At 34.8% G+C, this 72,089-nt stretch overlaps 2 protein-coding genes across 2 annotated transcripts; both read left to right on the forward strand.

Annotated features, from left to right (window-relative positions):
* The first annotated feature begins 5,192 nt into the window (after window positions 1-5,192).
* LOC149418391 (NHL repeat-containing protein 2) lies at window positions 5,193-15,156 on the forward strand. Its single transcript, XM_089638474.1, has 10 exons — window positions 5,193-5,481; window positions 5,575-5,744; window positions 7,932-8,091; window positions 8,932-9,119; window positions 9,451-9,591; window positions 10,936-11,110; window positions 11,745-11,881; window positions 12,096-12,216; window positions 12,600-12,805; window positions 12,894-15,156. The coding sequence occupies exons 1-10, from the start codon at window positions 5,319-5,321 to the stop codon at window positions 13,725-13,727; spliced, it is 2,295 nt and encodes a 764-aa protein (XP_089494600.1). The 5' UTR covers window positions 5,193-5,318; the 3' UTR covers window positions 13,728-15,156.
* A 13,312-nt stretch (window positions 15,157-28,468) lies between these two features.
* Window positions 28,469-34,811, forward strand: LOC149418392 (meckelin). Its single transcript, XM_089639106.1, has 6 exons — window positions 28,469-28,490; window positions 28,587-28,679; window positions 30,742-30,902; window positions 32,328-32,473; window positions 34,531-34,642; window positions 34,731-34,811. The coding sequence occupies exons 1-6, from the start codon at window positions 28,469-28,471 to the stop codon at window positions 34,809-34,811; spliced, it is 615 nt and encodes a 204-aa protein (XP_089495232.1).
* The last annotated feature ends 37,278 nt before the right edge of the window (window positions 34,812-72,089 follow it).

Raw genomic sequence — 72,089 nt, forward strand, 5'->3', positions numbered from 1 at the left:
TCGGACAGTGAGTGCGTGAGACTCAGAGGACTCAGGCTCTGAGAGTAGTCTGTGACAGTAGCGGACAGTAGTCTGTCAGAAGTGGTAGGTAGTGGAATACCACTACTGATTCAGGGAAATTAGATTCTTAATCTCGTACTTACCAGTAAACTTCAGCTACGGCTGATAACTAGTACAATTTTTGTTAATATTATATTAAAATAAAACTGATATGAAGAAAAACCGAAGAAATTGTTTTCTTGCCTACCATTGGGTGTTTTCGCAAGGACGTTCAAATTGATTTTTTCGGATCATAAGGCCTATTACTAGAGACCGGATTATATGCAACAAAAAAAGCCCAAAATATGCATGAAAATATGCAATAAAAATAGCTAAAATATGCACGAACATCCATAAAAAGGGTCAAAATATGCAACATGAAATAATACAGGAAGTCGTATTTTTACATATTTTTTTTAATTTTAGTAAGCTATTAGTTCTCAAGGATAACAATTATATTTTCGAAAATATCAATTATAAAATGTATTTAACAATAAAATTTAGAATTTACTGTTACATATACCTTCAGTATATGTCGTAACTTAGATAGTTATAAGTGAGTTATGAGTGATCAAAGGCCCCAAGTGGCGCCAGTGTTACGTACCTTATAACTGTTATTTTTTATTTTTTTTTTTTTTTACAGTAATACCGCACAAGAGTCCCAACTGCTCCCGTCTGGAGCCAGTGAGACTATGGCATCCCCAATTGGGGTATGTTGTGAGGCTGAGGGTATTGGGGAGGGGAGGGAGATGGGGAAGAGGAAGGTGGGGAAGTACCTGGCTATTCAGATCTGGTCACCAAACACGGCTAAAGCCATTTCAAGCAACGTTTCAATTCTGAATGGTGGTCTTACACCAGGGCGATACTGAGAGTATCTTCCACTCTGGAACGTGCCGCAAATATACTATATATTATTTTAAATTAATTAATTGTGAAATAACACAAATTAATCAAATAAAATTTATTTGCGCACGCCGGGTTCGAACCCGCGACCTTCGGATCTGTAGTCAAAAGCGTATACCACTAGACCACGCCGGCTATAGCTATAAAATAGTACATATGTGAGTAGGATATATATATAAAATAGCTATAAAATAGTACATATGTGAGTAGGACAGTTTATGTTATCAAGTGATCGTGTTATACAAATAACCCTCGCCATACTAGGCGGCCGGTAGGGCATTGAAACTATAACCTTACAGGGGTGGATATTAGACAATCTCCCAAATGAAATAGGTTGTTGAGATATAACATGTTTATTGTTACATATAAAGGATAAACAGACAGTTCTACATAAGGTACATAGCTTTTTAAGGCCTGACTGTTATACTAGAGCAATCTACTGAATCTATAGGCTCTGATTGACAAAGGTACATTATTAGCTCACGTGTAAATTACGGCGGATGCGGTAGGCGATGGGCGGATACCATAGGCGGGGCCTAGGCTGTTGCGGACGATCGGGCGGGAATACGACGCCTACAGGGCGGCGGCGGCGTGGGCGGATGCCCTAGGCGGGCGCCTACGTGGAACGGCTGACGGCGTGGCGACAGAGCGGCGGCAGAGCAATGGGCGGGAGCTTGGGCGGCAGGCGGCAAGAGCCTGTAGTTGGAACCACGTGGGCGGCGGCGGGTGCACGGGCCGCGGCCCAGGGATATGACACAATCATATCCATGACGGTGTGGTCGGCTGATGATTGTCCTGACGTGGTGAAATTGGTCTAGAGACGCGGCACATTATAAAACATAATCAGGCCGGTCCATATTTACGGGCGCAACTGGCGGCAAACGCTAACTTGGAACTATCCATCGTGTTGATCTCTACGCGTCTCGCCAGGAACTGACTTTGGTCCTGCCGGGCGCGAACTCGTCCCTTCCTGATGCTACTTTTGGCGCGTTATGGAAGGGATACCCTATATGGGCATGCTTCTTCAATCGGCCATCTGATTGGTTGTTAGCCCGCGTGTTCGTACCAGGCAGAGACGTCTCCAACTCCTGCGTATGTATTAGTGTGTTGACATGTTTTTAGTACGTGATTCGATTTCCGGCCACGTGTAGATATATTCAACTGTGCAGTAAGCTGTTGCTATCTGCGAACCATAACATTACCTTTAAAAACGTATATGACTAAGTACTGTTCTAAATGTTCTGTAGACAAATTGTGTCTACGATCGCTTAATATATTTTTGTAAGCAGAAAAGGAAAGTTCTACGTCTACTGATGTGGCTGGACATAATTTAAATTTGGGTGCGATTTTTGAACTTATTGTTCCGGGCAAAATTTCACCTGCCCCGTTGATGAAGTTATCAATTTGGCACAAAGGTTCAAACCCTGGGTTATTATTCAGTATGTTTTCAAATTTTTCTTTGAGTTTACTCGGGAATAGCTTTGGCAACGAGGAATTCATAAGGCGAATTTCCTTCATAACCTGAATAGATGCATTCAACGCCAATCCATGAGTTTCAAGCGTTTTTATACTTGCAGGTATGTAGGCAAAATGAGTGGTAATCATAGCTAGGTTTTTTTTTTAATACTGGCGTCGTCAAACGATTTTTTGCACTGGAAAACTGCCAAAGCCTCTGCACTATCGAAGTCATTGATAACACCCTTGATGGCTTCAAAATGTTCATGGTAAAACATCGCAGCTTCGATCCATGTACCCCAACGTGTTATTACTGGCTCAGGAGGTAAAGGGATATTTGGCAGTTTTTCTTTGTAGGCCTTTATACGAGCAGGCCCTTAAGAAACACTTTATTTGCTGATGAAATCAGGTTATTTACATTCGCAAACGTGGATTTCACTTCTTCGGCGAGTCTGTGAATTCCGTGAGCAAAACACGTCACATGAATCAAATGGGGATAAAATACTTGGAGGGCTTTGCCTGCTTTGATCATATAGGGGGCAGCATCTGAGAGCAACACATACACATTTTCATCCGCAGAAGATTCAGGAAATATTTTTTTATACCCTCATTCACAAATCTGGCGATCGTAGAGTGATTTTCCTTTTCAAGTTCTCTGCAGACCACCAAATAGAAAGGTGAAGGTTCAAGTTTTAATGCATCAACAATCAAATTTGCAATTTAACGGCCGCAAATGTCGGTGGTTTTGTCAGCTGAAATCCATATGATGTTATCCTTGAGTTCATTGCGTATATCTTCCAGCACATGTTGATAAATTGATGGTATGTAATTTTTACGTAAAGTAGATTCATCCGGTATATTTTGATTTATGCAATATTTTCTGAGAAAATCCTTCAAGGCAGGATTTGTCAGTTTGTATAGAGGGATATTGCTTGCAAGAAATGCTTCACATAGATCCATGCTAAAGTGATTTTGTTGTTTACCTTTGGAGGTTACTGTTACTTGCCACTGTAAAAACTTGTTGTCGTGGGCCCTTTTTCTGCACTCCTGCGATATGAATACTGGTTTTGACATGCTGGTCTATTTGGAACTTTTTTGTGCTAGAAATGTTTTTCTCGCAAACTCGGCAGTATGAAACTTTTCCGTCGTATGTAAATATTCCAGGATATTCAGCTATCCACGTATGGGCACTTTTTTTATCAGGGGGCATGGTTCACTTTCACAATGTACAACTTCGTGCAAACAAACAAAACACTAGACGAAACTCTAAAGAACAGCGCGTGTGACCAGTTAAAAACAAAATTCGCAATTCACTGAATTACCATAAAAATATACCAAATCACCCCTCATACGAATGAATGAATTGTTTTCGGCAATTAAGCCGAGTAGGCGCGAGCGCAGGCGAAGATGAGAGAGGTTCCCCCCCGCTCCGGCCGCCGGCCGTAGCGATCAGTAAGATCAGTTATCAGTTCTTCGCTCAGCTTTGCTGGCCGCGCGCCTTGCTATCTGACGTCTATAGTGTCGCTATGTGAGGCATCTGAACGATATCAAGCGTAAATATGCAAGATCTCAAATTATTTGCTAAAATATGCAACTACCGCTGAAAAGGGTCTAAATATGCATTTGCATATGCAAATGCATATTTAGATATAATCCGGTCTCTACCTATTACAATTTTGCTTATTTTGGAAATCGTTTCATTTTAATGTTGATATTTTTTTTTTAGAATAAACTATCAAAATCTTACAGGTACAGCCTGTATGAAATTATAAACTAAGCGATACTGAAGTTAATTTCATGTTTCGAATAAATTAAATATATACCAAACAAATTGATGTATACATTACCTCAAACTAACCTAATAACCTGTTATATTTGAAAAACAATCAGCATGGCAATTTTTTACACATAGAATATACTGGATAGGTAAATCGTAACCTAAAAGTATTAATTCCTCGATTTCAATATTCACAAAACACCGAGAATGGAAATACGAGAATCGATTGTTCAATAAATTTATCTATGACAATAAATCGAAATATTTCGATTGTCAAAATGATAAAGAAAATGGTCGATTGTCTCCAGCATGCCCATCGCTATTTTATATTGACATTTCATGCTATGGGCATGGTGTTTTGGTCGTCATGTTAGTTGTTACTTTCTAGTACCTCCGTGCTCTGTATTTTTTGTCTATGAGAACACCAAAAGTGAAAAGTGACAGCAAGTGACAGTGACACATTAAGCTGGGTCCAGACATGTTCTTTTCTCCGTACCGTACCTCCGTTTCGTATCAGCGTCGCGATCAAGAACGCTAGTTTGGACGCCCGTTCGGTACGGTACGGTGGTACGGCGTCTCGATACAGATAGAAGTACGCTCCGATCCATCGCGAGTCGGTTTTTCGACCCGTTCAAAGGCGATACGGTACGGGTCTGCGCCAGTCTGGACGTGTTCGCGGCGTCTTACATCTTTCTCTGTTTTTGAACAATTCTAACTCCCACCAACGTCGCCTTTTTTGTTTTTTTTTTTCGTTATATTATTGTGAATAACAATGAAGGACGCGCAAGCAATCGTCAAATTCTCAAACACTTCCGCAGTCGACGACATGGTGGGAGGAAATGACAAGCGATGATCGCAGCGACGTTACGGAGATACGGGCTCTTGATCGCGACGCGGATACGAAACGGAGGTACGGTACGGACAAAAGATGATGCGTCCAGAGTTTTTGGATCGCGACGCTGGTACGAAACGGAGGTACGGTACGGACAAAAGAACATGTCTGGACCCAGCTTTATGAGTGGTTTATTTATGGGCTTATTTATGGACATATTCTACATTTAACAGCTCGAGCCGGCATTATTGACGGTTTATGTATGTTTGATAATTTTTTGTTGGACCTAGAAGTCAGTTAAATCACCTGAAAATGGAAGACCTTTCGAGTATTCTTGATTATGCTACTCAGCTTTCGTCAGAACTTCAAGAATCATTATCTTTAGCTTCCTCCGACGAACAGAAAGATGATATCATTCTCGCTCATATCAAGAAACTTTCCAGTGCAGGCACTTCTGTGCTTGATCGCGATGAAGGTAGGTTTTCCATGTCTTCGTCTCATCTGTTTATTATGTTTATAATTTGGTTGTATAGAAAGGGCAGAACATTAACAATTTGTTTTCGAACAGTTGCTGAATGGGTGACAGGATTTGTTAAGAATGAGTCCCTGTCTTGGTACTGTACCGGCCGGGTGGCTTTGCTCGACTTTTTCACTTATTGCTGCATCAATTGCCAACACGTCTTGCCTGACTTGAAGGATCTGGAACAAATCTACAGCGGAGAAGATGGATTTGTGGTTGTAAGTTTTTTTGCACAATATTCAAATTTATCGATAATAGGGTGAATATACAGAAAATATTGGTAAACTTATTGAATTCCGCTGCATGCAAAGATTCTTAAAAAAATCAACACTTGATTTTAACTTAAACATCTAATGGAGACAACTATTTCAGTGGGAGTTTAAGTAGCACATGCACAAAATAGGTTTTTAGGGTTTAGTTTGGGTTATTTTAATAACTTATGCGTATTTCCTAACCTTCAAACTTTACTGTGATTGAGACAAAATGAAACTTTATTGCATCTTTTACCATCTCCCACTACATAAATAGTAATTTTTGTAGGAGTTAATTTGAAACCAAGTACTATTCGTATATTTGTGCAGGAGTTAATTGAAGGAGTTAATTGTAGGAGTTAATTGAAACCAAGTGCTATTCATATATTTCTGTAGGAGTTAATTTGAAACCAAGTGCTATTCAAATATTTTTTGCATATGAAGTGTGCAGTGGAATTCGACAAGTTTATCAAAATATTTTATTTTAAAAACACTTTGTATCAGTTAGATAATTAGAAGTAAATATTTCAGTTTCTGGAAAATGAAAATAACGAATTTTAGTGGTTATTTCTTAAAAAAATGGATAATTTGCATTATTTTTCATCCCCCCGGATGTATATATTATGTAGTTGTAAAGTGATATTTCAAAAAATCTTCATACTAACGTGGCCAGCTAAATCCTAAAGGATTATAAATTTTTATTTTAAGTATTTATTTTTTAATTAAACCTAAACCAATAACCTAAGAACCTGGATTGTAGGTTCATACTTTGGGTTAAATAGGAGAGAAAAAAACTAACCTTAAAAAATTCACATCAATAACAATGGCCACCAAGTGAACAATAAATTTTAATTTGAACGAAATGACTATTTAAATGCATTATTTTCCATTTTCAGAAACTGATTTTCTTTATTATCTAACTACTACATAGTGCCTTTTGATTTATTTTTTATTTTTTAATGAAATTTTTGATACAACATTGGAACAGTTTATATATACAAATAAAAATACAGTGTAGTATGTAGCAAAAATCCTACTAAAGCAAAACCTTTGCATCGGTATTATAGTAGTTATTATGAAGTTTCTTTAAAGTTTCGTTGGATGTCCCTGTTTTCTGTATATTTACCGGTAATTGATGGTAAAGAAAGATTACTAAAATAATAATTTTAGTAGTCTTACTTTACAAACAAAAAATCATTGCGTGCATTTTTCCGCCTGCACAACCTCGTTTGTTTTCTCCAGTTTAGATAGATCAACTTGGATGATGATCAAATTGATGTCTAATGTTTCTCCAATTATATACTCTTATGCTATGTATAAACATGACAAAATTTCGCGCAGTTTGTGGTTGCTTTGTACCTTTCCCATAATTCGCGACTCGGCTCGCAGAAATTTTGTCGTGTTTATACGGACCCTTATAGTGTGAAGCTCTGTGAACTACTTTTCATGAATCTCTTTTCAAGTTAATTCTTACTTTTTGTGTGGTTGAAGAGCTGATGGTGTTTACATGGGAATGCTGAGATTAGATCAGCCATTCAACAAGATTTCAGTGTCATTCATGTTGTGTAGTATCCGTGGGTTTCCTGGGAACTATTAAGTGGAAATTCTCGAACAACATTCTCTGGGTAGCCCCTGTTATTTATATTATTTTATTTCCAAATTTAATGGTGGGATGATAAACAGACCTAAAAATGCTGTCTGCTAGTTTGGGCCATTGTTTCTTCTTTCTTTGACCCCAAGTTTTACATTATCGCTGGCGTCAAACCTCCATTTACCCCAGAGAAATTTTTAGTATGTATTAATAATAATTGGTCCACTTTATATAGCACTGTTAAGTGATTCAATCATCTCAAGAATGCTTTACATGATGAAAAAGTGCCACAGATATATTATAATGCCGCAGGTTTTGGTCGAAGTCGAAAGTACCCAATCTTTTAGGATACTCTCAGGTTATAGTAGGTAGACCTTTCAAAACTACCCAATCTGTAATAGAGTGTTTTCAGGTAGATAGTCCCGGTGACTTAGCTGTCACTGGATGGCCCAACATATTTTTTTTTACATTGATTATGGTGTAAGGTAGCCTTTTCTAAAAAAGTGTGTTTTAATTTGCATTCACTCATGTTGCATGTTTTAAAAGCAGGATGTGTATTGCAGGTAGGAGTGCACAGTGCCAAGTTCGAGGCAGAACGAGACCCGGAGAATGTGTCGTACGCCGCCCAAAGGCTCGGAGTATCTCACCCGATCCTCAATGACCCCAAGGCCGAACTCTGGAACCGTCTCGGTATACATTGCTGGCCCACCCTACTACTGTTAGGTAAATTTTCATTATATTTCGTCCCACAGGTAATACAAACATTGATAGTATAAAACTGTGTGCACAAAAGTATAACCAACATCATTCACCCATACTACTGCAAATTGTATTTATGCAAAGCGACAGTCAGCATGCTTTCACGCCTCATCTCCCTCTGTTTCTATTATAAAAATATGTTCTGACCACAGTCGACACTCTTTCATTCCTCACTTCCCTTTGTTTCTATTATCTAAATACATTCTGAACAACAGGCTGTGATACTCGGCACGCTTGCATGTTTCATCGCCTCTTGTTTCTTTTATCAAAATATGTTTTGGCCAACAGTCTCCACGCTTTCATGCCTAAATATGTTCTGTCCGACAGTCTGCATCAGGCACGCTTTTATGCCTCTTCTCCATTTGATTCTATTATCTAATTATGTTCTAACCGACAGTCTGTGACTGTTGGCACGCTTTAATGCCTGAGATAAAGGGAGATGTCCCTTTGTTTCTATTATATACATGTGCTCTAACCACTGAAAGATCTGAAATCAGAATTTACAACTTATTTGTTTAAATATACTTTGACAATTAAAAACTTCTATGACCGTATGACGTGACCATGGCATCCCAATAGATTATGGATTCAATACCGTTACAACTGTGCAGAAGATTTAAAGTTTATTTTTCTGAATCTGATCATCCAATTAATGTATGATTCTTATATTTTCATTTGTAATAAATTATTGATTTTTAAAAATGATCTGAAATTGCACATTCCATCTGGCTATAATGTCGTTGTGATGTAGATAGGGATACTGGCTTAAATGAATGAAAGTGAATGAATTAATTTAATCCGTAGATCCGGCAGGGAAGCCCATTCTAGTCCTGGCCGGGGAGGGTCACCGAGACATCTTGTTTAGCTGCGTGTCAGTGGCTATTAATCATTTCCGGGAGGCGGGGGAGCTACAGAGGAAGTTTGTCCCTCCCACCCCCACCCCTTCCCTCCCCGCACCCAACCTCAAGAACACTCTCCGATTCCCCGGGAAGGTTTGTCTAATATCTATTTATTTATATTTAATATATAATAATAATAATAATACTGTTGAAGAGTTCCATCGATAGATGTGTGTTGTGGGCTTGTCTGTGCATCCAAAGTAAGGTCATTTTTATCTTACTTCGTGTGAAATTGATCAATATTCTCAATACCGAAATTCTTAACAGAACTATTAGTCAATTTCAAAGGAACTTATTTAAATTGACGACATCAGTTTTGTTTTAATTTGGTATAAATTACACGCTTCACTTCTTACTTCTTGCAGGTCAAATGCAACAATATTATATTTACATATATAACTTTTTTGTTTGTTTTTGATTTCAGATAGTTTTGAATCCCTTTGTCAAGGATTCCCCATCAGAGCCGTGGATGACAGTTTCCGACTCTGGGAATAATCGTATAATATTAGCAGATTCAGAACACAATGTTATCTCCATTATTGGCAGCTTGCAGTCTGGCTTAAGGGTAGGAATAATATATAGAATGTACCATTTTATGACTTATTGTAAAGTGCATATGGCACAATTGATTCCATGACAAAAAAGAACACTGAAGAAAAATGAAGATGATAATAAACACTGTTAGGTTCGTGGATCTGAGGGCCCCCGGCGAGGCGGGGGTGTACAGTGCCGGCGACTAGCTCTGTGGTCGGCAAGATGGACTACTCAATTTCAGGCGTGAATCGTCAATCGGACTTATGTTTCTGCACCTACCTTTTTGCTAGAAAGGGTTCACGTCGCATTCAGTTACCATATGAAAGAAGTATTGTGATACAACGGGTTTAATACATCGGGCAATACAGGGCGTCACAATATGAGACACACATTAATAGTATTAAACAACACAAAACATGGGTGATAAACATCTTAGCATTATCCTATCTAATTTCTCTCTGGGCTTCGGGGTATTGAAGTTATTGTTATGGCAAGACATGACACTGCAGGGGAAATACAGGTAAATAACGGACTCACGTGGATCTTGAGTATTGCGTTGGTTGAGAATTAGGCCATCCCTCGAGTCGGCCAGGCAGGTAAAAATGGACTAACTGTTATCTGGTTTATTCAAATAAGATGTCAATCTTATTTAAATGAGGCCTCCGCGAGGCGGGGGGCCTCGACACCACAATTCGCGTGTTGCGGGCCAATTTGTGCCGCGTTTCAGCGCAACTGGCGTCGTGTTTGTGGCCTGTGTTGGAACTAAAAACTGGTAGGGTTTTATCCGGCATTTTGGGAGTCCGTAACTATAGCTTATTTGCGTTACGTAACAACACATCTAATTTATTTATTTTACCATGTTCTGTTTTGTAACTGTTCTGGTTGAAAGCCTACCATCATTTCTAAATGCCATCTTTGGTTGAATAAAAGTAACAAAGGTCACCCATAAATTAAATGGGGAATCACCTGAAGAGAAATTTACTCATGGTGTTGGATGCTTAGAGCTATACAATCAAAGGTACTATTGGGTTCCTGCTAATATCTTGCTGAAATGTGTCCCACTATTAGCATGTGAACAATGGTGTGCGGGGACTGGATTCAGTAGATGGAAGAGAGTTGGGAGTTGGTGGAACCAATTTTTTTTGCTTCGTGACTCATTTAAATTACACCAATGTTTAAGTGTGTGAGAACTGTCAAAAATCAGCAAAATATTTGTAAATGATGACCTATTTTCAAAGGTTTACCAAAAGGTTGATGAAGAAGAATAAATTAATTCAATTTTGAGAATTTTGCTTCCGTAGCTATATTCTAATTTGTATTGGAGGTTTTCAATTCAAATTTATCATTGAATTATAAATATGTAATGATTTTGCAGGATGGCACTTTTCAAGAAGCCAGATTTAACAATCCTCAAGGTGTGTGCTGGCTTGACTCAGATTCTTTTATCGTTTGTGACACGGGAAACCACGTCCTGCGCAAAGTCAACCTGGAGTCTAAGACAGTGGAGACATTTGCGGGGACCGGCGTGCAAACTGAATTCGGTGACCAAGGTAATGATACAATAGATTGCATTTCAAATACAATATATAAAAGGAATTAATTTGTTAATAGGGTGTTTCAAAATTCATAACATTTGGTGAATCCACTAAATCAAACAAATGAATATCAGGTAGGCGACACATTATGCTATACGCATTATGGTTTGGCCTATTTCAGCATATCGTTCGACATACACTACCATTGGGAATGTATGGCGAGCGATATGCTGAAATAGGCCAAGCCACAAAAATATAGCGCACTTATAGCATGGTCTGTCACAGGCATTAATCGACAATCAGCGCCATTTTGAATTTTTGTATGGTCTCCGTTACACGCCTATTCTCGACCCGTTTCAATCGTTGATAAAATTGTGGTCAGCTGTCAAGCGTAACTGCGATATTGTTATGCTTGTCAGCTGACCACATTTTGATCAAAAGCTAAAACTACCCGAGAATCACTATGAAGAGGGATTCGTTCATATGTCAAACTTCTAAATGGCGCGGATCGTAGATTTGATGGTTTGAAATATTCTAATCTAACTAAAAACCAACCCTTGTTCAATTCATGGAGTTTAATATACTCTGAAAGATTGAAATGATTGACTTATTATGTATTGTTATTAACGATGTTTGTATTGTTTTCAAGGTGGTTTGAAGTTTTGCCAGCAGTCCATTTCCTCTCCATGGGACATAGTCCTATACACCAACCCTGACATGGACATGACTGTCAGGTTGCCTGGCCCCAAAAAGGGAGACAGCACGGAGAAAGACAGTGAAAAAGAGGTAAACGGAATCAGCAATTTTGAACAATAAACGTGTTTGTATTATTCCTTGTGCTTATTTTATTGCTTTTGGAACTTATGTCTAATAATAATTAGATGTTTATGAAAAAAAAAATGTTTTAATGAAACTAAAAGAAATAAGGTGAGATGGGAGATAGCTCACATAAATTATTTGTATACCATCTCCTCTTTAATAAATAAATAAATATTTGCAGGGAAACTCCAAGGATGATGAACTGAGGCGTGTGCTGTTGATTGCCTCAGCGGGTTCTCATCAGATTTGGGCCCTGTTTTTAGACACAACTGTTTGGTGGAAATACAAAACATACACGGAAGGTAAAATTTACATTCACCTTTTGTTCGATTACCAAGTCATAAATTTTAATAAACCTTTGCTACTCGAATGTATTACTACAGGGCATGAAGAATTGTAATTCTTATTAGAGTACAGTGAAACTATGTACCTGTATTATACGGGTTTTCAAGAGATTTGAATAAGAAATCTTATGCATCAAATCTTTAAAAAAATTAATTAAAATATTTAAGTCAGCTCTAAAGTAGGTCTTTATCACATCTGCCCAAATGATGGACAGCGCAAGGCTCTCCGGAACTTTGGCTAAAGGATTAAGCACAACACGGCTTATTAGCCCAAAAATTAATAATTATATCCCTTTTTCCTTTGTTTTTCTAGTCTAAGGATGTAAGTTGGTATGTTACAGGAACCCTCCTGGCCATAGTAGGCAGCGGGCGCGAGGAAAACAGAAACAACCGTTACCCCAACGCAGCGGGGCTGGCGCAGCCTTCGGGCCTCAGCCTCAGTCGGGATATGCTCTTCATAGCCGACAGCGAGAGTTCCACGGTGCGTCGACTCGACTTGGCCACCGGGCACCTGCACCCTGCAGTCGGGGGCGACAGGAATCCTTGCGTAAGTGTTATGTTCGCATTATTGTGAGGTTCGTGTTATGATGTCATTACTACATCGTTGAGATGAATTCATTTTTAAAACTTTCCAGAACCTGTTTGCGTATGGCGATCTGGATGGTGTAGGATTTGCAGTTCGTCTCCAACACCCCCTGGGGGTGGCCTGCTGCCCCAAAACTCAAACTGTCTTCATAGCCGACTCCTACAACCACAAGATCAAACAACTGGATTGGTCCATCCTGAGCTGTACAACCATCTTCCCTTTCTCCCCCAACAGCCCCCTCTCGGAACCCGGGGGCCTGTGCATATCACCTTCGGGGAACACTCTCTACATAGCAGACACCAATAACAACAAGATTGTGTGTGTCGATCTCAACGCCAAAACAAACAAAGATCTCAAATTTAAATTTCCCCAAGAAGCAAAAGGCCCTGTCAAAAGAGAAAAACCGGTTAATCCTCGAGACTGTATTACGTCCACGGCAGAATTAAAAGTCTGTTCTTTTAAAGGAAGCAAACTTATCTTAACCCTCGACTGCAATACGGAGAAAGGTGAAAAGAATCTGCATTTAACTCCAAACGCCCCACAACGTTGGTCTGTCAAATTTTTCCATACTGATTCAAATAAAATCGATTTGATCAACGAATGGGACGTCATGAGAGGTGTTAGAGACGGAAAGGAACTACCGGGGAGGTTTGAAGCTACCTTGAAATCAGGATTCGTAGCAAAAAATGCTGATAGAAAAGTCACGGCAGAGTTTAATCTATCTCTTTGCGAAGGCAGCGTGTGCTTCGTAAGACGTTTCTCTGTCCACTTCCTCCTGATGCTGAAACAAGATTTTAATAAAAAATCACAATATAATATTAAATGCACCATTGCTAAAGATATCAAAATCAGTGTAGAAGAAGAAGCTCAGCCAAAATTATAACATATGCATTGGCGAAAAATAATGTGTCTAAAAACGGCATTTTGCAGTTAATTTCATGAGTTTTTGAAAATGAAAAGGAAGGTTTTTGTTAAATGTTTGATGTTATTACATATACGGATATTACTTTTTGTGTGAATATTTGCTTGAACATTCAAATTTCACTAAACATAAGCGGCTTGTGTGTTAATATGTTTTCTTTATGATGCTAACATCAGGGTTGGCCCTGAGTCAAATGGCGCCTGGCGCTACTAAAAACCTCAAAAGCCCTGTGTTAGGCGTTAGGTATTATCAACAAGTATTATCCTTGGCTCGTTGGCTCCTTGGCAAGTCGTTGCCTGGAGCAGGCTGCTCCAACTGCGCCTGGCTGGAATGGAACATTTAATTGTGAACTTTCAATATGGTGATGTAAAGGAATATTTTTGCTATTTTACGTGTACTACTTGACGTATTTGGTGTTCATCTATCTATATAAATGTTCGTTCGTTCAAAATGTTAAATCTTCGAAAGTTCTTCCGATTGCTTTGAAATTTTGACACAACTTTGCATTGGAATATGCGTGTTTTTATATACCGATATTATATAGATGCATCCTGTGACAGGTAAAAACATGCTTTTTTGAAAAACAGCACCAATGTTTTTAAAAAAAAAACCGCCGCCATGTGCTGGGCGTAAAAGCAACACGTGCTATTGTTTCTCTTTCTGCACAGACAGACTGAGCGACAGCAACACATGGTGGGGAACAGCTAGTCTTTAATAAAATTATTATTTCCCGTACTTAACATACATATATGTCATAACTTAGTTATAACAGCAGTTTTAGAGCAGAAAATACTAACAGTTGGAATCTAGAGAGGATTCAAGATTTTCATGAACTACGAAGTATTATCGTGAATTATTTTTAGGGTATGTATTATGCAACCATGTTACGCTACCTCCTTCCTTAGGCAACATTTCGGACTGCGTTACAGTGTCACATTACAGTAACACGGCATAATACCCCAAAACTAAATCACGATAAATTGGAATCCGATTGGAAAATACATTTTTCATACTGTGTTGTGATTGATTCCAAGCACAAAAAAATCTAAGCAGAGAAATTACTGCAATAATAATAGTTGCGTTGTTCGACAAATTCATAAGGTTGGGCAGATTTAAAGTTGATGGCAGATGTAATATTGACAAAAGTGTTGATGTTGAAGTGTTAGCTTACTTTACGCAGAATGATGCTGAAAAATTACAATAATTTTTATATTAAATAGCTACATCACAAATTAATATAAGGCCGTAAAAAATTACTGCTTCCTATTTTTTTTTAAGACTGTTTACTTTTATATAATAAATCAATAAAAAATATCTTAATTTTTAATTATGTTGTGTAATTAGTTTGTACCGTGTAATTATCAAATTCGATATGTTTTCGATAATTGCTTTCCGAAAAATAATGCTTATAATATTATTTATTATCTTTTTATTTTACAATTTTAGTTATGATGTCACCATAATGAATAAATATGTTTTATATAAACTCTGCAGCTAGTATTTTATTTATTGCACAATATTGATTAATATCCTTAGTAATCATTTCCCCTTGAGGTGATATTTCTCAAAAATGGCGCTAAACAAGTTATGCAATTATTATTATTTCCTCCTATTACATTCTTTTTTAGTTACTGCCATCTATGAAACATTTTCTGAACTACAATAGATGTTTTGTTTGCTTGTTTCCATAGCAACACTGTTATTGCAAACCACCAAACAAAGCAAAAAAACATTGACAAACAAGAAATTAGGGTTATAAAGAAGTCAACATATTTTTATAATTCATTCTTCCAATTTGTGAAAAAATTAATAATATACAATAAATAATAATGCTTTTATACATTGCTTCATTGGTTATTTTAAGTATGGATAATCCATCAAAAGTGAATGGTTTTCTTGAAATGATGACTTATACTTCCTCAAGCAATTGTTCAAATAAACAATATTTTGAATTGGATATGTTCAAATGCTCTCCCTGTGGTACAGGATTTGTTAAATCGGATGATGGTAAGTTCAAATACTATGACCTTAATAAAAAATCTTGGTAATGAACACAAGTGTGTTCAGTAAATAAAACAAATTAATTTCCACATAATTGTTATGATGGTGACAAGAAATCATAAAATAAAATCATTCAGGCATAGATTTATACAAGTAGAGGCGCTATTGCGTATATTATATCTGATCAAAGCGGGTTCTACTATCAGCATGCGAAAAACAGTGCGTGGGGACCAGATAGTTTACCAGGTAGTTTCCGGTCTTTTGCCATTTTGGTAACTTAGGCCATCGTCCCATGGTCCGGTAAGGAATCGACCTAAATCGATTGCTTTAAGTTCCTATGCAGAAAAGTAATGTTTGCTAAAGTGAGATGCAGTGTAATCCATTGTGGAACTTTTCTGCACAGGATCTTACAGCACTCACTTTATGTCGATTCCTTACTGACCCATGTGACGATGGCCTAACATTCTACTCGAAATTTTGAGATTACTGTAATTTATGAATTTCATAATTGCAAATAATCTGAATGAATGACTAGAAATAAACAAAAAAAATTGCATTCATGTCATGTTACAGATATTCCATTTTTTAGCGGTATGTTTGTTTATTTATTAAATGTATTAGTTAAGATAAGTTTTTGTTACATTATACATAAATGCAATAATTACCTATTTTATGATGATTTATTTTGTTTTATATAATTTTTTTTAATAATAAATCATAACTAATAAATTACCTCTCATTGTAATATTTTTTGCCTTTGTATACTTATTTGTCTATTATAATAATAATAATAATATTGGACAATTTGTATAGCGCCGCTTTTGTGAGATATCACCTCAGGGGCGCTTGTTTGTTCTATTTTTAAAATTGAAAAAAACAGAATCTTTTCTGTGCATTTGTAGATCTACAAAAAGCTTACTACCGAGTCAACAGGGAAAAAACTATGGAAGGTGTTGTCCAATTATGGAGTGAATACGAATCTCATTTAGGCAATTGGGAAAACGTTGCATATGTTAGGGTGAACGTTGGTTTTACGGGGTGGTTTGATATCACAAAAGGTTGCGTAATGTCACTGTGGTTATTCAATCTATACATGTATAATTGTATGCATGTATTATTGAAAGAGGTGGGATTGGGTGCGAATTTGAATAATCTGAAAGTATGTTACCTATTGTATGCTAATGATTCGGTGCTGATTGCTAACAGTATGGAAGGTCTACAGTTTCTCATGTCTAGGATGAACGAAGTATCTATGAAGAATGAGTTAATGATGAATGTAAGTAAGTCTAAAGTAGTATGGTGTTTGAAAGAGAGATTACGAAAACAGTGTGCAATATAGTTGTGAATGAGGAATACTTGGAGCAGGTGGATGACTTTCTGTTTAGGAAGTATGTTTACGAGAGATAGGAAGGCTGACGGAGATATTGAAAGAAGGTTAAATGCAGGTAACTCCAATAAAGGAGGACTGAACTTAGTTGGCACTGTCGGCAGAAGAAGCAAATTTAGCAGTCCACAATGGAGTGTTGGTACCTACCCTGATGTATGGAAGTGAGGTATAGAACTGGAAGAGAAAGGACGATAGTAGACTGCTGTAGAAATGAGATCCCTGAGGCGTTTGTGCAGTAAAACCGTGTATGATCGTGTGAGAATTCCGCAAAGAATGCAAGGCTGATGAAAGCTTAGTGATTAAGATTAAGAAAGAAGTGCAAGGAGAATATATGATGCAAATGTGAATGGTAGCAGAAGTCGGGACGCCCGAGGAAGACATGGCATGACCAAGTGAATCAGATACTTGAGTCGGACCATGTCAAGAGTTAGAATAATAGAACAGGATGTATGAGACGAAGTATGATCATGAATGAGGCCAGAAGTGTGTGCCAAGACCGAGTTGTTTGGCGGTCCATCCTCTGCCTATCCCTGCAGGAAACGGCGTGATGGTTAGTTACTTAATTAATTTTCACTATGTGTTTATCCATGGTTTATCCTAACGAAGAAACCTTTGGTTTTGAAACATGTCAATCCTTTTTAATTAAATAGGGGTGTTTAGAAAGTTATTTATTTTATTTATTATAATGACATCACAGAATGATTTTGCAATTATTGAAGACATGTGTGTTTAGTATTCGATATCTTCAATATGAATTGATTTATTAGTTTTTACGTTGAAAAATGATTCTTAATTCATTTTACTTACAACTGGTACACATTGTAGGTGTAAGTTTATTAAGAAATATGCATTTCAGGAATGTCTTGCAAATGTCCAACATCCAACAAGATTTTGGGGTCTTTGGGAGGACAGGTTCAGCAGCGATGTGTCCCGTGCAAGCCCACAGAGTATGTCTCTCTGGACCAAAGTGTCTGTGTTCAGAGAAACTGCTTCAATAACACCAATGGAAAGATAAGCTGCAATCTGTGTAAAAAGAATCAGATCATGGGTAAGTACTGGATTTGTTATTTATGTTTTCTGGAAACTCGTAGTACAAACGGGAAATTAGTGAATCTCTCTCACAAAGAGAAGCCAAAACAACTGATATTAACCCCCTATCGACTGATTTTTTTCAAATTTGACAAATAAAACTCCAGTTTGATTTACTCGAAAACTAATACTCAAATAAGAAAAGTTATACATACTACAAAATCGACTCCAATTAACATACTTCGAAGGAAAGGTAGTTTTACCCATTCGGTCGAATGATGCTTAACGATGGGAAGGGTAGTTTTACCCTTTGCGCTGACCCCATTTCAATGGCAGAAAAAACAGAATTATTCAATGTTTTTAAGTGAATATGTATTATATACCAATCTCTTTGTAAAGGTACATAATTTTCGAATCATAATGCAAGTCTTCTTTTTATATTTATCTTCATGCCTTTCATTGACATCGGTATTTTAAACTAAAGGATAGTATATTATTTGCTATTGTAATAATTCCTGGCATGAGGGTTTTATGACCCTGAATCCTGATTGAATCTCTATCTGTAAGCAAGCGAAAGATGTTGGGCATATTTACAGAAAGCAGGTATGGACAAATATCGATAGGCGGACCGTAATAAACATATTACAAGGTAATTGAGTTTTTTTTTTTTTTTCCATTATTTCTGGCTTTCACCCTTCAAGGGTGTTCTTGGCCATCATTTAAAATTATTGAGAAAGGTGTATTGAAAGGTGAATTTAAATATTAATTTTATTTAAATAGGCAAATTTCAAAATTATAATGAAAATTGGAGTCGAGTTCAGACTTAAAAGAGATGAAATGTTGAATGGAGGGGAGGCAATTTTAGTTAAGGCTTGATAGAAGAGAGGATATTTGTTTAGAGAGGGACAACCAAAAAATATGTGATCTAAAGTTCCCACTTCTAGACCACAGAATGTACAATCTGGGGAGTCAAGGACGTGAATTTTAAAAAGATGGGAAGGAACGGAACAATGACCGATCCTCATTCGAATGAGTGAAGAAATTTCTTTTTTGGAAAAATGAGGGAATTGCTGAAACCACGGTTTTGATGGAATAGTCCTTTGTATTGAGGCATAGCAGGCTCCCTTGGATTGACTAGCAATGTGCCAATACTCTGACCAAACATTGCGGGATCTTTCTTTGATGATGGAAAAAATGTCAGATAAGGGAATGTGGTTTACGAGGGTAACAACAGGGTTGGACGCTCCTTGTTTTGCCAAGGCATCCGCAATATCATTACCCATGATACCAACATGTCCAGGAATCCAAATCAGAGTTACAGATTTAGGGTAATTGAGTTGCATTTCCAATAATATTCGATTTTCGTTTAGTACTTTTATAGCTTGGGTATGCTGAGTTAATACGTAGAAATTTTTATTAATATATAATAATTATTTTCGAAGATATAGCGTTTTAAAACAAATTTAAGAAATTCGCGCGGGACCTTTATTTTGGCCCAGAAACAGCGTAGCGCCAGCACAAAAAATACCCGCCAGGAATGTGATTCACCGGTTTTCCACTTGTACTATGAGTTTCCAGACACTGTATTTGCAACATTAGGAAACTGGTAAATTGTTTCTTTTATGGAGAAATAGTATTGATTATTTAATATAATAGTAATTAGGATAGTATCAGTGAAAAATGTATGCAATTTGTTATCATTGCACAAGTTAATATGAAAATTTATAGTGAGCTTATAATCTAAAAAGTAATACGTAACGTGACCATAGGTCCCGTTTTAAATGGGAAAAGATCAACTGAAATATTTGTTATGGTCGAAATTCCTATCCCGGGAGTCAAACAATATTCAGATTATCAGTTTGCAACCCCCCAACAGCTAAATAAACAGATATGCAGATTTACTTAAATAATAAAATGTGTAAGAATCTATCAAAAAACCTTTTTATGGCTCACCTAAAAATTTTCAACTTATGAGATGTGCAATGAGAGCGACGAAATGTTGGGTGGGCGTTTGGCGTCTTTCCTGACTATGCACACGTGCCAAAGGGCTCAATTCTGCTAATTCCTCAGAGCATCTTCCATTGAAATACTGCTAGATAAACTGCTGGTTTTGTTTTGCACCCCCCCTCCAGAAATAAAAGAATCACAGATTCTAGTTTCATCAGTCCTATCAACCATCTACATCAATGTCCCATTTAAGAACTTGTGTAAAAATAAACTACCTATTGTGCCCACATAATTTACAATATTGAATTGTTTTCAGTAACTCATGCAGTAAATGGATCCGTCTTACCAACGATTCAGTGCATAACTTGTGCTGCGGGAACAAATCCGGATCCCAACAGAGCAATTTGTCAACCGTGTTCAATGAGAAATTCCAATGCTTATAATACAAGGCTGTGCAGCTGCGATCCAAAACTATACACCTTGACCGGAGATGTTTGTGTTCCCAATAAATCTGCAAAGAAAGTCACTTTCACAACTAAAGAGGGATTTCAATCAAGTTTTTATGAAAGAAACTGGAATTTGGCCAGTTTTTTGTGTTCGGTAAGTTTTTGAAACAAATTAATAACCTAATGAAAATATCAGATTGTAATGACTAGATAAACAAAGATCTCGATGTAAATAAACTGACATTTTAAGTTGCCATCTTCTCCAATGTTAGATCCAACAATAGACCACGCTGATAAACTATTTCACCTCCACTCTAAGTGATTTTTTTTTTGTGCATACCAAACTTTTTGTTCATTTACAATGCACATGTAACATAGACTATAGACTAAAAAATAGAAGAAACATACAACACATATTTATAATGGGTAATGAATGGCATCTGCATGCCCCTTGAATCCTTCGAGGCTACTGAGATGTCAACAGTCTTCGACATATTATTTAATAGCACCATACCTCATGTTATTCTATGCCGAGCTATTACGTCCGTTCTGCTATGTGAGATACATAGCAGATCATGGTGCCGTCCCTGGCTGTAGTTGTTTTGTACGAATAAAGTTATTCATAATTTTATATGCCGTTACTGCTAGGGTCCCACTCCTCCTCGACTGGAGACTTTGGTAGCAAGTCTTCATGATGCATGAATCGCTGGTACTCTCCATGCATTCTCATGTACAGGTATCTAAGGAACTTTCTTTGATCTCTTCTAATTTCTCAATGTATTTTTGCTGGTGTGGGGCCTACAGCTGAGGCGTACTCAATTTTAAACCTTATAATGCAATTATACATAGCCATCATTGCTTCGGGATTAGAAAACTGTTACAACATCTTATTACAAACCCTAGAAGCTTGTAGCATGATGATGTCATCTGCAGTATATGGTCTGAAAACATAATTTTAGGATCAAAGACTACACCTCAGTCCATGATGGATTTTACTGGTGACAATATATCTTTTTTAATACAATTATCAAATTTGAAGGTTTCTCAAATGTGTATATGACATAGTGAGAAATTTATTTTTTTGTATTAAAAAATAATTTATTTTCGTCAGCCCATGATGAAATTGATTCTAAATCAATTTGTAATTTGACGCAATCTTCCCCATCACAAATCGTCATAAGTAATTTGAGGTCAAGATTGATGATCATGAAATATGAAGCGTTACCAACATATTATAATATCATTATTACTTTAACACTATACTACTAAAATGTAGAACAATGAAGGGTTTTGAAGAAAGTAAATAACTCCGTATTAAATAAACTAGTAGTTCTGTGAACAGTAGACCTTGCGTCCAAAAAATTATGTTTCTAATTTTATCTTATTTAATAAAACATAACCAAAATTTCTTCTGAAATCATAAGATTTGTAAGTGGGTACTTAAATACCCGGCTACTTAATTGTACCATAAATATTATATGTAAAAAAATATCAAATATGGAATTTAGAATTTGTCCAAAGAAAAATCATAATATCTCAATAAGAATTCTTTTTTCAAACTTTCTTCAAGCAGGTAGGTTTTATAATATTGATTATTCCGATTTGATAGCCAGTAGTTTAATCGACGCTCTTGCAAACTCTGGTGGGATAAAAAGGTAGTACCTATCTAACATGACCACTTTCTTGAGCCGGAAACGGAACACACACAAACAAATGCCGACAGATGAAATACAAAACGGTGGAGTTAAAACATGCCTTCGCTATGTTCAGTCATCAAGACTAAGGACGGGTTGTTTCGGAGAATTTGAACAATTCATCAAATTTCAACGTTCATTTCCGGGTTCTGGGAAAGTCCTATTCAAGTTCTGTTATTATATCATTATAGGCTAGTTGCTTGACAAAACTGAAATAAAAACAGAACTTGAAAAAATATTTCACAGAACTCTAAAATGAACTTTGAAATTTGATGAATTGTTCAAATTCTCCGAAACAACCCGTCCTTAGCTATTCACAAATGTAATCGACGCACAGATCTTGGTAAAAACTAGGTGGATTAACTGTGCAGGCACTCGAGTCACAGGGAGATTGGTAGGAAGTTTTAAATGTTTACAAGAACATCGGCCATTGATAATCACTATTTGGGAACAAAAACATAATGTTATCTTAAAAAAACTTATAGGTAGATGTTGTAAGATGACGCGGTTGCTTTGCGACACCTCAACGAGTCAGAGAAAAGGAATTTTATTCCTCCTTCTGTCTATGAACACCTGTGATTTCCAATTCAAGTTTCAATGCCCCACACTAAAGTGTATTACACAATAGCGTACTTACGGTAGAATGTTTTCCATTAATGTTGAGTGGGGCCCACACGTTGATTGATTTGCACTATAAAACAGTTAGTAGAATTTCACAGGCACCTTTAGATCAAGGTTATCTTGGCGAACTACACTACCTGAGATGCCAATGCACTTCGGCGGGTCGTAATAACCTAGCTAGGTCGTTACAGAGCAGTAGTTAAGACGCAGCTTAACTGCGGGCGGCGACAGAACACTTATAGTGCGGATTCAAACCTAATACCTCTGACATATATATATTATAAAATAATGCCATCGGAAACCAATGGCCATCACAAAACAAATGTTGATTTTGAATTTATCGTAGCCAAAAGTTTTGTCACATCCGAGAATGGGGAAAGGCCGCTCGCAACCGAATTGTGTGGTCCACGTACAACGGATTAATACCGATGAATAACTTTATTGCTTTCTATAATAGTATAATAATATAATTTGTAATTTTTAGCTACACAATACAACAGCCTGTCAAATGTTGGCAAATATGTGTGTGATGTCACTTTACATGGAAGGAGATGATTATCCTTGCAGTAAATGGAGGGACCCCAAATCTGAAGGTATAGTAGTCCCAGAGAGAGATTGTATGTACGCCATAGACGAAAATTCTTCCTTCTCACTAGCGATGGGTCATGAATCATTTTATTAAGAACAGGAGCCACGATACCGGCTAAATATTTTCGGACAGCTCAAAGACTCGACTCAATTGAACGACAGCTCAATTGAACGATGGCTCAATTGAACGACGTCTCAATTGAATGACAGCTCAATTGAACGGGAGCCGTGAGCTCAGAGCGCATGAGCAATGAGAATACTATGCTCGCCCGATATGACTCGCCGATACGGCTCCCCCTGTACGGCTCCCAGCTCCCATTTACCCACAATCTCGTTTAAACTTTGTTTGTTGATTCATTTGGAGAGAAAACTGGGAATTTTTTTGCTTCCCCTGTAAAATTATGTAATACTCACGTAGCTGGTCTTGCAAGCGCAACGAGGATGTATCTGAAAATATTTACAGCTGTTCCGGCTCTAATGTATGGTGAAGATGAGTCTTATTCAGTGCTCCTGAGGAAGAAGATTCCTGTCATTTATAGTCTAAATGAAAATTCTGAGGTAATCTTTTATAACAAGCATTATCTGTCTTTTATAACCAGAATACCTGTGTCAGCCTGAAGCAGAAAATAGGTGAACTTTGTCTTCATGAAATTGGTACAGATTTTTTTGTGTGGAATTTTTAGGTCAATGCTATTTTAATGTCATATCCATCATGAGCTATGGAGCTTTGAAATACGTAGCACATACTGACTGTTCAAGAGTTTTTGATGCTTCATCTTATGCCATACATAGTTCAAAAAAATTCTTTAGGTAAACCATGTCAACATTTCTGGGTTCTCAATAAATGTTGATGGAAAAATACAAGAAATAATGGACGTGAAATCAAAATGGCTGATTCCGTGCCCATCAATATGGAAAGAGACAGAAACCAATTTGTTCAAATTTGGTGTAAATTACAGGTATGTAACTAAATTGGATTCCTATTTTTGAAACTGACATGGTACATTTTGTATGTTCACAACACAGATTAAGTTCTCCTAAACTTATTGCTCTACTAACAACTTTTACAGGTTTAGATGTAAAATGGGAGCGCAGCAGTTGATTGCTGAATCAGAGACGATGTTCTACGAGCCCTACTTAAGATATATTGATACAGAAAAATCTTCAGTGCCAATGTTGTATACATTACCAGTCTTAATACGTGGAGATCTTATTAATTTCAATAAGGTGAGGATTATTTCACTCCATTTCCGATTTTATATAGAGTGATAAAAATTCATACACAAAACAATACAATATTGTCTTGTCTCAGCTCAGGCTCGGCACGTGGACAATACACAAAACAATAAAATATTGTCCTGTCTCAGCTCAGCTCGTGGCTGTTCACAGCCACGACCGCGCAGGACAGGAAAATGGGATAGCACACGTTACGAGCGAGTTTGCCAAAAATATTAGGTTTGTATACCAAGATGCATTGTATTGTTCCATTTATGCCACATTTTTAAGCCGAAATACAAGAGAGCACTGAGAGCCAAGATATATACACGTGGAGCGACCGGTTATTGTTCTACTGTCTTGTCCATGCGGCCGGACGCGGTGGTAGGGGCAAGACTTTGACCTGCAGAGATAGTCTGCCATCTATCTCCTGTCTTGGTTCATTATCCTGTCCTCCATACTTCTGTTCACGTTTCACATTGTTAATTTTATAGGAGAATGATATCAACACATGGCAGCTTGTGAAAAGATTTTATATATTTGACAAGACAAGCGGATTTTCACTAAACGCAAATGGAAAGGAAATTCTTAAATATTTTCGCTATGCAAAGCACATACATGTAAACATCAGGTATTAACAAAACTATTTTTATGTGAATTTCTGTTACTTTACTTATAGGCAATAGGTGATTGAATTTTTATATGTAAGTAATGTTTATTTTCTTTCTCTTAAAGGATAAGGCGCAAAGGACGAGACGAAAGAAACAAAATTTATCCTCCACTTTTCATCATAGAATACGGTGAACTTAATGAAATGAAAATAGAAAATGATGGAGATGTTGAACTGGAATTCTCAGTTAACTATGAATTAGATGGCGGGAGTATGATTCATGGAATGGAAGTAAGAAAAAGAATATACTTATTTAAATCATAAACATTAAATCACTCTATGAAATGGTCAATATTCAAAATGCCTATCTTTTAAAAACATTGTTTACAGATTGCTGTGGGAACGCTTTCAGCTTTTGCAACTGTTTATTCCATCCTACAAAGTTGGTCCCACTCCCGGCGTTCCGGAAGATTGGGCCTAGACCTTTACTCGGTGCTGCAATTCTTCATTATTGTTTCGGGAAACTTAGCAAATATCTTTTTCATTGTGAGTAAACTAAATTGTGATCATAAAAAATGTGTCTGAGAAAACAGGCCGCAAATCAGTGTTTAATAGGGGACCATTCAAATGACGAAAATTCAAAGTGGCACATTAAATGGTGATTATCTAATGGGGTTTGAATCTAACCAACCTTAGAACCATTGGACAAAGAAGAACACAGGAAATACCTTGTGGGCTTGTTTCATGATAGAAAAGTCTGAGTATTCTCCGCTTAAATTTCATATTTACGCAGAGCTATGTTTCACCCAATGACTAAATAAAATACGTTTCTAGGCCTCGACGAAAATAATTTCCTTCAGGGCCTAAGTTATATTTGGGAATTCTGTGTGGTGAATATTTTTGAGGAGAGGAAGGAATTTTGGTCTTGGAGAGACCCATGTTGGAGAAGGGAGGACACAGAGTCCGGCAAATTGTTCCACAGCCGAGCTGTTGAACTTGAGAACGAATCGTAGAAACGATCCAATCTCATGTGACAAAAAATGTCAGCTGTGTACGTTTCTCGACTGTGCACTGGTGCTAAAGAAATCATTGACGCTAGTTCCTCGGAGCAGCTTCCAATGAAATACCGGTAGGACAAGGACAGCATTCCTACCCGTCGCCTGTGCTCTAAAGATTGCAATCCCTTTGTATAGATAGGAAAATCTATCGAACGAACCGTCCGTTTCTGCACAGAGTCAAAGGTTTTTTCAGGTATTTCTGGGCTCCAGGCCAGAGGTGGCTGCCAAATTCAACCGTGGGGTACACATGCATTCGTTGATTATCTAATGGGGTTTGAAACTCCCGATCTCAGAACTGAATATCGATGTGTCCTAAAACAGTAATTTAATATTTTTATCCTTAATCCGACGACGCAATGTGCACTGATCGGTAGAGAATGAGATCCTAGGAAGGTACTTGTAGGGATGGAATGGTAGGACAGAAGGAGAGGAAAATATATCATTGAATATATGTGTGCCGTCTGAGAGACGCCCAAGTCAGCAATAAATTAATTAATTTTTCTTTTCTTAGGTCGCCTTTGGTGCTAGTACATTTTCATTTATGCTGTTTAAAACACAGAAATCTGTCTACGCTGTACCCCCTTCAGACAGGGATGAATCGGTCATGCAGTCATACATTATAGTGGCCTTCTCACTAAAGGTTTGCAATCTCTTTATCAGTAGTTTATTTCAAATACTTATCTGCAGGTGTGAATTTAATCAAGATCAGTTTGTAAAGTGTAGGGTTTTTTGAATTTTAGATTGTAGAAGTAGTGGCGGTCAACTGGCGACAAATTACTACTGATATTTGCTTCCTGGACTGGGAAAAGCCAACCCAAGCTTCCAATGACATAGGATCAAGAGGAACAAGTATGAAAATTATATAAATACTTCATAATTGCACAATTTGTTGAAATCTTTTTTAATCCCACGATCTTTAAGAATCTCTCTCAGATTCTTCCTGTAGATTTGATAACATGCAAAATTTTCCTAAATTCATATTATGTTATTTTTATAATACTTATTTCAGACGTTAAGACTGAACAACCGTTATCATTTTGGAGGCCATATTTTGTTGCCAATGAGTGGAATGAGATACAAAGTCTTAGGAAAATAAGCCTCCCTGTGCACCTTGTGGCATGTATTTTCGTACTTGAGGTGAGTTTTGCATATAATATCACTTGAATCTTTCATTTCAATTTTCGTAACATAGTTTGATCTCTTATTATGGAATATAATGTACTTAGTACGTAATTTTTTTTAAACAACCTAATTTTTTTTACACTTATATTTTTGGTGGTTGCTCAACTGGCACTTTGATTGATATAGTTTTAATTCCACAGCGTGTATCCACCCTTATTCATTCATACATAGCTATGCTAATTGAAATTGTCAGTATTTTCTTTAAATCTAAGGACGGGTTTTTTCACAGAATTTGATCAATTTATCAAATTTCAAGGTTGATTTTCAAGTTCTGTGAAGTTTCTATTCATGTTCTGTAATTATTTCAGTTCTCTGAAACAACTGGCCAATAATGATATAATAACAGAAAATGAATAGAACTTGAAAACCGACTATGAAATTTGACGAATCGTTCAAATTAAGAGTTTGCAGCTGTAGAACGAATTTATTAAGGACGGGTTGTTTCGGAGTATTTGAACAATTCATCAAATTTCAACGTTCATTTTCAAGTTCTGTGAAAGATTTTTTCAAGATCTGTTTTTATTTCAGTTTTGTCAAGCAACTAGCCTATAATGATATAATAACAGAACTTGAATTGGACTTTCACAGATCCCATAAATGAACGTTGAAATTTGATGAATTGTTCAAATACTCCGAAACAACCCGTCCTAAAAGAATATTGTGTTTTTTTGGTTTTGTTCCAGATATTTGGAGCTTCTACCCTAGCCAATATAGGTATTGATATATCATACCAGTCAACTGGTTTCCTCACGTCTCCAGTTTATCAACTCGCACTAAGTGGGCTGGTTTTTCTGATGTTGTATTTCATTCAGTTGCTTGTGGCTATTCTGGTCTACGAGAGATTCATCAGTAATTTTATCCAAGACTTCATGGACGTCTGTTCCATATCGAATGTTTCTATTTTGCTATTGGACGCTCAGCTTCATGGTTACTATCTGCACGGAAGGTAGGTTCCTCAATGACATTGACATTTATCATTATTTAAATAATAATAAATAACTATATCATTGAGTTAAAAATAAAATTTGGTCTTATATTTCAGATGTGTGCATGCTACTTGTGACAGTGATGCGCGAGGTTTACAATCCGGATTACCGTACAGGGCGTTTGTGGTTCGATGCACTCAAGATTTCAGGTAAATATTTTCATTATGACAAACCGTTCATGCTCTGCTGGCATTGGAATTTCGCCCTAGCTGGAAATTTTTCAAATGCGATTTAAACCTGTATGCTATGAGAAAGTGCATACATTTTTTAACAGAATCGCTTGCACTTGAAACACTTTAGAGTTATATTTGATTTCTCTCAAAAAGGGTCTGGTGTTCCAAAGATTAATGAGCCAATTGGACGCATATTTTTAATATGTTTTTTTTTTATGGTACCTAATTCAAATAAATTCGTGTTTTCGTCTCATGAAATCACTAGGTGAAAATGAGAAAAATTTTAAAAGATTAAAAAATCTTGTAAACATAATTCTAATACTTTAAAGGTTTTCAGATTATACTTCAGCCGCCTTAGTATTCACATGAACTCAAGAGATATGAAATGGCAATGGCACCACCATTTAGCCGTGGGAAGTGAACAACAAAATTTGAATGAATCCACACTAACAGGCATGTAGATTACCTACATAAAACCATTAAATATTATTCTCATGTTTCAAAATATTGCAGAGTTCACCAGAAGAGTTATTTATTTTTTTACGTTAACGCCACACACAAAGATATTAGAAGAACGAGATGTGCTATGCGCAGTTCGTACTGAGTGGAATTGTTTTGCCGAGTGTCGCCGGTTTTGTTCACCAATACTACTGCACACCTTCGCTTGCGCTAAGGTATCCGCACTAATACATAGAACAGATTTCTGTGCGTACACGTCCCGATACCGTTCAAAGTACCCAAATTAGGTAGTACTCCGGCTACGGTCCGGCGGCCAACATAGCATATCTCGTTCTTCTAATATCTTTGGCCACACAGGAGGCCTAGAGAAAAATAATTTCCCTCAGGGCCTATGTCATCTTTTGGGATGCTGTTTTGTGGGTCTTTTTTAAGGAAAGGAGAGGGGAAGGTAAAAGGAATGAGGGTTGGGTAGAAATCAAGGGATCAGTGTGTCCAGGAGTGACCGATATATGTATATATCCTTTCCACTGCGTTGCAAGGCGATGTGTGGAGAGACCAGTTGGATGGGTCAAAGGGTTTCCCCGAACCAGCCGCTCTCGATTTGGCACACCGCACAGCTGGTGGTGTACTTTAAACACACCTCACACCTTTACGATGAACCCGGTCACCCCTGCTATATCACCAAACGTAACCAACTACTTGGGGTGACCTATGGCAGAAGTGTTGGTTATCAAATAAATGGTTCCTAGGGCGGTGGTACTCAAACCTGCCTTCCAATTAATAAGGAAACAGTCTGCATAGCTCCCATAAGCACATTGGCTTGAGCCATAAGCCCTTGTGCATAGTGCAATATCCTATGCCTTACCTTATTTCCCAGTAGCCCACTCCCTTCAATGAAGTTCACCAGGTTTGTCGCTGGGCATTCAAATATGTTTCCTGGTTTCACAATGTATTTTCTCAGTTATCTGAATCTTCTTTTTCTACCAAGGCGTGACATTGACACATCATAGTTGCAATGCAGTTTCTTCCTCTTGATATTATCTGCAGATACTGGTGCTTTCCACTACCAACAGCTGCATGCGTCTTCTGAGGTGACATTGTCCAGTTCGAGGGCGTATATAAGGGTGGGGGGAGATTAAAATTATGTAAATTTTCCGGTGACCGGATAAATCATAAAAATGATAATTCATCACATCTTTAAAAAGTTGTATAAAGTCATGGAAAGTGATGAAACAAAAACTTTATTAACTGGGTTAAGTAGGTTAGGTTAAAAATTATTTTTTTTTCATCGTTTTTAATGACTTTATATCACTTTTTAAAAGTGTGTTGAATAGTCACTGTGTTGAATTAGCATGGAACCAAATTTTCCAACCCCGCCTCTATCACCTCCCCACCACCAGGGTTAAACCCCCTACCTCTTAGGCTGAAGCCCCCACCTTTCAGTCGAACCCCCCTCATGGGATACTGGTCCAGTTAATAGTCCTAATATATCCCTATATAGTATCATCATATAGTGTCCAGAGAAGCTTAAACGGAAAGTATGTAAGTAGTAAAATCCCTAATGCAATATTGATGGCAGGTATCCAAGGGTCCAGGGGCCGACCGGGCAGCAGAACCTCGAGGAAGGACGATGGAGATGCCAGAACCCCAGACATAGTGTCAGCTCTCCCTCCTCCCCTGGAGAGAAGGGAGCAGGCTTCCAGGCTCATCAACAAATTTCTGACGGCCTTCTTTGATCATGTAACTTGATTTTCTTATAAAAATATATTAATTGATAATGAGATTATTTGACAGCCTCTATGAGGTTTAGTGCAACTGACCGCGGGGTAATGATTGACCATGATAATTTCCACCACTAAGAGAAAACCCAACTTGGCGTAGGAACAATTTTTTTATTTCAGAAAGAAGACAAATGCAAAAGTACCCACTTGTATGTTTATATCACTGTAATTATTAATACTGTTAAAACACTATGAAAATTGAACCTAACTAAAAAAACTTACCTATCGACGAATCGATTTTTATCATTCATAACATTTAAAAAAAAAGTTTATTACTATAAAAATCCTATTTTTATAACTATAAAAAACATATAATTGTAAAAAAGTAATTGTCCAACTTGGAGAGGAAATTACCCATAGGGCAGTTGTTGCCCTATGAGGGTAATTATCAGGGTTGGTTGTAATATATGAGAATTTATCTAGGGGGTAATTGTCCTGATAACCCATTTGAGACCAATGTATCAATTGATCAGGCCTCCAAAAAATTGAAATAAAATCAACCCATCAAAAACATTTTTTGTTTTTTACTATTATAATTCTATACTCAGAATTATTATAGTAAAAACCGCGGGTTATTTGCTGCTAGGCCCTGCGGGCGGCACTTGGTTGGACTTCGCCCAGTTTAAGTGATACTAACAACAGTTACATTTAGGTACATATTAGGTCATTCGCAAAGAGAGGGTGAGTATATATGGTTAATAGATTATTACAATATTGCGCCCCTGAGGTGATATCTCACAAAAGTGGCGCTATACAAATTTTCCAATAAATAAATAAATATAATGTTCACATTTTATTGCGTACATATGCATTGATATACAACGGAAATTGATAAAATAATGTAGACTAAACTTAAACTTTATTTCAAACACAAATAACTTTGTTTACATCACTTTATTATATACAACCACTACATGTTTCATGAACGAAGTTCACCTCATAAAGAGTAAGTATACTCCGAAGTCAAAAATTAAATATAGATTACAATTGGAAAGAAGAAGTGGAAGGAGGGGGGAGGGGTTAGAGTGGGCGGGGTATATCAGAATTAGGAATTACAATATCGTTAGACGGAAAAGACCAGTTGAGTGGGAAAATATTCACAGCTTGTGTGTACGTGATTGCTACCAAAAGTTGTTAGAACGCATTGTCATCGATAACGAGTCTACCTGCTGAGTTTCAGCTAGATCGGATGTCGGAAAGTTGGTTGATTTCCGCTTCCAAGATGTGCATTAATTTATTAATTCAAATAGATGTATTTAAAAAGTAGACATTTTGTATTATAAGAAGGTAGATAGAAATATGTGTACATGTACAAGTATTACGTTTGTTGTTAGTGTTGAATTGAAAAGTTGATTTTATTTAGGATTATTTGATGTTTTTTCAGGCTTTAGAAGACTTGGATTACGAAGTTAGAGAGAAGCGTTGGATAGAGAGATTGTTGGATGTGGAGTTGATAAATGAGAGCAGTAATAAAACCTTGCTGCTTTACAATCCTTCCGGTGACCCGCAATCTTTTCAAAGAACTATCTGGTAAGATAAATATATAAAGTTTATTAGTACGTACTGATTTATTTTTAAAATTATCTAGGTAGGTATATACAGGGTATTAAGGGACGTCCTTGATTTACTTTAACCAGTGATTCCTGACATTATTTTGAGTAAAAAATGCTAATGAAATTTGGTCTAAAAAAAACTTAAAAAATTCACCGGAGACCAAGATTTATTAACATTTTTTACTTCAAATAATGTCAGGAATCACTGGTTAAAGTAAGCCAAGTACGTCCCGTAACACTCTGTATAGTGAACATTAAATTAACGTCGTGACAAAAATGTTGTTAAATTTCTTTTCAAAATTATAAATAACCATGTAGAATCTTACCTCTTGGCTACAATCAAAATCAATAGCACCGTCTACTAAGATAACCTGAAACTTTCCATATTCCTTTCCAAAGACCCAACTTAACCTTCTTACAACCTTTTGCGCGAATGTGTCAACTTTTTTTATTTTTTTTAAATTAATTTTATTTTTTTATTTTTTTTTATGTCGACTTTAAATATGATATTCACTGTAGTGGCAATATACCGGACATATTTATAGTACGAGAGCCCACGACCAAAACCATGTCTCATAGCAATACGGCAAAAACCCTATAAAATCGTTAGATTGTATGATTCTGAACCCGACTAGGTGTGTAGTAACGGTCGAAAGTGTAGCAACTGCGTGGGAGGCCATTTCTGCTGTGTCAAAAAAAAAGACAGTCGGTATTATAGCAATACGTCTGATAGTGAAAATGTACATAGATTTTATAATTGTATTACGAAAAAGTTTGTTTTCAGACATTTTGCGCGTAGCATATAGCCTGAGCGCATTTTTGATAATGTCAACAAATTTAGCCGACCTGTATCATAGCAATACGGATATTTTTTTTTTCAACTTTTCGTATTGCTGCCATGATTACCAAAAACCTGTTTTCAGACACTTTAAGTGTAGCATATACTCCCAAAAATGAAAATAACGTTTCGGAGTCGCCTGGCCGACGCCTCTGTTAAATGTTTTTTTAAATTTACAGCCTTCATAGATATTCAAGAATCTCCCTTGTCTATTACATGTACTTTGACAGATGACAGATGTCATTACTTATTTCTTTTGTAAATGTTACTCAAGTGTGCTTTAAATAAAACCAAAACTATCAAATCAATCAGTATTTAATTTCAACAGCCTCAGAAAATTCAAGATGCCTCAATACGATTTTTAAATGATATCTGAGTATCGAAAAGTTGTCTGATAGAGAAGGTGCTACACTTAATTTGTCTGATATAAATTTTTTGCACATGTGGACAACTTATTTTATCATGTCCAACAATTTTCAGACATATTGCTATGATACCGATCGGTAAAATTTGTTAACATTTTCAAAACGGTCTCAAAATTTAATGCGTTCACATTTCCGTCTGAAAATTGTTTTGTTCGCATCAAATAACCAAAATTTACTAATAAAAAAGATTTTCAGACGTATTGCTATGAGACATTTTTTTTGTCTCATTTTTAATTTTTTTAAGTGATTTTACGGGTTTGCGCTACACCACTAACGTCTGAAAAATATGTTTCCGGTATCTCAGAACTATCATTCAACTACAGTCTGCAAATCAGACATATTGCTATGATGCAGTTCGGTAAAATTCTTTGACAATTTTGAAAATTCGGTCAGATCAAACGCTACGCGGAAAATGTCTGATATTGGTATTTTCGAGTTCAGGATAATCGTATCTATCGATTTGATGCGGTTTTGGCCGTATTGCTATGAGACAAAAATTTTGGTCGTGGGCTCTCGTACTATTAGCAACAGCCCCCAGAAATTAACTTAAATTTTTTTGTTTTCACATGACCAGAACTTTATTGTCTCTTTTTATTTTGTCGTTTTTGTTTTAAATACCTGCTTATTCTTTTATTCTTACATATATTTTTGTTGTAAATCGTTATTAGATAGTTCTTTGTTATTTATCTTTATAATTTTTGAAAAATGAAAAATTCTTGTGTATTAGAAATAATATTTGTAGTAAGGTATAAATGAGGGATTTCTTTCTAGGTATGGGCAAGAATGGACCCTGGCAACCTTTGATCTCTACTTGTTTTGCTTTGTACAGATGATTTCTGGAAGTTATGTTTTGGCAGCCCTGATTAATGCTGTTGTGTGGAAGGTAAATTATTTAGTAACTACTTTTTTGGAATCAAATCAAACTGTTTTCTGTGATTTTGCAACCAACCTAAACAGTTTATTGTTTTCAGATTTTATCCATGTGCCGTAATTTTGGCGGAAAGAAGAATCTAGCAAGAAAAACTCTGATAGACGAACGGTTTTTGGTTTAATGATCATAACGATGTTTCTGACTATCTCTGTGGCAATATGTTAAATTAATGGCATTTGACTCAGAGGCGGCGGGTTATCAAACACGCATTGTGAATAAATGTATAATTTTGCTTATTAGTTTCACGTAAAAAATTGAAATGTGTGTGTTTAATTTCCTTAAACATTTACAATCGGAGTACGAATGCTTGAAGCATCGTCATAATTAGTTTTTCCCGAGTTTTTCAATGAAATCGGAGAGTAAATTTAATTTTACCCATATTTCAGAATATTATGTGTATTATTAGAATATTATTTGCTAAATATTATGACAACATTAAACATGTTGTCCGAAAACTTGTAGTACTAGCGGGAAACTGGAAACCCAGAGAACCCAATTTTTTTTTTTTTTTTTTACTTTTTCTTTTTTTTTTCGGACACTGAAGGGTTAAAAACTTTTAGAGCCGGGCCTACGCCTTGACATTAACCGGCTAGCGACGGATTAAAAAAATACTTAAAATTCCAATTTGATTTTTTCGAAAAAGAAAGATCAAATCAAAAATGTTACACCACGAAATCGACTTCAAATTCCAGCTTGTATTGTGAGTTTCCGGACACCGTGTATATAATGTTTCTCTAATCCACACTTTGCCCTTTGATGTTTCATTTAAAATATGTCTCTATCAGCAATAAGTAATTTTTATGAAAAAAACTTTTTTTAAATGAATAAAAATTCTGTCCAAAAATAATAAAAGTCGTTCGCATTATTAGTCCCATTTTCCTCTAACCACGTTTTACCTCTTTTCAATGGAGAATCTCAAAGTTAATTTTTAACTTGTTTCATTCTGACCTTAAACTTGTGAAGAATTTTCATAAGAGTTTTACCGGAGTGTGAAAAGGGTGTAATGAACACTACAGGGTGTTCGCGATTAAGTTTGCGCGAATGTTTAACTTTTCCCCCCGAAGAAAGTTCGCAACTTCAATTGGCCGACTGTTCGGGAGTCTAATTAGTGGGGTGATAGTACGCCCTAACGGTGGGTGCTAAAGACAAACGATTTGAATCGTAGGTGTCGAACCCTCCGATGCCGGCCAATTATGCTTATCACAGGTATTAGAGAATATCCCCTTGAAGGGATTTGCATTTAATTAATCCATTGCGCTGATCCGCTGATCCCAGCGGCATTTGGTGTGCCGAAAGGAAAACCAGGTTCGAATAATTCGTAAAACTTTTTGATAAAAATGTTAACGTGGGGGAGAAGTGGTCCCTTCGGCAAAGTGATTTAACTGGTTTTATGCGAATCCAGCTAGAAAAAAGGACGTGGCATGAGGGATTGGATTTGCATTTAATAAATTCATTCTACTAACAATAGCAGTCTCGGGAATGAAACAAGGTTCCGAGGAGAGAAGTGTTTAAACGACCCCTTGGTGTAAAAACGGGTCTCAAGGGTTTTATGAGTACAGGCCTGAGGCTAAGTACACTTCACTACTTGAAATTGTCTAATCACTCTATTTATTTTAAATGCTTGTTTTAAAACAACAAATAAATCAGCAGTAACAACGAGTATCAACAAAAATCGCCGCCATTTGCAAACTGTTGTTGCTCGATGGCACTGACTTGATCACGTGACGCTTCAAAATCCGGCGCGCACAAAGGCTTGTAGATACAGTAGTCGGCCTTGTATGAGAATCAAGTGCAGTCATCTAGCTGTAAAATGTTTAATATACTGTTTAAGGGTTTGCATATTATTCGAGTATTTAATCGATCCTGCCAACAATAGCAGTGTCCAGTTAGTGTTAAGAGTGAAACGATGATATACCTAATATTATAAAGGTACTCGTAATTCGTTTTATTTTCAATAAAAAAATTAATATGTTAGAGACACGTTCGATACAGCCCTTCATGGTAAAATGATCACACCGGTTTTATGTGAATAATATAATACTGTCTACTAGCTGGATGATAGTTTGAGGGATTTGTATGAATATTTAACCCCTTGGGCCATTTTGGGAGATACCAATTGTTCACACACAACAAACGACCGTCGTTTTAGAAGATATTTATATCTCCCATCCTGACGTGGTATCGTAAAAGTTATACCATCTATTTTTTTACTATAGTGAGAAACATGATTTAAACAGTATTATAAATGGAGAAAACTGCGCTTTCAGTTTGCATTAAACAAATTACTATAAACACTCTTGAAATTTTTAAATAATTCTATGAAGCCAATATTTAGTACTTGAAAAATCAAGGTTTGTAAATTTTATAATAAATATTTTTACATCTAACGGAAAAAGTGAAGTGAGAACTTTTATTATATCATTCTCTAATTAAATGTGTTTTTTAGTTTCACATCATTGAGTTTTTAAGTAGTATACAATTTACATGATAAATAACATCGGTAAGTGACTTTAAAAACTTTATCTTTCTCAAAATTTTTATTTGCTTTTGTCGATCTACACTGAAATCTGAAAGCTTTTCATTTGCCTTCAAGAACAGTATTTTATTTTGAAATAGATAGTTCAAAAACAGCGAATTCATCTGGAATCTAATATAATGCGAAAAAAATTTCCTCATTATCTTAAGAGAAGTAGGTACATAGCACAAACACGATATCGTTTAATTTGAATTTCAAACGAATTGAAATCGCGTTCGCATCGACTTCGCTCACGCAAAACGCAGCGTTACGCGAATTAAATAAATAATTGAACGCCGCCTGTTTGCACCTATTTAACTCTTTTTTCTCTTTTGAGTACAACATAAAATTTATTAATTCCTCCTTTGTTGTGACATCCTCATCGTCTGATTCCGTTATGTTTGTCACAAACTATGAAGAAATTCTCAAGAGTATCACGAGAATGCCCAAAAAAGAGTTAATTTTTTTTTTTAATTCCGACGAATTCCTACAAAGTATATTGTATGTTAGCAATTGTTCTGTTGATTCACTAATCTATTAGTAACAAATTAATTGATCTGTTAATCAGTTAAGCAAGTTGTATCAAATTTATAATGTAATATTTGGAGATGAGTTTGGATACGAACCCTAAAGTACCCGGGGTTGCCCGATACTACTGACCACTTAAAAAAAAATCGATGATTGAGCAAACTTATGTAGAGTACGTGGACTTAGACACGTAAAACGCAGCGTTAGCTTTGAAGAGTAATTGTTAAATATTCAGATACGCTGGACATCCTAATGCTGCGTATACATTTGCGAGCCGAGCCTCGAATTTAGGGAAAGTAACGAAGCAACAGCAAATGGCGCGAAACGCTGCGGTTGCTACGATCTTTTCCGATTATTCGAGGCTCATCTCGAATTTCAGCCCGCAAATGTATACGCCGCATAATACCTTTTAATAAATAAGAACGAATTAATAAATAGCTATAAAAACGACTCCAGAGACTTGAATGGATGCGTCCCATTGTGATTAAACTGATACAAAGTGTTTTTAAAATAATTTGGGCTTATTGATGATGTCCAGCGTATCTGGATATTTACCGAGAAATAAATCTCTAAGGCTTTGATTATCATGGAATCATTTAGTTTCCTTTAAATTAACAACTCACAGGTATCGCAAAATTGCGACTCCACTGTATTATTTGGTATTAGGAGGTGCTGCTGGACTAAGCCCTACACAAAGGACCAGTCCCTTAACTATTTTAATTACAATTGTGTTATTGGGAAAAATATTTTCTTAATGCATCCGCTAAATTTGATAGACAGTATTCAGAAATTTTTGTTGTTTGTTTTTAGGGTGTTATGCCGTGTTGCGCTAACTCCTTCTTTAGCCGACGTTTCGGACATCGTTGCGGTGTCCATCATCAGGGCAGATCCGGTAGATCCGAAGATGAAAACAAACAACAAAAATGCTTTTGGCCGTGAAAATCTAAAAAGTATTCAGAAATGTTTTAAACCTGGGCTTCTGGAACATAAAAAAAGCCCAGATTGGAGTATAGGAAAAAAAGGAACTCATCCGTTGCAGTTGGGGCCACAAAGTTTACCAGATTCTTGATACTTCACTCAAAATGTGAATGTTAAAATATAAATTCACAATATTTTATTCCGCGGTTGTGGTTATGATATATATCAATCCATCCTGTCTGAGTTATTATTTTACACTGAGCTCAGCTGAGCCACAAATGATCATACTGTCACTTTATTGACATCTTGCAATAATTATACTGGTCATGTTGACATTTTGGGATGGGTAGGTAGACAATTGCAGGATTTGATATTGAGATTTCGTATCCAACCAGATACCAATCCCAAACACATTGCGTGAACACTCACACAGTAAGGCGCAATGGCGTAAGTAGGTACAGACAATAGATATAACCTACATTGTAAATTGTAAGCACAACATACTAAATTCCTAAGCTATGTGGTGGTTGTGGAATCTAAACAGTAGACTATAGGGCAATGATGTGGGTTCTTTAAGTGAATTCCAAATGCCTTTGCCGCTCAATTGATAGAAACCAGAAAACCTCACGACCCCTCACTCCGCCCGCCCCTGGCATAAATAATACCCTCGGGACCACTGCCGCTAAAAAGTTATTTGTAAAAATTACGTAGGATCCAAAATACCAACCCTTTGTGGACTCAAAGGGCCGGTGTTTTCCTTTCAATCGAAACGGTTGCGAATGATTTGAAAGGATGAATTAGAAGGGGATTTTTGTTCAATGTTTCTTCAGTCAACCGAATTTCCAATTCGGATGTAGTAAAAAAATCACAGGAATTTGGAAAGGGTTATCCAATAAAGTAATATTTACTGTTTTTTAATGGCCACGGATTCTCACTGGAAAGTAAGCTTGGAAAATCAAAGATACGAAAATATTATAATAATTATATTTTTGTCTCGGATTATTTCTGACCTTGTTCTATTAAGTAAAATCATTCATTATTGTCTTGACAGCCTTGAAATTCTCAGGATCGCCAAAATAAAATTATATTTACCCATCAGAAATACCTAATACCTAAAGTGCTAACTTTTTCCGTGAAAATTTTAAAATAAATTATCAGGCTCTCATACAACTATACATCGACTTCATAATTTTTTTAATAAGATTTGGGAATGTTGTTTATGTTTAAATATTCCGTATTAGTGACGAAAAACAAACTTCATAATTACTTTTCCGAATTGTATGAGTTTGGCTCTCCGTAGTGAATAGTAAACATCTTTTCCTATGTTTCTTTATTTTTATTTTTATATATTCTTTTTTAAATATTTTTATGTTTGTTAATAATTTACACCGTTTAATTTATTAATTAATCTTATTTCTCATTTTAAAGAAGTGAGTTGTCTATATTATTTCATATGTATTGTTTCATGTATTGTTTTATAGTTTATTTATTTATTTATAGAATACATGATAATACAATAATACATTTTCTTACATGTGATACATTAAATCACCACACTAGGCGACTGCCTGTCTCGTGGCGACCAATGGTATACAGTTAGTATGTGAGGTTTAGTGTTAACATATGAATTAAATATTTATACATGTTTAAAGTATGAAAGATTATATTAGAATGAATTATAATGGAAATAGAAAATATAAAAATGTTAAAGTAGAAAGCAGAAGATAAAAAAAAAGGAAAATAAAAAGAATAAAGAAGAAATAAAAATAAAAGAAAAACAAAAAAATAAAAAATTTAGAAGTCTAAGACATGCAGGAAAAGATCAAATACATAACTCTCTTTAATGGTTGTGTAAGTGTACATGCATGTATGAGCGCGTAAATACGCGTGTACACGCATACATCCACACACACACTTATTCATATTTATAGATGCATACATATTCATACAAAGAAATACAAATATATACAAATATATATGTATACATACATACATACACATATATATATGTATGCATACATACATACACACATATACACATGCCTACTTGTACATAGTTGTTTATTCACTATCTGAGAATGAGAAACAAGTGATTAACACTGTCACAATCATTAATCAAAAAGTCATCAAGCGCCTTTTTGAAAGTGAGATATTTGGTTATTGACTTTATTTCAATTGATAAATTGTTAAATATTTTAGGGGCAAGAAAGTTAAACTGGGACTGTGCCATTGAAGTTTTTGTTGCCGGAATAATATAGTTGTATTGGTTCGAGTATCTTGTGTTATAATTTGAATCGGATATATATTTTTTTGTAAATTTGAATTTAAAATAAGAGGTAACATTTTTTACATGTAAGGATTTTATATTAAGAACTTTAAAGTCTTTAAATAAGTCCTTCGTGGGTTGTATATAATGTGCTTTGTAGATAGTCCGTATTATCAATTTTTGGGCTTTTATTAGTGGATCTAGTACAGTTATAGTGCTTTCACACAAACGAAGTATTGAATTCCGTAAGTCTAAACTTAAACTTTAGGGTGCACAGTTTACACCCGCGCTGTGCAAGCGGGTTCCCTACAGAGCATCAGACCATCCCATTAAATATACATAAACTATTACGTTTTGTAACATTATTTATTTTATAAATCAATACCATGTACTTGCTTTGCCAATGTTACAATTTACATCAAATATCTAGTTAACACAACTGTATTATTTAACATTTAAATTTACTTCATGTAAAATCCCACTCGTAAATAAATAAAAATATGTTTTTAAATTAAAATTAATACTTCAGGCGCCATTGTAATAAATAATTATTAATGGAAACAATCCTTTCCATCGCGTTCTACGTAAAATCAGAAAAACCTCCATTGCAAAACCCGCATTAACAAATCCCTTCCTACAGCCCCTACCTTATTCCGCCTCACAACGCCACCCAACCGGGTGGTGACATAGTTCCCCTGTCTGTACACTGCACAGTAAGGTGGAGCGGTCTAGAATGGAGAATTATTTTTTTCGTAATATAGAATTCGGCATACGCGGGATTGGTGCTTCGTTGTGTACTTATCTTAAATAAAAAATATTTATTTATAATTACGACATCGCCACCACTTTGAATTTTTGATAAAAACACTGAAAACACCAATAATGTTCTCCCGATTCTTAGAAATGCTTATAAATATGTAACAAAAAATTGATTGTTTATTTATTACCTATGATATAATTAAATTATTATTTTATAATATAATTATAAAGTAGGACTGTAGGAACAGTTAAACTATTCCCACACAGCAACGAATCCTTCTACCCCAAACGCGTATCAAACAGATTGAAGTGTATCGCGTATCATCTTGGCGAAGTTTCCGATCCGCTAGACCAGTGATTCCCAAAGTGGTCTATATCGACCCCCAGGGGTCTATGACAACCTGCAAGGGGTCTACGTCAGCGAAAAAAAAAAATTGGGGGTCCATGGAATGAAAATGGGGGTCCACGATAGTGGATCTCAACATAAACTGATAGTACCTATTTACTTACACTTAACCGACACTAAAAGTGAATCAATATTTTATGTTTTGAAGGATTACTTCATTGAAAAAGCAATCCCTTTATCAAATATAATGTCAGTAGCTACAGATGGAGCACCTGCCATGGTTGGACGTTATTGTGGATTTATAAGCTATTTAAAACAAACTTTTTTTGCACTTTTTGAGACTATTTTAGAATTTCTGGATACTAAAGATAAAATTTTAAAAGACAATTTAATGAAGTGGAAAACAGACATCGCCCATTTAACAGATTTGTTTACAAAATTTAATATGGTTAATTTGCAGTTACAAGGCGACAGTCTAAATTTGATTAAAACAAAGTCCATCTTATCAGCGTTTCTCGCCAGAGTTAAACTAATGAAGCAAAATATTGGACGGGGCGAATTTTCCCAGTTCCCCAATTTGTCACAGACAAACTACCAGGAAGACAACGTTTCAACCTACGTTCAACATTTAAATGCCCTCTATTCAGATTTTGAAACTAGGTTTGAAGATGTTTTGACTATGGTAATACCACCGTGGATAATTAACCCATATGGTGACATAGAAGAAACGAATGTCATAAAACAAGAGGAACTGACTGAAATAAGTACAAACGAAGAACTTAAGGTTCAGTTTAAGCACGGATATCAGCACTTCTGGCTGCAAAAAAACATACCCGTTACTTATCCCGTATTATGGAATATAGCGAGGAAATTTTTAATTTCCTTTCCATCGTCATACCTAGTGGAAAGGGGGTTCAGCGCTGTTACCAATCTCCTAACGAAAAAAAAGAAACAGACTGGACATCATTAGCCGAGGAGACTTAAGATTAAACCTTACAAAATTGACGCCAAATGTTGATAATTTATTATTAAAGCATCAGGTTCATCCTTCCCACTAAAAATATTTACTTATTGCTTAGTTTATTTTATGTTACATTTATTTTATATAACAGATACAAAATTTTATTTTGAGTAGTTTTAATTTAAATTCAATTAATAAATGTATAAAACTGAACATGTGTTTTTACTTTAAGTTTTTAACACTAAACTTCACTACAGTTAGAAATTTACAAAAAATCAATATCAGGTAAGTAGGGGGTCTACCAAAAACAGAAAAACATGGCAAGGGGTCTACGACACAAAAAAGTTTGGGAACCTCTGCGCTAGACATTATCTAGTAGATCGGGGTACTGACGCTATTCCATCTTGCAGTTTAAACTTTAGACTCTCAAAAAATGTGCTTCCTCTTCGTCTCAATTCCTCAAGAAATAATGCAAAGTGAAGCACAACCAAATAATTCTCACCATGAGGTGAAAGACTTCCCTGTTGTGGCCAGAACACTAGACAGATATTGTATTTCAGATCGAGCAGGAGCTGCAATTGTTTTCGCTGTATTACAAGATGTTGGCTTAATTTCACAGAACGATACATCTCGCGTTGTGGATAGGAGTAAAATTCGTCGAGCTCGAATGAAGAAAAGAACGCCCTTACTAGTAAGCCGTTAGTAATCGATTCTAATCAATTTGGTTTATACTTCGACGGACGGAAGGACAAAACTTTAAGCATGGAGGACAACCGGCGAAAAATAATAACTGAAGAACACGTTAGTTTAGTAAAAGAACCAGGTAGCGAGTACATGGGACACATTTCATTAAAAACCGGAAAATCTGAAGCAATAAGTAATGGAATTATTTCATTACTGTCTTCGAAAGATATTGCTTTGGAAAAAATTGTTGCAATTGGATGCAGTTAATACGGGGTACAAAGGAGGTGTTATTCGGCGCCTTGAATCACATCTCAAACGGCCTTTACAGTGGATTGTCTGTCAATTACAAGCAAACGAACTCATTTTGCGACATCTCTTTGAGAACATCGACGGAACCACGACTGGACTGCAAAGTTTCACTGGAATTATTGGTAAATCTTTAAATAAGTGTGAACAACTTCCTGTCGTGAAATTTCAAATCATTCAATGCTCATTACCAAGTATGACAAATACACAGGATTTAAGTACAGATCAGCTGTATCTACTGAAAATGTGTAAAACTATTGACTCCGGATTCTGCAATGAAAATTTATCAAAAACAAATCCCGGTAAAATTGTACAATCCAGGTGGCTCACTACAGCTAATCGGATTCTTCAGCTTTACATTTCTACCCTAAAACCATAAAAAATATGGTAACTTTAACGACATTTGTATTAACAGTTTACGCACCTATGTGGTTCAACATTAAGACCAAACCATTATGTCTTTCCAGTGCAAGGCATTTACACGAAACAATAGTGCTTTCACGGTATTTGCCCAGTGATTTAAAAGATATTATTGATCCAGTAATCCAGCGTAATGGCTTTTTTGGGCATCACGAAAATATATTGTTAGCCATGTTAAACGACAACCGAAAATATGTAAGAGAGTTGGCGTTGAGAAGAATATTGAAAGCTCGGCAAATGAAAATGCAATCAGACTTTATTCGTACCTTCAAAGTGCCTGTTTTTGATTTTTCAGCAGATGGTTATATTGATGTTATAATGTAAAATTCTCAAAAAAATATTTCACTCCACCTTACTGCACAGGCAGGGACACTCTTGTGAGGTGTCACAAAAAAATGTAAAAAAAAATAACGATCCGAAATTTTAACACATTTAATTTGTAGGTTATATTTGCATAATGAAACTATCCCATAACAGTTTTGAGATCTACCGAAAGGATTTTTTGTTGGGTAGTTTACTTACTGCAAAGTAACTTTTCATTATCTAATCATAATGTCAAGCCACAGAGTGATTGCTCGCTTCCATAAAGATAATGATGTATTATTTGTTTTCCAAGATTTTTTTTTTAAATTCGTACCGTGACGTAGTTGACGGCCTCCGTGGTCGAGGGGTGATGCTGTCAACTAGCAAACTGGAGGTCGCGGGTTCAAATCTCAGCGTTAAGTAAGTTAAGTAAATTGTATTCGATTAATTTGTGTTATCTACACACGTTGTCTTGACGCGTTGCTTGAAATGGCTTTGGCTGTATTTGGTGACCAGAATTGAATAGCTAATCCCACCTTCCTCTAATCCTCTCTAATCCCTCCTGCTCCACCTCCACTACCTTCAACCTAAAAAAATACCCCAATTGAGGATGCCATAGTCTCACTGGCTACAGATGGTTGGGAGCAGCTGGGACTCTTGTGTGGTTTCACATAAAAATATGATAATAACCCATTTTGCATAAAACAGAATTTATTATGGATTTCACGTGATAAACACCTAGTTATTTCCAATAAGATTTACTTGAATTTCAAGCGATTTAAAATTTTCCCATAATAAATCTTCGATTTTATCATTTTGTTTTTTATTTTACCTATACCTAAACGTATGTACTGTCAATCGATTGAGAAAATAGGTACCTAACTACATTTACCAAAATTGTATTTCTACTTGTTTTGAATAAAAACAAGTAGAAATACAATTTTTACTTATCTGCAAAAAGTCTTTTAAATGATTCAAACAATGAATAAATCGATGATTTAACCGACGTTTTCATAGATGATTTAGTTGATGACTTAATCGACGATTTAATCGATGATTCAATCGTTTAATTAATCAATGATTTAATCGTTGATTTAAATAAAGATTCAATCGTTTATTTAATCTGTGATTTAATCGCTGATTTAAACAAAGATTCAATTGACGAATTAATCGATGAACTATTCGTTGATGAATCGATGATTTACCGATGATTTAATCGATGATTTTAATCGTTATTTAATCTACGTTTTAATATACGATTTAATCGATGGTTTATTTATGAATTGCCAAAAAAATGAAAATTCATCTCTGCGACCTTAACATAAATAGGTTTTTCTTTCGATTTTTGTATTCTAATCCGATTACTTGAATAAATGATCTTAGCTTGGGTAATTTTCAGGGTTAAGCCTACAGTATTAGCCTCCAAAGCCAAAGTCATCAAAATTTTCTGCCTCCCAACACTCTTATTTTTTCAATGAACCCTGTGAATCTGGGTGACCAGAAGTGACGGAAGTATGAATCCATCCCTCCCACTGCGGTGCAAGGCGATGTTCCGACAGAGTCCTGCTGGTAAAAAGATCTTCCTCAACCAGTCTCTCACGATCCGACACCCACGCAATAGGTGGTTAGACTCATCCGTTGCCAAGACTTAAACCACACCCCGTGAATCCTGGAACCCCTGCTAAGTGACCAAACGTAGTGAACCACTTGGACTGATGTATGGCATAGCTGTTGACTATCCAATATGGTTTCCGGGTCGGCGGTACTCACAGCCGCCTCCCAAATTGAGAATATAGATCATACTTCTATTGATTTTCTGCTCCATGGACGCACCGACCACACGTCACGAGTACAAATATTAGATATTGTAACATAATATATTTTCATCATTATATGTGTATATATGGTACATGCGAAAACCGTTAGACGTACGTACTGTTGCATGAAATCACGAAAACTTACCGAAAATAACAGGCGTGTGCCATGTTTGTTAAACATATTTCACATAACTTTTAGGAATTTGGGCTTTCTGAAATACTTCAGCGGAGTTGAAAGAGGGAATTAAATACCGATAGGAACCTACCTCCAGCTACCCGGGGTTTGGATCGCACGCGAATATGAACGGAAAATAGCATTTTTTATACAAAGCGGAATAATTATAAGTTTATTTGAATATTATTGACCGCATTAAACTGAGCGCTCAGTGGTCTTTATAATAAAATTCTGAAACTAAGCGGGTTGTTAAAGGTAGGCATCGCAGCGAACGTTGAATCTAACACAGTAATTTATTGCACATATGTAGTATTTGTTGCATACAGTATGTGTTAAAATTTCAGATCATTTCAATAAAGAGAAACTCACTCCGACTTAAAAATATTCATCTGCGTTTATTTACAATAACAATTTACACGATGACTTGCACTTTTTTAATCTTTACCCAGATAAAAAACGGCTCGGCCTCTCTTGTTAGTTCTGAAAGAACTTCTTTGCCCTGCGTACGGAGAAGAAAAAGGGTGCTCATTTTATTTATAAAAAAGTGATCAAACCAATCCAATAACAAGAACTGACAGAACCTGTGATTACAGTAGGACCCTATCTTATCATATAAGCAGGGTCGGCCTTAAGCCAAATGGCGCCTGGCACGAGTAAAATTTTGGCGTCCCTTGTCAAAACCAGCAGGCGCTTAGGTATGTGATCACTAATATTGTAATGTAATCATTAATACTAGAAGTTAAAAACCCGCTCCGTGGGTTTTTTGCTGCTAGGCCCTGCGGGCGGCACTTGGTTGGGCTTCGCCCAGTTTAAGTGATACTAACAACAGTTACATTTAATAGGTAGATATTAGGTCATTCATAGAGAGAGGGTGATTATATATTGTTAAAACACGGAACAGGAAGGAGTTTAGGCATTATAAGAATGACAGTTGTTCGGGTAAAACTTTACCTTTCCCGAATAATTACCTAAATGGGTAAAGGTAAATTAATATAAGTAATTATTCGGAATCGCTAGACAAGGATAATACGAAATATTTTTAAATAAAACCTTCTGATTTACCTTAATTAATATAAAAGGAATCTGAATGCATTTGGGAAATTTTTAATTTTAGCTTTTTAATTTTTAATTACGTAAAATGAAAATTCGCTTTCGTAGTATTGGATGACAGCCGGAATAATTTCTACTGATGAAATTTTATTTTGTTGATATTCCTGATATGAGTGGCTAGAATTTTTACCATTTACTCTATGCAAATACTAGGTAGGTACTATTTTAGCCAAGCTCGAAAAATAAAATAAAGGTATTTATTATTTACGTAAATAATATCAAATATCAATATTTTTCAAAATCGTACATGCAGAGAGTTGTTGTTTATTGTCATTAAGTTGAATCAAATGTTTGTTTTATTTGTAAATGCGTATTAAAACGGTAGTTTTACGTAAATAATTACCGTTGTTTGAATAAATGAAATTGTACGTATTTGTATATCGCTCCTATGTGCTCTGTCGGCCAATAGGGAAACAACTCCAGCGGCCGGCAAAGGAGGGATTGACATTTTTAAGGAACCTTAAAATGTTTGATTCTTGACATACGTCAAATATATAAAACGTAATTGTGGATAATTTTTACTGAAATGTAATTAATCCAATGGATTTAACTTTCTAAAACATATTTTCTTTGATATTATCCAAAAATTATATGAGCAGAAACAATATTTTGAAGAAATCCCGTATTTCATGAGGCGATCCTATTTTAGTATGAAATCGGGTCTTAATTTTCAAGTTAGCGGAATTTACACGAAACATAAAATTTGAATTCGACCGTCCAGACGCTAGCGTAATAATATTATAGATTCGGAAGATTTGTATTTTTGTGTAGCGCCGTTTTTATGAAAAATAATATCAAGGGCGAAATGTTAGGACTGAGAGGTGTTAGGTATTATCAGTGTCTTGGCGCCTTTGCAATTTGGCCCGCATAGGGCCGGCTCTGCATATAAGCAATAGAAAAATTATTATTAAGGTTAAACGCAACGCTCGTTGTATTCTACGTGTTCACAGATGGCGTTAATTAATTAATTTTGTTTAAATACGCAAGGTATTGCTTTGCAGTATTAAGACAAATTATTTGTTTGCGCCCTCATATACGCAATATGAATATGAATAAATAGTTTTGTCCATATAAAAACTCAATTCTATCGAGAAAGGCATACAAATACAATATTTTACCGATGATTCAATCCAATATTGTATTTGTATGCTTTTCTTGATAGAATTGAGTTTTTATATGGACAAAACTATTTATTCATATTCATATTGCGTATAAGAGGGCGCAAACAAATAATTTGTCTTAATACTGTAAAGCAATACCTTGCAAAAGCGTATTTAATAAAAATTAATTAATTAACGCCATCTGTGAACACGTAGAATACAACGAGCGTTGCGTTTAACCTTAATCAAATACTTCCTTTTACAGTCCTGCCAAAGTATAACATCACAACTGCCATTCTACAAGTAATTCAATACTCCTAACACACCAACACTAAACCAGTTTTTAATTCTGACATTCACCAGCACAAAACACGATCACAAAATCAAATACATTTATCGTCATCTACTTTTTTTTATTTATTTTTTTAATTTTTTTTTTAAATTATTTATTTAACAATTTTTTTATATAATATAATGTGTCCTTACTTACACGACCAAATTTGGAATTAACTCCTTACAATACATTGCACATAAACAATATAACGCATTACCTAGTAATTTAAAACTTCCGGCAACGAACAAAAAAACATTGGCAAAAGCTCTTAAAAGCTATTTCTTTAGCAGTTTCATTAATGACTAACACAATCTTTCTCTGGAACTCCATAATAACATCTGCATTTATTTATTTTAATGTATTTATTTTAATGTATTTTATTTATTTGTCTTGTCCTTAATCGAATGTTGTCTTTCCCGAAATGAGTTTTATAAACTCACTGGGAATAATACATTATTACTTTGTTATCATTTTATAATGCATTATCATGTAATAAAAAAATCATAATATAACAAGTGAAAATAAAAATAGATACGAAAGCAGGGTTCAGTCAAGTTCCAAATCTAATGGCTTTTTTAATAGCATGTTTCAAATTGTTTTCTGACATCAGCTAATGAAAATCCAGTGAAATTGAAAAAGTTTTAGTTTTATTTATATCTAATGACACATTAACTTTTCGAATATATATTTTTTTAATGTGAGTACCGCACAAGATTCCCAACTGCCCCCAGCCGTCAGGAGCCAGTGAGAATATGACACCCCCAATTGGGTTATGTTGTGGAGCTTAAGGTAGTGCGGAGCGGGGTAAGAGATGGGAAGAGAAAGGATGGGTAATACCTGGCAATTCAGCTCCGGTTCCAAAACATGGCTAAGCTATTTTAATACAATATATTACACAAGTTGATAAAAGAAATGTTAATTTACTTTTCAGAAGAAATGCTGAAAAAATGATTTTTTTCTGTCTGATTTTCTCTTAATTTATATTGTCTCATTTGAAGATCCTAATTTTGAAATATAACTAGATTTTTTATTAAGAAACACGAACCATCTCGACAAACTGCTATCTAGCAGTTAAATGGGGGTAACAAAAGTTATGTTATATTTAGAAAAAAAAAATAAAAATATATATTTTGATGATGAATGGTGGTCTTTCACCGGCGCAATACTGCAGTAAATATACAACCTATATATTATTTGAAATTAATAAATTACCAACACAAATAAATAAAATTAAATTTACTTGCGCACGCCGGGATTGAACCCGCGACCTCCGGATTTGTAGCCAAGTGTTCTCATTGTCACCCTAGTGAGAACTTAAACTATAATAATTTAAACATTGCTTTTAATAGCTCTGGGCAAAGTAACCAGATTTAAAATATCAGATTATTCTAAACATCCCTCATCACTTCTTTTTGGCGTCATGAAATGTGAATGATTTAATTTTTTTGGCTGTGGGATTACTTGTCTTCGTTTTCTCTCTTCTACAACATGCATCTCTCCAAAACCCATCATCGCTCATCCTAAAAAAACCCTCCACACAGCTTACCCAAATGTAACATTTCCCCCACGAGACCCTGAAGAAAATTATTTTCATCAGGGCCTCCTGTGTGGAGTTAACCTAGATTAAGGACGGGTTGTTTCGGAGAATTTGAACAATTCATCAAATTTCAACGTTCATTTTTGGGTTCTGTGAAAATACAATTCAAGTTCTGTTATTATATCATTATAGGCTAGTTGCTTGACAAAACTGAAATAAAACCAGAACTTGAAAAAATCTCTCACAGAACTTGATAACGAACGTTGAAATTTGATGAATTGTTCAAATTCTCCGAAACAACCCGTCCTAAGTGTAATGTGTTGGGAATAAACTATTTTTAGCTTCCAACAATAATTTAAATCATGTTATTATTAAAGAGCCTTGAAATATTATTTTAACTTCTGCAAATCAGCAAGAAACCATAATCTAGTCAACTTATAAAAGTAGTATTTCTGTGAACACTATTAGACTCTGCGTAATGTTGATTACTCCGACATGACAGCTTGCAACCGTTGCAACTGGCGGAACAAAAAGCTACTCTCTAACACGGCTACCATCTTGACAAGACTGACCGGGACACGCAAAACAAAAACAAATTTACAGACTGATGAAATACAAAATGGTCGAGTAAAAACTGGACTTCGCTACACGTCCGTTTCAGTTTCATTATTTGTCGAGTTAAATCATGTGAACTTCCTTTAATTTGTCTATTATGGTTACTTCTCAAGGAATTGACAGTGGAACAATGCTGTAACTGCAAAAAGAACACTTCTGTAATGGCAAAACATTGCAACTTAAAATACAACATTCTGCCAGGAAAAACCCACAAAAACGCTGTTTTGCCACTCGCGCCGTTGCCGTGCGGGAGATAGGATGTTTGATGAGTTACTTTGAGATGAATCAATTTTTATTTTTTTTTAACATTTTTTGCTTTTTCGCAAACTATTGTTAGTAACAAGTTAAAATTTGGTGAAAGTTATAAGTGAGGATTTTTGGAAACGTTCAAAAAAAAAATAAATACATCATAAATTTCAAGATAATAATTTATTTGTATATTTTTTAAGAACATTTTTAAAGGTCTTTCACAAACCTTAAGCCAAAATTTAAAATTGTTACTACTTTTAGTTTGCAAGGTAATTAAAAAAATTAATGAAAAAAGTTATTTTCTTTAAAATCTAACATTTTGGAGTTACAGCATATTGCCAATAAACGAGTGTACGCTCAGTTGACTAATAACATGACATAGTATAACGAAGTCCTCTTTAGTTAGCACGCTGCATTTGTGTATTATTTAATGGCTTTGTCATGCTCAGTAACTAGTTTTATAACGAGCTGGTGTCATTTTTAACCCCGTCGCTCCTAGTGCTCGATCTCCACTTTGCTCCTAAGTGATCCGGTGCAACCTCCGGCCGGTCCGCAGTTTACAGCATCCCGCAGACTACCAACAGTACAGACACTGGATAGATAAGCCAATAGAAACGTATTGTAGGCGTGTCCGTGTATCAGAAATGGTATTTTTTTATTGTTTACAGAAATTCTTTCTTGAACATAAAATCACTTTCATTTGCTTAACCGGGATCTAGGCAAAAACCTAGGACAGGCCAGAGTGATTTTTATTTATTTTTAGAATTTAAAAATCCCTGTATCTATATTGAATGATCCTACACTGTATAAGAAAGAGCGTAAATTGTATTGAACTGTGGTGACATCTTCAAGTAGCGCGGTTGACCACAATTTCATAAAAAAAAATTTGCATGTTTTTATTTTTTTTCTAATTTCACGCCTGGCTGGACTTTTACAAGTTTTTTTTTATTTACTACAAAGAACATCTAAATAAGCACAAAAAATCAAAAAACAAAATCAAAATGAAAAAAGAAGACAAAATTAAACACAACCTTTAAAACAAAAACAATGTCATAAACAAAATAAAGTGGAAACTAGATACTCCTATATGCAAGATTGAAAAAAAAATACTAGAAAAATTTCAAAACATTGGTAAGATAAATAGAGCTACGTAGTTTCCATAGTTAAATTATATTAAATTTGATGTTCTTCTTTCTGAAATAAATTGGGTAATGACTTGTTTATATTTGGTGAATGATGTGTTGAATATATTAACAACATCTTTCTTGTCATTACCAAACATTTTTATACGGCGAACGGGGGTATGGAATTATGACTCTATGTTGGAGTTCAACATCACAATAGAACAGTAGATAATGCGCCGATGTACTAAAGCTCGCGGAAATTTCGTCCTGTTTATAGGCAGCATTAGACAATTAGCGATTGGTTGTTTTAATGGAAATCACTGGAGATAGTTTCAAAAACGAGAAACAATAGTCCAACTCATGCCATCACAAATAATAAAAATAATAGAAGTCAATGAAATTGCGCTTTGTACGGAACTCTAGAAACATGTAAGAATTTAGAATATATATTTTTTAATTTTCTGTAAAAAAATACTGTTTTAGAAACTAGATATAATAGAATTGGTGCATGCATTACAAATAAATATAACTATTTATAAATAATATTTTTTTTATATCAAACGTGAAAAATGTTGTCAAAAACGCTCAGCATATTTTACTTAAAATATTACTCCAATCATAAAAAAATTGAGAGAACTCGATATTTCGAAAACACATTCGTTTTATTTGGAGACTTTGTAAGAATACTTTACCTTCACTTTTATCTAGTTCATATAATAAAAAAATATATATATTTTTTAAAATTTTTTAGTTAAACTGATTGTAACAATAGCGGCGCGAAATATGAATTATTCATTTTGCTAATTTTTACGATTTCATTAATGGATTCCAGTATAAATATTTGACACAAACTGGAAAGACATATTATTTCTCTGTCTAACGTCAAAAAAATTAATTATTTCCGCATGATAGAAAAAAAAGTTAAAAATACTTTTATAAAATAATATACTTGTGAAATTGATGAAATATGTTGAAATAGGTACGGTAATTCTTTTGAAGGGCTAGTTAATTTCATCGACCTGTCTAGGGCCTAAGAGTCAAAATTTCTTATCGATAGCTAAATAGCTAAATATATAGTCTCCACAATCCATTATTTTAGAAAAAATATGTTCAATATTTTAATATTTAAAAATATGTTTTTAAATGTTGATGAACAGCTTATTTGCAGTTTAACAGGATAGTCCTTGTGAAGAACGTTAAATATATTTAAAAAAAAAAACTAGCCATACGCACGATGAACCAAAAACTTCAGCCTTTCATTTTATTTACGTAATTTTAAAATGTGTATTATGTACTTATACATATTTTATTAGAATAAGTAAATAAACGATTGAAAATATGTGAATGTCTTTGTAATGGTGTGAGTTAGAGATGCCACACTTTACGTCACGTACGCTGTTTGCGTTCTTCTTATTAGAGTTTTTTTATGTTCATAACTAATTTTCGACAAAAATGTGGAGAAAAAATGTATTGACTTTAGCCATCGTTATAGCAAACGGCAAATATATATTTTTCAAACTATACTGGTACCTCACTTCTAGGGACGTATTCAGTGAGTCCAGAATAAGGGTGGGCATAGAGAGCACTGGGTGGGCAAAGCTAGACGATTTATGATATGTAGGTCATAGTTCGTTCAAAGTTGTTGGTTCTTTCTCGCCCGGCAGTGAAATATGCACAGCACTGTAATATTTCCATGCATAAATTATTACCACAACATCTAAATAAGCTGGGTATCTGATTTTCATAGCGCAGCGCTGCAATGTATTTTATGGAAACTTGATAAATCATATTATTATGTTTTATGGTCGATGCAAGCGCTTTATCCATATCGATGGCAGGGTGCAACCATGCGATATTATAAGCTAGTGAGAAATGTTATAATTAAATAAAACATTCGCGGTTAAAAAAAACTAGGTAATGTCATTCGTAGGAAGTGCGTATACGGGGTAGATGCGTCTACCAGGCTTTATGATAAAACTAAGCAATTTATAATTATTGAAGACAATATTAGCGATTACTAAACGAAAATTTGAAACAGAAAAAACGGAAAAAGGATATGGTCATATCTAGGACTTGAACCCAGGACCTTTGCCTTTCCGGGGCACCGCTCTACCAACTAAGCTAATGTGACCCTATCTCCTTCGGTCATATTTAACTGTATCATACTTAGAAAAATAACTACCAACATTATTTTACAAGCAATAATTATTCGCCTGAAACACTCATCCACATTGAAAAATCTCCTGATAAAAGATACATGACGCCGACGGGACTCGAACCCGTGTCCCGTTGGCGTCATGTATCTTTTATCAGGAGATTTTTCAATGTGGATGAGTGTTTCAGGCGAATAATTATTGCTTGTAAAATAATTGTTACCCTTTGTGCTATGCATAAAAAATCTTGTCTTAAAAACATTAGTTTACCAAAAAAAATAATAACTACCAACATTATCTTCATTTTCTCACCGTACATTTTTATTGGCTGCTGTCTTTTTGTATGATCGCAAGATTCAACTAAACTAAATGAACTAAATGCGATCTAGACAGTGTCTTGGATAAATATATCTTGTGATTATTTTTATTTTCGACACATTTTACGTAATGATATTTTATGGACATACGTAATAGGTACTACAACTATGTAATAACTAAAAATATCTAATTGTATCTAATTGTACTGTGTATGTCTTAACAAATAAATAAATAAATAAATTTTGACTTTTTCTTCAAGTCTAGGATAAATATTTTATTTTTGGAATAGCTTAGTGAGTAGAACCTCAAATTGTAATATTTAATTATTGAAGACAATATTGGCGATTCTTAAACGAAAATTTGAAACAGAAAAATCAGAAAAAGATACGGTTACATCTAGGACTTGGAACCAGGACCCTTGCTTTGCCGGGGCACCCCTCTACCAACTGAGCTAATGGGACCCTATATTTTTCGGCCATATTTAACTGTATCATACTTTGAATAAGAACTTCAAACATTATCTTAATTTTCTCATCGCACATTTTAGTCCTGGTTCGCTACGTTTAGTGGGATAGCAGGGGGTGCCCAAGTTCATTGGGCGATGACTGTCGAGGTCTTGGCGGCGGATTAATGAACTCAAGGGTCCGTCACCCCTTGATACACTGACCCCCAGATTCTAATCCACCCCTCGTACTCTTTTCCTTCCCAGATTTTCCTATCATTAAAAACATCCTACACAGCATCCCCATAGACAACATAGGCCTTATGACCTGACAGAGAAATCATTTTCTTCACGACCTTCTGTAAAATAAATATACTAAGCCCGTCGTAGTATACTAGTGTCAGAATCGTGTCGCTCTAGTTCGTTTTTGTCCAACAGACCAAAAGGTAAATCGTGAGAAATAGCGCCTCAAAGTTTTTTTTCTGAAAAACGCATATACAATAAAATTAGCTCATTCTAAGCTTACTAAAACGATTTAAAGTAATGAAATTAATATTTTTAAGTAAAATTAGTTCCAAATGAAAACACGTTTTTAATTTGAATGCAGGACACAGTGTTGGATAAACAAGCTCGGAATATTGATTTAATTTTGTTGGAATTAAGACCAACTGCGTCTTGAAAACACACTCAAAATATTTTTTTTCACTTGTATTGTATAAATAAATGATTTCGGAGAACAAATGCATACTTAACTCAATTTCGCCAAAAATGGTCTGTTGGACAAAAACGAACTAGAGCGACGAGATGGCTCTTCGCGACAATTTTATTTTGACAGTCATTTTAATTTCATAGTGATTTTCACTCCCCGAAATAGTAAATTGCTTATTGTTAATCATAAAGCGAAACTGCAAGAGCTGACACATGAAAGTCCATTTCCCTTTAACATTTTAAGTATATTAATTAATTTTTGTGCATGAAAAATATATGATAGATAGACGCACATGCTCTATTTCACGTGGAAGTGCGTCAACGTGACAGTTTTTACTAAAGTGATAATATGACATTCTAAAAAATAATGCCCTTGTAATTCCCGTGCTAAAACAATCAATAAATAAATGTATAAATTTATTGACGGTAAATATTCGGAATCGCTGGACACGGATTGTACGAAATATTTTTAAATAAAACCTTCTTCTTCTTTATGTGCCGTATCAGGTCCCCCCGACGTTGGCGATCACTCTTGAAAATGTCTCCTTGTCTTGCGCTGCCCGGAATAGCTCCTCCACACTTCTAATGCCGGTCCAAAAAAAAAAAAAAAAAAAAATGTCTAGAAATGTCAAATGTCTATCTACAATGTCCGGTCTAAAACCTTCTGATTTACCTCAATTACTATGAAAGGAATCTGACTGCATTTTGGATATTTTTAATTTTAGCATTTTAATTTTTAATAGCGTAAATCGAAAAGTCACTTTCGTTGTATGGGATGACAGCTGGAATGATTTCTGTTGATGACATTTTCTCTTGTACCAAACTTACCTATAATAATCCAACTTAACCTATAATAACCTCGCCTTTTTTAATTTTTCTCTTTTATAAAACATACCTAAATATCTTTATTTTATTTTTCGTGTTTGGCTAAAATAGTACCTACCTAGTATTTGCATATGGTAAAAAATATAGCCACTCGTATCAGGAATACCAAAAAAAGAAAATGTTATCAACAGAAACCATTCCAGCTGTCATCCCATACAACAAAAGTGAATTTTCGATTTACGTAATTAAAAATTAAAATGCTAAAATTAAAAATATCCCAAGTGCAGTCAGATTCCTTTTATAGTAACTAAGGTAAATCAGGAGATTTTATTTTAAAATATTTCATATAATCCTTGTCTAGCGATTCCGAATAATTACCTTATTGACATTTATTGGTAATTAAATTCAACTCGTTTATTAATATACCGCACTTCCCCCGACTGACCTCCGTTGTCATCTCATCTGTGGGCGACTTCTGCTTTTTTACGTGAGTATCACATATCAGCCCCGTCTGTTCCTAATCATGTAGAGCTAATGTGAGTATGAATCCCCAATTGGGGTATGTTGTGAGTCTGAAGATGGGTAAGGAACATAAATGGGGAAGAGGAAGGTACCTGCTATTCTGATTTGGTCGCCAAAGATGGATTTCAAGCATCCCATTTAAAGCCATTTCTTTCCCATTCGAGAAAATATTATTACTTTTATTATATTATTTTTTATTATACTTTTATTATATTACCAATCTTTTAGCGTGATTATCGCATTTTTGTCGCAGTTACATTACAATTAAACGGACCTATTAACCAAATGAAAACGGTTACAAAAGTCACAAACTGAAACAGGAAACAATGACAAAGCATGAAGGCGAGCATTCTTCGTCTTCTACGCTTCGTTGAGTCGTGTACGGAATACACAGCACGGAACACCAGCGGTACCAGCACACAGCGGGAGACAGAGCAGGGAGCTAGTAGCTACCCGGAGTCAGATAGGTAGGTACCTACTAACTGTAGTGTAAGTTTAGTGTAGAGGGTATATAGATCAAGTTGCATGCAGAGAGCGACAGAACCGGCTGTTGGCGAATTAATCTCTGTCTTAGAACTGTTTCACTGAGATTCATCAAATTTTAGTGAATAATGTGTTCAAACGAACATTAAATTTGTCACTTTGTGTGTCTTGAACTTTCGGAATTTCGAAAGTAGAATTTACAATATTCTTGTCTGCAAAATATCTCGTACACGTAGAAAAATGAGTAATGTTGTTTTGTTAAAAAAATCTCTTAAAATTATTGGCAATCCTGTTAAAAACGGGACTGCGAGACGATTCATGATAAAGTGTTAGTAATTCATAATAATATCGGAACACGTGTACATCCACCTGCGTTTCTCTTCATAATATATCATGAAATGACAAAGCATTGGTATTTCAAATTTTAACAATTCATCATATTTCAAAGATAATATTCAAGTTCTGTGAAAGTCTTAGTCAAGTTATGTTGTTATCCGAGTACTGTGAAACAACCGGTCCATGATTAAATAATAACAGAACTTGAATAGAACCTTCACAGAACTTAAATTTTAACTTTAAAAAATTGATGAATTGTTAAAATTCTGTAAAACAATCCGTCCTTAAAGTTTATTAGGATACCTATCAATTCATTCGTCAATGGCCTACAATCCTGTTTTTAACAGAAATAAGAATAATTTTTAACATTTTCTGTGTGGAATTTCTAGAACAACGTAACTATTTTCAGCTCCCTAAGTTATTTTCAAAAAGAGTTTAAACGATTTTTGAAAATGCTTTACCTAAGCTACAAAAAATCGATGTCATATTGTGTATGAAAGAATATACTATTTTTCAGGGGTTCCATAAGAAGGTCAATTAAAATAGTGTTGCAACTCTGATAAGACGACTGATAATTTATTACTTTTTAGATATAGATTATGCATCACTGCTTGGTATCCTGAAATTTGTGTTAATACTGCACCATATAAAATACAGAGTTTTCATGGCCGCGAGATACTTTTATACTCGGCCTAAAAGTAATAAATTTTAATTTATATAATACGATTTTATATGATTAATCACCTTCGATTCGATGAATGCAGGAATGGAACATGTACATCTTGTACCTAACGACAAATATATGTTCCATTATCCAAACTGCACGACAAATTAATCCGATAACTGCGCTTGATAGCACCGGTGACAAATTACTTAAATTCTCACCTTTGCGGACAGCAAGAGCGGGAGTCCAATAAAATATCCACCATTCTTCTTTGCGAAAACGCCATCTGGGTTCTTTATGCAAATTGTGATCCTTGACATAATTCACAGTTGTCGAAATATACACTGGATACATGCTTTCTTGGCACGTGTACTAATTTATTCAGACTCTTTGGTTTCGATCCGTTAACACATACACAGGACACCTTTAATACTCCTGCTTGAAAATTCTTAAAGGAAACAAAAGTGTGTTGTATGTAATGTTGTGTATAATGATGTAATGCCACGTCTACAGATTTTATGGAACAAGTGCGATACTTGTATACAGCATTTCACGCTCATACTTAGATACGGTTAATCATAATAATCTAAGAAAAAAGTACTAATAAAGTTTTTTAAAAAAGCAGTTCCATTTATCGAAAAAAAAATCAACACGTTAAAATCAAAGTTTTTTTAACTGTTATACATCTGTTTTAAAACTTTTGGTTTGATCGAGACTTGAACCTTAATACCCAGGAACTGGAGTCGACAAGGAGTACCTATATAAATTTTCGTGGGGTTTTACTTCAATTGCGCTTTACTACAACAAACTTCAGAATAATAATTTAGTATCAGTGGAATTGTTTTTAAAATAACTCCTACAGTGCGCCTTACCCAATACAGAACCAATAATATAACAGAAAAATGTGCTGTATATACAAAACAATGACAAGAGAACAAAAAATAACAATAACAGTGCTATTATAGCTCACGACAATAATAACTAACATAACATAAAAATGTATTTAACACACAAAGCGATGATCAAGTATTATTTCGTATATTAAGTGCTGCAATGTCATCCGATTTCAGAGGAATGAGTATATTATGTCCACGTGTGTGTATGTGATTGCCACCAAAAAGTTGTAATAATGCATTGTCATCAACGAAGAGTCTATCTGCCAATTTATTATTTGGACTTTCTTATTTGAATTTTTTCAATGTTAAGGTACCTAAGTGCCTGAAGAATGTTTTTGGAAAAAAGTGTCATTGAGATAGTAGCGTTTTTTTTTTAAATTGTTTTTTTCTCTAAATGATATAGATAAAATATATATGGATTATTATTATTATTTAGGTAGATATTTAAAGAGAGACATACTTACAATTTTGATAATTTCAGAGGAAGTTTTGGTTTGGAGAAAGTTACAAATAACCTTTTTTAGACGCGAGTTATAGGTTAATTTTCGCTTCTAAGATTTGCATTTTAACATTACCGAAAATATAGAAATTCAAAATAGATGAATTTAAAAATAAAAAAAAATGGTCCAGTGTGAGCGTAGTTTCAATATTGCGAGTAAATAGTCACTCTCACATTATAACATATATATTAAATAGAACAGCTGAGCGAGTGGAAAAACTTAATAATTATAAAGATGTGTTTGTACAAACGCTTTGTAAACCACACAATAGAACATTTTTAAAACTTTTTTATCCGGGCACTAAAGATTAAAAAATGACTTCATTTTTTAATAAATTTTCATGAATAATTAGCCCCCAAAGGTTCCTGGTATGGTCATGGAACGCGGTGAATACAGGGTGCCCGGGGATAAAGTGCTCAAACTTTGGGAAGTTCGAGCTCCTACAAAATGGTTGAAGTAAAAAATATAATTTTTCTGTGATTTCGTTGTATTTTTTCCCTCTCAAAAATATTTTTCCACAGAAGAATAATATTTTTCCCATAAAATGATTTCTTATTTTATACCAAAAACTATCACTTCCAGAAGCATGTGTACTTACCCCCCGGATACTAATAATATTTGACAAATTTATATAGCGCCGTTTTCGTGAAAAACACATGTAAGCTTTGTATATTATTTGTAGAGATGTGCCGATTATGACTTTCGCCGACTAGCCGACTAGCCGATTAGTCGGTTGTAATAAGACCGACTAGTCGGCTAAGCCGATTACGGTTTCGGGGATAGTTCTAGGTACCCTGAAATGTCGCGCATGGCCAAAGTGTACCTTTGCTGTCCCGCAAGTTCTGTTTACAGTGAGAAGCTGTTCTCAGAGGCCGGAAACATATATGAAACAAAAAGCAATCGATTGCTACCAGAAAGGGCAGAAGCTTTAGTCTTCTTACATCATAATTTACCCTTATTCAAAAAATATAAGTAAGTTATAAAAAATATAAGGAGATTATGATATTTTTGGTTGTCACAATTGTGACTTTGATTTGATTAGATTATGTAGGTATGGTTATAAGAAATATATTTTTCATTTTTTTTTGTTTTTATCAAACAGTTCATGTTTAGAATTTTTGGATATATATATATATATATATATATATATATATATATATAATTTATACATATATTACTGTGCATCTTGTACATACAATCTTGCTTTAATACATATAACTGAGTTTGTCAATTTAAAAAATCTACTTTTTATTTTAATAATAAGAAATACTTTTAAATGTTCATTGAAGATAAGAAGATATTATGTTGTTTTTATGTTAATTAGGATAGGTACTAATTTTGTTCAATAAATGTCATAATTATGTTTTCTTTACAAGCAATTAATTTTAAAAACTGATTACCAAAGGAAAGATTGCTTTACATTTTTTAATGTATAAGACTGATTATAAAAAAAAATATAAATATAATCAAGGATTTTATTTCATGCAGTTCCCCCGCATTCATATTATTGAGAAATACATACAACGTAAGAAGCCGGATAGTCGGCGCTCTTTGCCGATTAGTCGCCGACTAATCGACGACTACAATAGTGGCCGGATAGTCGGCTTTACCGACTAGTCGCCGACTAGTCGGAACATCTCTAATTATTTGAATACCTGAAGTGATTGTAGATAGCTGTTTGTTTCTTATAATAACTACATAAATAACTATTATAAATAACTCGCGTCTAAAAAAGATTATTTGTAACTTTCTCTAAACCAAAACTTCCTCTAACATTATCAAATTTGTAAGTAGGTCTCTCTTTAAATACCTACCTAAATAATAAAAATAATACATATATATTTTATCTATTTCGTATAAATAATTACACAATTTTTTAAAAGAAACGTTACTATCTCAATTACAATCTTTTTCCAAAAAACATTCTTCATACACTTAGTACCTTAACATTGAAAAAATGCGAATAAGAAAGTTCAAATAAATATGGCGATTAAATATTTGAAAAAATAATCATTACCGAACCATAAATAATGCCACCGTATGGAAAGTTAAAATGATTTTACAGACAAACAAAATGCAAAACTTATTAATTTATATTTGAATATTCATTTATAGCGAAAATTACACATCTGCCCTGATGATGGACACTGCAATGCTGTCCGAAACGTAGGCTAAAGAAGGAGGTAGCGCAACACGGCATAATACCCCAAAAATAAATCACTATAATACTTTTGGCCGTGAAAATCTCAAATCATACCCGAAATGCAAAACGGCCGAGATAAAACAGCTATTCGCAACGCTCAGACGATTAAACAATAACTTGGTTTACATTCATATTTTATGTACCAACTCGCTACTGCCGTACATGGAGAAAAATGATCCTGTTAAAAAAGTGACAGCATTCCAACTTCCTGATAAAATATGAGTCATTCAGAATATATCGAGAACACGTGTTCTTTTCCTAACAGACATCTTAACGGAATGCGACAATATTTGAATTGTTGAAGCTACTTTGCCATACAAGCCGGCCATAGTGGCCAAGTGGAGATAAATTTGATTGTAACAATAAACTCACTAGGTACTATTTGCGCTATTATAATATTTTGCTAGATTATATCTGTTGGCAAGTCACCTTTTTTGTATATTTTATCCTGTTTAAATGAAGTGCTTTCTATTATTGTAGCATTCTATGCCTTAAGAAAATTTCAGCTGTATCACATTCAATGTCGTTTTGTATACATATTGTTGTGTTCTTAAATGTAATACTAATATTCGCCTATGTACCACTGTGTACTTATAATCTCATGTATCACATTATTGTAAAAGCCTTTTATGGCGTTTAATAAATAAATAAATAAATCAGTATTTAATATCAATATTGTGATGCGCCGTCCTCAAAAAACATTCGCTTTTGACAGATACTTTATTAGGAACTCTTTCAATTTATTCCTTATAGGCCTGCAGTCCTATTTTTAACAAGAAAACAAATAATTTGACCAGATTTATAATAAATTTACAATAGTTCATATTAGACAGTAAAATAGTAGTATACTGCGCAAAAGAAGATATGGTAGTAGCATAATCTTTTTTAATCCATCATCATATTGAATTACATTCCGAAGTTGTTTCAATTTTCCTCGGACACTCCGTATCATGAGCATTTATTCAAATTCAATATTTGTAAGGTTCAAACTCTGGTAGGAATTCTGTAATGCCAGTCTCTTTTGCAAGACAATGGAAGCAGCCTTTGCAAATCGGACCATTAATAGACTATGGAGTACAAATGAATGTTCCTTTTTAGCAATTGTTTTCACCCCTGACTCTATCCGGCCCTGGATTCAGGATGAACGAACTATCGACACGAAGAGAGTGCAAAGTGCATGCCAATAACACAAAATATGTGCACGTTTCATGGAATGCGAATTTATAGGATTTATATCCTTTGCAGGGGAAGTGCATTCTTATGAATCGATTTTAAAGGGACAGTGGGACCGTACTTAAAATGATCCGACAATCTTTCTAAAAAAAATTAAAATAGTTATATAAAGACGTACGTAAGCTGTAAAAATATAATTTACGTAAATCTGTAAAGACTGGAAGCATAAGACTTCGGAAAATATTGGTTCAGAAATAGTAGAATATTTTAGGTATTTGAAACTACATTACCTTTGATGTCGATCTTCGTTAATCGCTTGTATTCAGCCCGTTTCAGCTGCAGATAAAATTTTGGTTATTATTAATATTTATTACATTAAATTATTAAAAATATTTAAATATTTATAAAAAAACAATATTCAACGACAAAAACTTCTAAAATAATAGTAACTAAAATGAACGTCTGTCAGAATACTCCTCAGCAGAATGAAAACAAAAAGTCACCTTAGTTGAAAAGGGTTAAGGCAACATGTATCTAACAAATTATTTGAATAACACAAGTTTTTCTAGAGGCATACATGGAAAGTGATAATAATAATAATAATGATTGGATTACTTGTATGGCCCTGTTATCGTGAGAAAATCACCTTAAGGCGATGCACTACGTTGTGTAATATTTTAAATTGAGCCGCTATCAATAACAACCCTTACGTAGATGGCGATAAGGTTTAAATTCCTGCTTAACACCATCCGCCTGTTTTGATCTATGCAAGAAAAAAACATGGCCAAAAACTGCCTCTTATTTTATTTTGTGGATGTTAAGGCTTAAATATTTAATTTTTTTTCGATCATTTTATAAATAACTTAATTTGCCACATTATACAATAAAATCATAACTGAAAATGGGTTCGTAAGTAGGAGATTTTGAACTTTAAATAGTTTTCATAGGCCTTTACACTATTTTTTTCTGGGCTTATAAAAAGACTTATCTAAAAAATACTCGATTATTTCAAAGGCCAAGATGTATTCTACTCGCAGTATTCAATTAAAGCATCTGAAACATTTCTAGGCGACGAAATTTTCAAACCAAAAACACATGATTTTGCATGATCAGGCGATGCCATACGCAGTAATGCAAAATCATGTGTTTTTGGTTTGAAAATTTGGTCGCCTAGAAATGTTTCAAATGTTTTAATTAAATACTGCGAGTAGAATACATCTTGGCTTTTAGATAAGTCTTTTTGTAAGCCCAGAAAAAAATAATGTATAAGGCCTATGAAAACTGCCTTTAAGTTCAAAACCTCCTACTTACGAACCCATTTTCGGTAATGATTTTATTGTATAATGTGGCAAATTAAGTTATTTATGAAATGATCGAAAAAAAATAAATTTATGACTGTCACTTTTTGGCCATGTTTTTTTCTTGCATAAATAAAAAAAAAACGGATGGTGTTAAGCGGGAATTTAAACCTTATCGCCATCTACGTAAGGGTTGTTATTGATAGCGGCTCAATTTAAAATATTAAATGACGTAGTGCATCGCTTTAAGAAACCAACCAGTTTTTTTACTATAATTTCGGTAGGTATCTATCTTAAAAGTACAAAGATTTTTTAATTAAAAAAAAATCAACTAGTTATTCTACAATACAGCTATTTTCAATTTTGAGGCTACTAGCCAGTTTAAAAAAAAAGAGTGTATGCGAAAGTGCCACTGCCACTGTAGAAAGGCTTGTTACCAATATGGGACCTCTGTTGTTTACCATCAGGTTGATTGTAAGGTTCCTGTGATTTACGGTGCTTTACAATCCGTAATGCCGTGTTCAGTTGATATGAGGAAATGTTGATAAGTACACGTTGATTTCAATTTTATTTGTGAGAATTATTTTTACAAAAGAAAATACGCGTTTTACACCGAAAACGGTGGCAAAGAGAGAGAGAGAGAGAGAGAGAGAGAGTGTGACCTGTAGGGACAAACGATACAACCGGAATAAATTTGCTTTGCATGATCGACGGTAATCAGAGATTTCACAGATTACTCTACGAGCCAGTGTTGCCATTGGTGTATTAAAGTAGTCCCACACCATTTTTGATAGATTGTATTGTCATCAACAATGAGTATATCTACCGAGTTTCAGCTCGATCGGATGTCGGGAAGAGGGTCAATTTCCACATCAAAGATTTACAGTAATTCATTGACAAAAACTAACGAAATATAAATAGATTTAGTTTAAAATAGTACATTTTTAATGTGACGTTGGTAATAAACGCCCTGTAGCGACCATCGGTTGGCAGTTTGGAATGAGAGCATGCGGAAGTAGGAAGCAGATTTAACTGTCAGAAAAACTGCGTTTATTTGAGAATTTTTCGCCATTTCCGGAACCGCCCGACACATGCGGAAATCCAATATCCCGATTTAACTTCTGCATTTTCATGATTGCAACGAACATTGTATAGTTGTCTATGTTTTCAGAATTCTATCACGTGGTTTAACCGCCAAATGCAGTAAAAAAACATTCATGCTATCAGATTCTGACACCAATAAACTGCTTCACATAACTTTCTTTTTTATAAGTTTTGGACCGATACGCACGTTGACTTGAATAACAATATATTTGAACAATGAATTACGACTGTAAAAAAAGTAAGATACACAGTTTTAACAGGGGAAGAACTCATTTTAAATAAAGAATGATTTAAAAAAATGGAGTTACACCTTTTGAAAACTACGGTTCAATACGGGTGGAACACGGAACATATAATTCCTAAAGTTTAATTTTGGGGGCTCCTTCGAAGCTAGAGTCAAGTTAGCATCTCATGTTCAGAGATGTGCTTTATTTCAAATAAATCCATTTCAAATGGAAATGCAAAATGCAAAATGGGTATTTTCCATTTTGCATTTTAAATGCTTTTCTAAAAACCATTTTGCATTTTGCATTTTAAATGCTTTTCTCAATGCATTTTCCATTTTAAATGCTTTTTTGCAACATACTTCCTACTATCTCCACTCATCTTTTTTTCATAAGCCCCAAATATCAGTCGGTCCTCAACCTCGCTATGAGAGATAATTTACATTTGTCAAGTTGCTCCCTGGAAGGAGCCCTGGCAATTGAGTGATACCATTGCAAAAAATACTGATTCAAATACTGAACATGGGACCATGACGCTGTAATATTAAATATTAGATAACAGTTTCTATGTTTTTACATTGGCAACATAAGTCCCGCGCAAATTTTTTGTGGTTTCATAATCTGTAGTCGTGGTGTTTTTGGATTTACCATCATGTAATATGTTTGTTCTACATTGATGTCCATTATTAAATCACAAAATTGTTTAAAAATTCTATAATTATTTTCATTGTTTGACCTGAGAAACCATTTTGCATTTTCAATGCATTTTGAAAATAGGTATTTAGCATTTTGCATTTGAAATGCTTTTCTAAAAACCATTTTGCATTTTGCATTTTCAAATGGAAAAGTTTTGACCCATTTCCATTTTGCATTTCAAATGGTTTTGGGTACCCATTTTGCACATCTCTGCTCATGTTGCGTATAAATTTGCGAACCGAGTCTCGAATTTAGAGAAAAGGAACGAAGCAACCGCACGCGGCGTTTTGCGCCATTTGCTGTTGCTTGGTTCCTTTCCCATAATTTGAGTCTCGGCTCGCGTTTCAGCTCGTAAATCAGAAGATGAGCGTAATGTACAGGGCCCGCAGATACTTTAATAATACAAAACTACAGGGTCAAATCGTAGTGCGTCCCTATCCCGCTGTTTGGCAGCCATTTTTTGGAAGCCACCTCTGGTATGGTTCTTCCAAAATACCAAAATATGTTTGATAGATTCTCCTATATTGACAAACGGATTGCAATCTTTAGAGCACAGACGTGAAGTAAGTATGCTGCGCTTGTTCTACCAGTATTACAACGGAAGATGCACCCAGGAACTACCGTCATTGATCCCTTCGGCACCGGTGCATAGTCTATACATGTACATATTATGTACACGGTTGACATTTGTCACATAAGAACGGACCGTTTCTACTCAATTCGTTCTTGAGTTCAACAGCACGGCTGTGGAACGATTTTCCGAGATTTGAGTTTTCTCCCTCGAACAACATGTGTCCAAACCCAAATCCACTCCTTCCTCTTCTCAAAAAGACTCTCCACACAGCATCCCCAAAGCTGAAATAGACCCATTTATACCGGACATTTGAATTCTAGGACCGGTAAACGAAAATGATTTTATGTCGAAGAAAGATTTTCTAATATTTGAAAATGTTTTAAGAATTGTTCAAAAAGTAAGGAAAATTATACTTACTTCGAGCATACTTACACGCCCACTGTTGTGGGCGTGTGCATTCATTTATATCGATATTTAACTAAAATTGTGCCTTGTACACGCGTAGTTACTGTTGCTACTTCGAAACCCCAAAAAATCCTAAATCTCATCTCGAATAGAGTAGATTATTTTCCAAGAATTTACAAGGGTTAGGTACCTACCTGGTATGGGTTAATATCGGAAAGTGCTCTGTAAAATGGCTCGCGAGATATCAATATGAACATCGTTATTTATTATTGGTTATTATGGTTTCATGTTGGTTCAAATAATACTTGTAAATAATATTAGGTATTTAATAATTCATAAACAATTAATGGAAGTTCACATTTCAAAGTATTTGAGATGGAATTTTAAAGAAATATAACGAACAAAATAAATAATCATCCTAAAGTAAATATTCATCCTTGACTTGCAAACAAGTCAATAGATGTCGCATATACAAAATAAAAAATATACATTTATCCAAGACGCTATCTAGATTGAATTTAGTTCGAGTTGAATCTTGCGAACATCCATGAAAATAAAATATATTTTTAAAAAAAATCGCTAATATTGTCTTTAATAATTGACAAAATAACTTTTAATTTTTGTGTTTTCATGTATTTTATTTAGTCATTGTTTTCATATTCGACGAACTATTAAGAAAATAAATCATATTTAAAATAGTACATTTTTCCCGTTCCAGCCTTTAGATATATATATTTTTTTTAATATCGCAACAATCTATAATACCGAATTCAGTTAGAGCTGACAGGAAGACAGTTTATTAAAAACGAGTATAGTAATTTCAATGGAACATATTGTGCGAAAATTTCATTTTCTGGATTATCCTAAATCCCAAAAGCTAAAAGACACCTTGAGAAATTGTTCGTGGACGTGTAAAGTAGTTATAAGTCTATAGATGGGTGGACGAACGATAAAATAAGCCCAGAAAACTAAATAAGCCAGTTGGCACATTGAGCGCCACATAAATTACCTCATGGCGCAGAATAAAGGGACTTATTGAGCTCTTAAAATCAATTTTCATTTCAGAAAAAAACTTGTAGCAGAAATAACACTTTTATTAGGAATTAAATTTTATAACGTAATGTTTTCATTATATATGGAATACAAACATTCATCTATGTAATATTCAAGGTAACATTTATTACTGGTTAACATAAGATATATTTTGCAATTATGACATGTTTTCTTTTATCGGGTCCAAAACTATTCTATATTTTAAGCTGGAACCAATCATACACATTCACACAATTTATTTGAAATCGGTTGAGCGGTTTCGGAGATTAGCGTGTACGAACACACTGACATATGATTTTTTTTATATATTAAGAAGAGAAGATATATAAAATCAGCAGCTTAAATTTAAAGATGTTTTTATGTTTACACTAGACTTAAATTCAAACTAATCATTCCTTCATTGGGCACCATGAAACAGGCATCTGCCTAGTATGGTGCTCTAATGTATCTTCTCTGAACAAATGTATTAATCATGTAACATGTACTTGTAAAAAAAATATTTATATATTTATTTCTAATAATAGTGTGAAAAGTTAAGTAGACCTCACGTAATGTTAATTATTTCAATTTGACAGCTAGTGCGCCATAATTTGAAATGACTTTATCCGGGTCCGCTGACCATCCAGTTCTGAATATCCAGCTACCTCCTAACATTAGTCTTCGCCACTTCCTTTAGCCTCACAATATTTCTCAATTGGGCATGCATTAGTACCACTGTTGTGGTGACTCTTGTGCGGTACCTAGTCATATTTAAAAGAAAATCATCAAATAATATCAATGCGGTTATAATTAAATTTTGGACTTTAATGCAAATCTAAGTGCTTCGCCCTTAAATGTATATTTTTTATCCTCCCTTAACTCTTAGATTGCTTCTAACTGCAATATGTCGTTAATTCTAGTTCTTACCTCATGTTGAAATTTAATATAAGTGGTAGTTTCCGCGAATATCACAATTTTCCAGTAATATTAAAGCGATAGTAAAATATGTAAGTCCTTCCGTGTACTTTTTTCTTCAGCTTTGGGGATATACTTTTTTAATTTTGTGTTTTGAGGATTAAAGTAAACTCATCTATGATACATCAAACGACCGCAGATACTATTCTCAATGAAATTAGATTCGTTTCATAGAAATACTTAACTCTAAGCCTTTGAGAGAAATGCTAATCAAAATTAAATCGCTGTCATATCCTGCGCACATGCCTACATGTGAAAGGAAATGCTATACATAAATGTTAATACAAATTTAAACATTATATGCCTTGCAAAAGAAAAACCACTTCACAGCCAAGCGGTGTTTTTGTTACATATTGTATAAAGACTGTGAATGTTTAGATTCGAGTTGGCAATAATAAAAAAAATCTTTAACTGGGCTCCGAAAGAACTGGCAACGTTGGACTTTCCTCAGCAGACTGCGAGAAAATCCGGTCTGAAAAAGTGATATTTTTTTAATAAAATAAATAAATAAATGTAAACCTTAAAAATCGCCATTTATATTGCGGTAACAAAATCAAATCAAATCAAATCTCATTTTTTGTTGTTATTCTCTGGAAATTATTTTTTTATTGCATAAACGAGATTGAAAGTGAGGTGATAGTTTTCATGCAGTTTTCCTAAATAAAAGAAATACGTTTTCAAAATTTCAGATTCTCTCAGCGACGTTTCGTAAAATATATGTGTGTGTTTTTCAGGTTTCAAATTAAAATATTTCAACGTATACATCAAATTCTATTTCAAATAAAAAAAATTGAAAGGTAAATTTTTCTAGTTTTTACAACAGATAACCAACCCCCTTTTGGCTGTGTAAGTAATGTATATATGTCAGTTTCTGTACAGAGTGTCGGGGAATAAAGTGAGCTAACTTAGAGGTGTGATTCTACATGCTTTTAGAAATAAAAAATAAAAACATGTTTTTTTCGAAATTCTAATGTTTTAAGGTAGTTTTTAGGTGAATAAGTTGAATTGTTTGTACGTGAAAATAAATATTTTTCTATAGAAAAATATAATTCAATGGGAAAATAAGCATTGTAATTTCAAAAAAAGTTATTACCTTTTTTACTTCTACCATCATGTAGAATCATCTCTCGAAGTAAGCGCACTTTACCCCCGGACACCCTGTATTAGTAATGTTTTCACAAATACGTTCTTTAACCATTTTTCACGTTTTTTAGTAAGACCGTATATTTATAATACCTACGTAGGAACTAACGATAAGCAAATTAATAGTATGTGTGATGTGGCTGTGTCCATGTGCCTGAAGTGAATACAAATTTTTAAATACTTCTATTTTAATTACTACTTTTATTTTCAGGAATGAATGAATGAAGTTCCTGGGTAGGAAAAAACAATACAATACATATGCAGTACATATACCGACCGGACATCGCGTTTGGGTCCCACCCAGACGTAGTGTGTTCAACTCCTTGGCTGTCTAAGTCCCCCATCACAACACAAGCAACATTTAGGCTTACTGTTGTGGTAGTAGGAGATTTTCAAATATTGTCAGGTTATTTGTAACCCGGGAATGTTTGTCTTTCTTTAAAAACATATATATATTTAATATATTTATAATTTAAAAAAAACGTTAAATGAAATTGATCAAACATTCTCAAAAATCGAAATTCCTCGTTGAAATGATAATTTCACTTTTATAGCTCTGTCTTAGTATATTGTCTTTCACTGCTTCAATTTAGGCGTAGTCGATGCGAGCGCAATTTCGATGCGGTTTGAAGGGATATAAAACGAAGTTATGCCAAGC

This window comes from Hesperophylax consimilis, chromosome 13 (genome assembly GCF_061612785.1).
Source record: "Hesperophylax consimilis isolate HC1 chromosome 13, BYU_Hcon_1.0, whole genome shotgun sequence".
NCBI lineage: Eukaryota > Metazoa > Arthropoda > Insecta > Trichoptera > Limnephilidae > Hesperophylax > Hesperophylax consimilis.

What these genes read in the sequence shown, in the direction of transcription:
- LOC149418391 (XM_089638474.1), top strand. Translation starts at nt 5,319, where the DNA reads ATGGAAGACCTTTCGAGTATTCTTGATTATGCTACTCAGCTTTCGTCA. An exon ending in AGAAAGACAGTGAAAAAGAG is followed by an intron (nt 11,882 to 12,095) that starts GTAAACGGAATC and finishes AAATATTTGCAG; the next exon opens with GGAAACTCCAAGGATGATGA. An exon ending in ATACAAAACATACACGGAAG is followed by an intron (nt 12,217 to 12,599) that starts GTAAAATTTACA and finishes GGTATGTTACAG; the next exon opens with GAACCCTCCTGGCCATAGTA.
- LOC149418392 (XM_089639106.1), top strand. Translation starts at nt 28,469, where the DNA reads ATGGTTACTATCTGCACGGAAG. An exon ending in CGATGCACTCAAGATTTCAG is followed by an intron (nt 28,680 to 30,741) that starts GTAAATATTTTC and finishes TATTGATGGCAG; the next exon opens with GTATCCAAGGGTCCAGGGGC. An exon ending in TTAATGCTGTTGTGTGGAAG is followed by an intron (nt 34,643 to 34,730) that starts GTAAATTATTTA and finishes TATTGTTTTCAG; the next exon opens with ATTTTATCCATGTGCCGTAA.